The sequence below is a fragment of the Camellia sinensis genome, chromosome 6, assembly GCF_055761805.1.
Source record: "Camellia sinensis isolate YWXY chromosome 6, ASM5576180v1, whole genome shotgun sequence".
NCBI classification, from domain to species: domain Eukaryota; kingdom Viridiplantae; phylum Streptophyta; class Magnoliopsida; order Ericales; family Theaceae; genus Camellia; species Camellia sinensis.
In genome coordinates, this window is record NC_138966.1 from 187,543,862 (window position 1) to 187,600,986 (window position 57,125).

General features: G+C 35.9%; 1 protein-coding gene and 1 pseudogene across 2 annotated transcripts; both read left to right on the forward strand.

Annotated features, from left to right (window-relative positions):
• Positions 1–10,953: 10,953 nt before the first annotated feature.
• LOC114316217 (uncharacterized) lies at positions 10,954–13,785 on the forward strand. The gene is made up of 3 exons (XM_028262884.2): positions 10,954–12,337; positions 13,367–13,445; positions 13,552–13,785. Exons 1-3 carry the CDS (start codon positions 11,434–11,436, stop codon positions 13,643–13,645), a joined length of 1,077 nt encoding a protein of 358 aa, XP_028118685.1. The 5' UTR covers positions 10,954–11,433; the 3' UTR covers positions 13,646–13,785.
• A 1,587-nt stretch (positions 13,786–15,372) lies between these two features.
• LOC114316174 (amine oxidase [copper-containing] alpha 2, peroxisomal-like) lies at positions 15,373–21,071 on the forward strand (annotated as a pseudogene). The gene is made up of 6 exons (XR_014333943.1): positions 15,373–15,441; positions 15,799–16,552; positions 17,292–17,666; positions 18,089–18,202; positions 18,774–19,312; positions 20,672–21,071. The product of XR_014333943.1 is annotated as an amine oxidase [copper-containing] alpha 2, peroxisomal-like (transcript).
• Positions 21,072–57,125: the final 36,054 nt, after the last annotated feature.

The window sequence follows — 57,125 nt, forward strand, 5'->3', positions numbered from 1 at the left end:
GAGTGTACTAGTTGTTTCTGGTTTCAGAGTCCTTTCTCTTCTCTCTGGGGGTCGGGTTTTTTACTGTAGGATATTGTCGGGCGGCTAAGGAATCTTCGGCGTTCATGTATTTTTGGGCTTTGGAAAGTAGGGTTGCCATGGAGGTCGGGGGATTTTTAGAGAAGGAGAAAAGGAAGTCAGATGATCGTAGACCGGCCATGAAAGCCGTGAAGATGACCTTGTCATCGTTTTTCGCCACCTGCAGGGCTTCGGTGTTGAAGCGGGTGACGAAGCTGCGCAGCGACTCCTCCTCGATATGACGGATATTGAGGAGTTGGGTTGCCGGACACCGCTGGCGCTGGGCACCAATGAAATGGCTGAGAAATGAGTCATTTAGGTGCTGGAAAGTGGAGACAGAGTCTGCTGACAGTTGACTAAACCAGAGTTGCGCCGACCCCTTAAGAGTTACAGGGAAAGCGCGACACATGATCTCGTCAAGGAATGCATGGAGGATCATGAGGGTCTTGTAAGTTTCCAAATGGTCGACCGGGTCAGTTGTGCCGTTGAAAGAGTCAAGTGAGGGCGTTTTGAATTTAGAAGGTAAGCGTTTGTCCCTGATGGAGGCAATGAACGGTGAGTTAGCTGTGGTATATGGTTTGTTCTGCATGTTCTGCATGACTCCTTGGAGCTGGAGCTTCATGACTCGGAGTTCTGCATCCTAGAGAAGAATGTTGTCACCACCGGAATACAGCGGAGGCTGGACACTACTGGCCTTTCCCTCGAGGGTGGGTGCCTGGACCGACGGATATGGGACCCGGGGAGGTGGGTTCATATCTGGGGGAAGGGGTTGCAAGCCTTCCAAGTTGGGTGGGTAGGGCTGTTGGATGGGATGGCTCGGGGCTCGTTCTTGGTTGGGTGGGATATCTGGAGGTGGTGGAGGGGGCATATGAAGGTTTCTTTGGAGTAGAGCATTATTTAGGGCTTGGTTTTGCTCGGCAAGACAGTTAATGTTGTTGGTGAGCTCGGTGAAAGACTGCGGTGGGTTGTTTGGATTAGGAGGGTCGGCTTGGTGGTCGGCAACATTGTGGTGAGAAGTCATGGATCTACTCGTGACCATCCACCTTGGTGGGTGCCAGGAAGGGGTTGTTGGGAAAGGGTCTTCGACGACAATGAGCACAACTAGTGCGTGAAGCAAAAAGAATTCCCACAGACGGCGCCAACTAATGATACAACGTGTTCTAGATGGAACGGGTTGGACCGATCCACGCTACCCAGACCGGTGCCCGATATACCAAGCCCGCAAAGAGATCTACACAAGAGTCCAATGGGGAACGGGGAGTCTCCCAGCGGACCCTCCGACGAGCAAGTTAGAAAGAGTGATGAAATATAGAGATAGATTAGAGATAGAAAAGCTTAACCTTCTTCTTGTCTTCGACGTCTACTTATATCCTCTGGTAATCATTTTCATTGTCCCTTCCGACCTGTCGCCATGGTTGAAAGTCTATACTCTAACTTGCCTTGTTCATGGTGAGGCCGTTCTGTCTTGACCGGGGGGGGTTATCGCAATAAATGCTGTAAAGGCCTTCATTAATGGTTGATGTACAGTGCAATAACTTTACAGGATCTTTGTCTGCTTATGTGGCTTGTCCTTCTCTTGCCACGTGTTTAGATGTTATTGGTTCTTAATGCCATGTTGAGTTTCAGCAACATTGGACTTTAGTATTTGAATTATATATTGGGCCCTAAATGGTGGGCTATATCCTTTATGGACTTACCCGTGTCAAATTTTTTCTTTAAATTTTATTTGGATTATGAGGTAGATAAAGTCTTCAAAAGAAAAAAAAAATTAAAAATGTGAACAATATATATTTATTCTTTTCATTACCCTTGCCTTTTTCTTTCTCATTTCAATTGTTTTATGTAAATTTATAATCTAAGCACAATCTTAATTTACAAAATTGATTAAATTAAATTCCAATTGGTCACTTTATGTTTGTCGAACGAAAAGGGAAAGATGGGTGAAAGGAAATTAGAGCCATTGGATCAAGAAAACATTCAAGGTCTCTTTGATTAATTTTTTTTTTTTTTTTTTTTTTTTTACGATAGTGAAGATCTCTTTGATTATTGTGTCTCAATTATTGATTTATTTACAAATTAATCAATATCTGTGATTAAGATTAAGACTCCAATTCGCGACCACATAAATGCGAATAATTTAAGTTTTAAAAGTTTCTTGGCATTTCTCGTGGTCTTAGCTGGTGGCTAGCCTGACTAGTACATATCGATCTGAAGGGAACAAAAAACGAAACTGGAAGTGGGAGTACAGACCCAAAGTAGGAGATTAGACAAGCCCAAAATAAAAATTTGGGCCCTTAATAAAAAGTAAGAACCATGTGTGACCCCAATATGCAAAAGACATTTATTTATTGGGGACACAGACCCTGATTGGTGGGTTTGCCAATTTGGGCACAACCAGGTCCACAACCATCTGTTTGGGTTGCCAAAACATACTACCCATTTTCAATTTGAATGTGTCCTATTAGCTTCTCACCCTTCCCATTTCAATTCCAAATTCTCTCTCTCTCTCTCTTTCTCTCTCTCTCTCTCTCTCTCTCTCTCTCACACACACACACAATTCTTATTCTCTAATGAATAATACTATATGCACTAATTAGTATACTAATTAATATATCAATTGATGATGTGGCATAATTTAAGAGGTTTTTGAGATTTGTAATGTGATTAATGAGTGGGGTCAATAATAATGTCATAACTAGTATTAGTACACTAATTGCTGCATATAGTACCACCGATTCTCTAATAATTTCAACTTAAATTAGAGGTAAATGTGTCTTGTGACAAAAAGTAATGAGTAGGCTAATAACTTATTTTTTACCATCGTGGATTGTCTGATGAATCATTTTATATAAATATAAATAGATATATTTTCGTGCACAAAATGCACACAAAACACACTCTTTTGTCGGATCTTTTTGTGAATAGATTTTCTATACACGTAGAATTTTTTTAATTGCCTAAATAATATACTGAAATCTAAACCCTCGTTAATTGAGAATTACTCTTTAATTAGAACGACACTAATCTAAAGAATCTATAACTTTGAAAATATGAGAACCTTTGAGGACAATATGGGTTAAACTTTGAGGATAAGCTTCAATCATTCAGTCACTTTTAAAAATAAATTAATTGATATCACACTACTATGCCCCCAATTTTTATAATTCATCATTTTGATAATAATGATTTTTCTTCTAGGAATGGGCATTGTTAGTAAATAAATTGAAGACTGAGACATGGATGAAGGCATGGTTTGTGGTAATTGTTACTAAGTAGTGTGGGCTGTGGGCCAAATTAACTTATAACCCACATGCCATGTTGGTTCAATATGAGGATGGGTTGTGGTTCAGGTTAATTGTTATGTCATGTTGTTATAATATTTGGAATTTTTAGTACTTTCGCTATTATTATCATAAGATTAATATTAATCCGACAATTTGGTGAATTCATGATCTCATTGGGATTCTTAACACAATCTTTTTGTGGGCAATCAAACATAATTTTTACGAGATTCACATATTACCAATCTAATCCCAATCCTCTACATTGACAAACAAACACCCTTATAAAAATATTTTGTCTCTAAACTATTTGTTCTAATGCTCTGTCATCTGTAGAATCATGTGAAAATTTTCAATATTGTGCCCATATGGTGGTTTCTTTGTTAATGGTGAAAAAGAGACTATTATCATATGTGATAATTTCATACTTGCAACGGTGAATTAATAAGAGCCCAAAATACAATCAAATTAGTGTAAGGTTAAACTACCCGATAATTGTGTTTTGGATAAATTATAAACACATCCCTTGAGATTTACTTAAATTACAAATTACCTCCCGTAATTTTAGAAATTACATTATGCCCCCTAAGGTTTTTAATTTCATAACAAATAGGTTCTTTTATTAATAAATCAACAGTTTTTAATAATTTTAAAATTTTATTTCATTTAATAATTCAGATAATTTTATTATTGTATAGGTGAACAGTTAGAAATTTCACTTTTTTAATTAATTCTGTTAAACAAAAAATTCTAACAATGAGGTATTTGTAATTTTTCAAACCACAGGGAGCAATTCGTATTTTAAACAAATCTCAAGAGGTGTGTTTATAATTTAACCTTGTGTTTTTTAATTCTTAAACCATCTTATTGTAGAGGATCTTACGATGTGAAAAAACAGGAACAATTCAAGTTTGGAGTTCATCATTTTTATTTGTAGTTTAGCTTTTATAGAAAGAGAGTAGGGAAAATCGTGCTTTAGTAAAAATAATTCTAAATAATTAAACTTTTATAAAGGTTTAAGTAGGTTTAAGTAGGTGCAAGTGAAAATTGTATTCAATACTTACAATTTTTACTTGTATCAGGCATAAACTTATGTTTTTTCCTCTTATAAGATAGCAGTTAATATGTTAATAATTAAATTATAATACAAACTAACATCTTTTCATATACTCCAATTTAAAAACTCACTAACCTTCACAAACTTTACTTCCAATTTTATAAAAAATTATAATTGTTTTAAAATATTTCAACCAAAATTTAATTTTCCCAAGAAAGTATTGAGTAGCTAGCGGAATGCTTTCACATTTATGACTAGCACTAGCTGGTGGTGGAATGAGAAGGAAACATAATAATAGATCACACACTGATGAAATACCCTGTTGCACAAAGAGGACAAGGGCACAAAGGCAAAAGGTTGTAAAAAAGCTATATGCTCTCATTGCATAACAGCTTTCGTTCAAAACTTTTTTTTTTGTTTTTGGTATGTCACATAATATGAAAACAAAAAAAAGAAAAGAAAAGAAAAAAATAGTTGAGGAAAGGACTCTGAGTGTTTTCAAAGTAATCTGATGGACAATTACATTCCCTTACATTATTTGTCTCACACACAAACTACCTTTTGACCTTGGAATATCATGTTGAATGTTGGCTTAAATACAAGCTTAACAATGTCATCATCACAAACCCTGCAAAAGTATATGGTATTATGGTCGGTATGTTGGACCTACTGACATTAATATTATTATGTAAGACATTTATTTATTGAGCATCAACCAATTACAATCATAATATTGAAAATTAAATATAAAACATATAATATAAATAAATATATAAAAGTCTAAAGTAAGAGAAAGAAACCCTAACAAATTCATAGAGAATAAAACTCACATGCAGATAAGTGAATAAATTGCTATTGGAAGTAGAAAGTTCTAGCCAAAAAGACTGGTCTCGTTTGGAAATACATGATTTTAATAACTCTTTGATTTTTTAACTAAAATATGAGGTAAAAAAATTAGCATATTTGAAATGACTTCTTAATTTTTTACAAAAAGATGTACAAAAATAGAGATAAAATGAAATCTTTGACTTTTTAATAGGTTATAAGCTTTTTGATTTTTTTAATAACTTTTTGACTTTTAAGCTAAAAGTGTTGCATGCCAAACAAGGCCTAGACGTGTTGGTTTGAGTGTCATGAATTTTGGCCATTTGGTGTTTTGACAACATATTTTTAAATTTTTATTTATTTATATTTTCTTAAATTGTGTTTATATCCTGAATTTAAAAAAAAAAAAAATTTATAACAAAATTTAAGATCCGACCATAATCTTTGATAATGCATGATTTTAAAATTTATAACAATTTAATTTAATAGTCTCTTGTTATATGTATCTATTTATACTAATATATATGTGTAGGTTTCTCATGATATTTTGGATTTTTTTTTAAATACTTATATAGTTGGTGTTTACAAAAATCAAGATCATAAGTTTGATAGAAAAAGTACTTTTTATTTTAACAACAAATACTGTGCGTGTGCATTTCGCTTTATTATTATTCTCATATTATTACTTTTTTATTCAAATTACACATAATAACTAATATATATATATATATATATAGAACAAAGTGAAATTGAGGTTGAACATGATTTGCGTCATTCCAATTACTGGCATCTTACTCAAAGCTTTCTGAACTATATATATATATTGAAATCTTTAAGAGATCTTCTACTTTTTCAAAAGTTTGCATGACCAATATATATTTTATGTTATGATATACAGTATATTTTATTCTTCTGTTGTTGCAGCTGGCACAGAGTGCCTTTGTGTTGCATATTAGATACAGATACAGTAGTCTCATCACATAGTTTATTGAAGTTTGTTGAAAAATCTTTTACTTTTTAAAATATGCTTTTTAGCTTTGTCTTTTTCAAGCTATCCTTTCCTAAGAAAATTCTTGTCTCACCCGTCTACGAATCAAGTTTCTGTAGAATCAACAGCTCAAGAGAAATATATGAATATGGGGGCAAAATCTTTAAGCTTCTTTTTTATTTTTTTTTTTACTTGTATATTGCTAGAAAAACAATCACCATATTTGTTTTCAGTTTTTTAAAAATATTTTTCAGATTTCTTTATATCTTTATTGATTTTTTAATATTTTAAGCAATTTTTTTAATTTTTAGACATACCTAATATAAATACACTTAAAAAGTATAATTTTCATAAAATCTTTAAAAAATTTACTAAATATCAAAAATACAAAAAAAAAAAAAAATTCAGTATATTTTCATATTTTTGTATATTTATTAATTTTTTACAAATATTTTACTTTTTAGATACATCTAAGTAAGGTACATCTAAAAAAATAAAAAAAAATATGTTTAAAATTTTAAAAATATTCACTAAAAATAAAAAAATACAAAAATTAAAAATTAAATTTTCAAGAAATTAAATTTAAAAAAATAAAACCAAACACATTGAATATACTTGCCTAATAAAGTCAAATTAGGCTCACCCACCAACTTCATTTTTTTTTTGGTACATCATTGATGCTATAATTTGAGGGAGTGTGATCAGATTTGTATATCAATACCAACAATTTGGTGGATTAGAAATCACGTGATGCGATTAATACCTTTATAAAATCAACTAAACACGCTCAAAACAATATTCCTTTCAATTTTGTCTTAGGATTAATCTATCTTTTCAAATGAAAATCTATACCGACTAATGACCCTTTTTTTTTTTTTTTTTTTTTTAGATAGGTAAGTCATAAATTAAAAATAAAGAATTTACACATTTACAAGGAATATTCCTCAAGTAATATACCAAATCTAACACCGCTCCCTAAAGAGGGGGGAGACTATCACACATAACTATAACAATCCTGTAATTGCGGGGAACCAACAAGAAACCAAAAATAAAATCTCAATTTGTCCATATATCCTTTTTGTCCCTAAGTTATCTCTACCATCAGAGATAATAGATGAAAACTTAAGGAAGATATATGGGCAATTATACAACACGAAATCACATAAAATACAAAATATAACTTGATATATGAACAAACGCATAAATAAACCAGTTAAAACAACCACTGAGACTAATCAACTCTACTAACCTCCCCACAAGCTCCTAGTCTCTATCACGAATAAAACTTGTAGTCGGATAAGCATCTCGCACTTCACAGCCATGGCATTCATAGACACTCTCAAAAGCCATAACGGAGGAAAATATATACCTCATAAGTGATCCCGATAAGGTCACATGAAACTCGTGCGATCAGATATCATAATTAACAGTCTTAGGGAATATAGCAAAAACAAAAACCACAACAACAACAGTCATAATCAAAGCCGATCACACCATGAGATCAAACACCACATCCTCCAGCCCCTTCCATAACTTATCGCAAAGCCTCAATCCTTATGGTAGTGTCTCATTCACTCCATGTCAGGAGTGGCTTAAAGATCAAAACTGGGTGAGTCACATGAAGACAAGAGTCGACCAGAATAAACCAGTAAACTTCCCATCTCCCAGTCTCTAACTCAGCTGGTCATAAAACCACGATTCCTCATAGCAATGACCTTAAAATTACTCTTGACTAGAGGTGAGCGTGGTCCGGATTAGTCCGGATTAGGGTAAAATTAGAACTAATCCGTTATCTACGGTTCTTGAAAAATTATAACCAATCCAATTCGTTTAAATCCTAGAACCAATCCGTTTAAACACGGATTGGATTTGTTTATGATCACAGATTCACATAATTAAATAAAAAAAAAATATACAACATTTTAATGTCATAAAAACAGAAACATAACATCAAACAAAAGCAATAAACAAAAGCAACAAACAAAAACAATAAAATTGGATACACATTATACAAAGTAGAGTTTTCCTCTGTATTAAAACTAAACATAGCATCAAATAAAAGCAATGAAAAAAAAAACTAGTTTTAGACAAATAAAAGTAACAAAACTCCATGAACAGAAGTAACAAACAAACAAAAGCATAGAAGCAGCAGCACAGCAGCAACAACAAACAAAAGCGCAGATTTTTAAATATAGACTATTTTTGTATACGGTTCAGATCGGTTTCAATCTGGAACCGTGAGATTTAATCCGGAACCAATCCGTAGCCTACGGATTTTTAAATTTCTAATTCGAAACCGAATCACGAATTTAAAAAATCAATCCAAACCTACTAAATTAAACTAGACTAGATCAGATTACAAATTATACGAATTTCTTACTCAATCCCACTCTTGGCGGAGATGGCTCAAACACAACCTGATATTGGCTACGGGTAATGATACATCCCACTAAAAGTGGTACTCTAAAGCACCACTAATGAGTTGGCAAATACTTTAAATAAAAAAAAAAAAAAACAAGACACAAGCAGTGGGCTCCATCTACTGCCACATCACTAGTGGTGCTTTTAAAACACCACTTTTAGTGATCTCAAGCATTATTGTATTGGCTAATGACTTTTGATTAGACAGCTCATATTGGTTAACTTTTCATATGATGTTTCATAAAATATAAATAAATAAATAAATAATTGACAAATATTAATAACAATGTTTTGCTCATTACCCCGACTTCCTCTCCTCCAATCTCATATATTTAAATGGAGCCCTACTCCTGCTTAAAATGGTCTCTTATCTCTTTCTTGTAATTATAAAAATAGTATAATATCTTTTGGGTAAGTTTGATAATTCAATTCCGTACTTTTTTCCTAAAACAATCGCAATCAAAAAGTAAAGATAAACAAACAAATAAAAAGAAGATTAATTACACTAATTAATTAATATTATTTTTTTCTTATCTTTAAATTATTATTTTTTTAAAAAAATTGGTCTAATATCTATTTCTAACTTTTAATAATGAGAAAAGTTCATAATAATTTTTGTTTATAGTCTAAGGTCTTCACCCACACCCATATATAGCACTCACTCTCTCATTCTCTCTCCTCTCTTTTCTCGCACTAAACAACCCCTTGGTTAAGCTATTCATGTTCTCCTCTAAAACAAATAAACCCTATTACCCTTGTTTTGTTGTTGTTGTTTAAGCAGTAAAGTAAAGTAGAGCGAAAAAGGATAGCAAGAAGATGAAACCACAACTCTCCCCAGCGAAGAAACTACGGCTCTTGTTCTTTCCTTCTTATCCACCATTGAAGACGTCGCCAAAACCAATGTCTTGTCCAAAAGATGGCAAAACCTTTGAACTACCATTCCATCACTCATTTTTCACTCTTGAATTTATCACATTTGTTTATAAAACCCTACTTCTCTGCAACTCTTCTAAACTTAAAAAATTCGAGCTTGATTTCAAATACGATTCGTGTTTTGCTTCTAATGTCAACTTGTGGATTTGCTTTGCAACAAGGAACGCCACTGAGGAGCTTCAACTCAAATTCGCCACTACAGAATGTGCAATCATTTCGTGTTGCCACAACTCTTGTTTATCAATTCATCCTTTATAGAAATTATATTTTTCTTTGTGCATTGTCCTGTCTAAACGAGTTGTTGACTGGAAATCACTAAAGAAATTGTCAATTGGATATGTTAGGTTAAGTGATGATGTAATTCAGAAGATATTAGCAGGCAGTCTTGTATTGGAGATTTTAGAATTGTATTGCTTTTATGGCATCACTCGTTTGTATGTTGCTAAATCAAGCCTAAAAAAATTGATCCTGCTAGAATTTTTCTGGAGAAAATTTCTCTTGAGGGACTTTAGATATTATGAAAATATTAGATATCCTTTATATTATACAATCTTAAGACTAGGGACCCCATTTTTTAGGGAGAATTTCAAGTCCGTCCATATTTGAAAAAATTATTGCAAATAAATGCTAAGCATTATAAATATTAATAATTATAATTATAATTTTTTTTTATGAATCTTTAATAAGTTTTAGATATCACCGTTGAATAGTAATTTTTATTTTATTTTTTATCCATTCAAATATAAATAAAGGTTAATATCTGTTTTTGAACGGAGAATTACTAGACAGTGGGACATAAAAAAAAATTACAACAATATTAGAGGTGCAAGTGATTGTGTGATGAGGTGCAAGTAAAAAATTATAAGGGTGTAAGTTTGAGTAATTTTTTATTTTTTGTCAATCTAATTGGTAAGTTATTCTTTTTTTTTTAAAGGATTAAAATGATATAATAAAATAAATCAAAAAAATACCAACGGACGTTGGTTGAGTGGGTAAGGATTGAAATCTTTGCCCTCAAGGTTTAGATTCGATTCGCGCGGTAAATAATTTTTTTTTGTGGACAATCTATAAAGTTAGACCTTGTTTGTCATAATTTAAAAAAATTAAAAAATTACTATTCTATTTAAGTCACATTATCTTATTTAAATTAAATCACTTTTTTATTACATCACTTCAAACTCAACTCATACACAATCCATATTTCATAAAAAAACCACATTTCTACTATATCACTTCAAACCCAACTCATATCCAATCTATATTTTATAAAAAGTCAAAAAATATACTTATTTATATCATCTCAAATCAATCATTAATATAAGACATTGCTAATGCCTGTGCCCCCAACAAAAAAAAAAAAGAATAAATAAAATATTAATAATTAATAACTGGGAATATTTTTTGTGATTAAAGAAAACAAAAGACGCCTGGAAAGGAATTGTAAGAGGTGTGAGTGTTACTCCGTTTGTGTGTCCTCTCTCCCTCTCTCTGTCTCTCTCTCGCTCTTCCGCAAAGGTGCCCCTAATTTTGCTGTGTCACTTGTCCTGTCCTTTTTTAAACAGTCCATTCCATTCCTCAGAGATTAAAACCATGGCCAAATCAACCAAAACCATCACACCCCATCACAATACCAGGCTTCCAGCAGCCCCAAGCAGATTTCAAACCAAGTTTTGTAAATGGGCTCTTGATTTCATCTCCAACTGATCCAATTCTGGTATGACGAACTTGTACTCTCTCTTTCCTTGCTCATTTCTTACCCATTGCATCAATCTTCACAAAAAGAGACCCAAAGCCCCAATTTTTGTCTAATAAGTAAGGAAAGATTGAGCAAATTTTGGGTTCACTTTTCCCCCCTCTTTTTCTCTTGCAAAATGAAGGACTTCCCTTCTTGTTTTGGTGAAAATGGGGTTCAAGTAGCCGATGTTTCGTGTTCTAGTGTGAACAAAGCTTCTCAAAATGTAGTTACATGCGTGTACAAGTGTAAATTGCTTGGCCAGTCTTGCTTGGTCACCATAATATGGAGCAAGAACTTGATGGGTCAATGTCTGAGTGTTGAAATTGATGATTTGTTGAACCAATGTCTCTGTAAAGTTGATGTAAAACCTTCTTTGTTCTCAAAGAGAAAAGGGTCTAAGTGTTTGGAAGTAAATTCTTGCAAAATTGACATGTATTGGGACCTTTCTTCTGCCCATTTCGGATCCGGGCCGGAGCCCTTGGAGGGGTATTACTTTGCTGTAGTTTGTAAGGGAGAGTTGGTTCTTCTAATTGGGGATCTGAGGAAAGAAGCATTCAAAAAGACTAATGCAAACCCTTCCCTCTCCAATGCAATGTTCATTTCAAAGAGGGAACACATTTTTGGTAAAAGGGTTTATGGCACTAAGGCTCAATTCTGTGATAATGGTCATGTTCATGGCCTCACAATTGAGTGTGATACTGTCGGTGTTAGTGATCCATGTCTTGTGATTCGAGTGGACAGTAAGATGGTGATGCAGGTGAAGCACCTCCGGTGGAAGTTTCGTGGAAATCAGACCATTTGGGTTGATGGTCTCCCGGTTGAACTGTTCTGGGATGTCCATGACTGGTTGTTTGGTACGGCTTTTGGGAATGCGGTTTTCATGTTCCAAACTTGTTTGTCTGCTGAGAAATTGTGGGCAAGCCAAGCATTTTCTGATCCCTGTATACCACCACCACCTTGGCCTTGCTCGCGGAGTCTTAGGGAGTCTAAATTATCAGGTCTTGGTTTCTCATTGATTTTGTATGCTTGGAAGAATGAATAGATGTGTATTCTTCCTCAAATGATTGCTGACAGACATTTCTAGTGCTATTATGATTTTACTGAGGACATGAATGAATTATGTCTAGTATGTTGCATAAATGTGTATTGCTGTTTTAACTCCTTTCCTTGATTGATTTACTAACAAAATGAATTGACAAGGAAGAAAATGTTTAATTTATTATTCTAATATGATTCAACTGGCATGTTTTTTTTGTTTTGTTTTGTTTTGTTTTTTTGGTTTTGTTTTTGCTGGTAAAACTGGAACGTGCGTTAATTGAAGATAAGAGTTTACAAGTCTCGGGTACTTACTTCCCATAGCATCATCAAGTAATTGAAAAGAAATACAAGCTGGAATAGAGGAAAACAATGTGAGGCCTTTGTTCTGCTCGAGGGCCACGTTGGTTCCCCAAATATAATGTCAATGATGATTTTGGCATCTGTTTAGAATTCTAGTTTGTCGATGTGCAGGTTTGAAGCTAGTGTAAGACTGTCTCTAGGCGCCCAAAAGTTCTGCCGCCAAGCTAGTGGCGGTTCCAATAGTGGTTGGACAATTAAGCAGGCCTCTACCTATTGACAAGTCATGTTATTGATACAGATAGCTGTAATGTCTTCCACGACTGTGGTATGCTATTGGTATTATTTAGCAGGAGTGGATTAGGAAATTCATACTTATTGTTGAATTATATAAAGGTTAATTATTATTGCATTTACTGAATACACAGACAGCGTAGTAGAAGCTTACTTTTGCTGCAGGAGAGGAGATGGACTTCAACATCGGACACTCCTGTTACAGTCCATTATTGTTGTGAGTTGTGGGAACGTACTTCCCAATTTATGTGTGCACCATATAATATCATCTATATCATTTCTTGCCTTAGCTTTTTGAGAGTATATGTTTATTGTATGCCTTGGAGAGACCTTTGAAACATTTAAAACCACATACAGCTTGATATGTGTAATTTCACTTTCCAGGTTTAATTTTTCTATCCTGTTTTTCTATACGATGAGCTCTATTTGACTTGATTCAGCTTTAACCCTCACAGTTGCAATTGGTAGTATTGTTTTCAACATCAATACATCTATTCTGCATTTGCCTATAGCTGAATGGTGTACATATTGATATCAATTGTGAATTTACAAGCATGGTGTACGTTTTGTAGTTCTATAAAAGCAAAACTTTGAATTCCTTTTAAATTTGATTTGAATTCTAATGCCTGACTACTGAAACCTCCACTGCGTTATCCTCATTTTCAGCATCTTCAGCATCCTCAGTTTTATCAGCTACCATAGACGAGCCACAATGTTGATATTTAATGGTATTTCAAAATAAAAAATTTGGTTTTATAACTTTTAGTGGACTGGAGTCACAAAATCTGTATTCAAAGAGCATGTTTTACACTATTTTATTATGCCATAGCATGTTTATATACGAGGCTGAGAGACAACCTTATCACCCCCGCTCAAAGCCCACTCAGAAGATGCTTGAGCAGCCCCTAGTTGGACAACTAGAAAGCTATGTTCGAAGCCTTCTTGAAAAGCGCGCTCAAGCAGGCCCTCTGACTGAAACCTGCTTGAGCGAGATCCTGGAATTATTCAGATTACTTCATTTCTGACTGTTTTTGTCTTTAGTGGTTATTGATTCCTAAGATTGTGAAGTACATGTTAGAAGGTTTTGAAGGATTGCTTTTGAACTTCCAACAGTTATATACTCTTAGTAGGCTTTGAATGAAAAGTAACGATTTGATTGAAATAAATATAATTATCAGTTTCTTTTTGGAAAAAGAGATAAGGCTCTCTCTCTCTCTCTATTTATTTTTTTATTATTTTTATTTTTTTTGTGGAGAAGTTAAAAAAGGGGGTTGCTTTTTTTGGAAATCAATTTCTATTGGTCTCGTATGTTGCTAACCTTCTGCTCTAGTCACGTACTTAGAGTGGCGCATTTTATTCTAAGGACAGTGAACACATTCCTTTCCTGGTTAGTGTTTCTTACTTATCTAGTTATTTTTTCTTGTTTTTTTAATACTCACAATGCTGCCAACTGTGCCCACAGCTATCACCAGCATTCAATCACTTCTATTTCCAGCATGCAGTTACCTTCCTTTTGCAACAGCAATTCAACCTATTCCCCCTTTAGTTTGTTTCAATTCCTTTGAATTTTGAGCACCCATTTTCTGAAAATTTTCTTCTTTAGTACAGGAAAGCCAGCACACATGTCCTAGAAAGAGACCTCTCACTCAAACCTCATCTATCAAACCACTTGAGCACAAGTTTGTTGGTGTTGCAACTTCAAAGTTTGAACAGCGCACTGTGGCTTCATGAATGCAAGTGAATATCTTGTGTCATTTTCAATAATATACATTGAAGAATCAGTTTTTTTATTTGCACCCATTTAAAAATATCATCTCTTAAACCTTTTATCACAAAGAACTTATTTGTTCATTGCTCGTATGGACATAACAGATTACTGCAGAAAATGAAATCTCTTTGAAGTGGTCACCACAATGCCCTAGAGTCTTGCAACAAAGATCTATTTAACATACATGTGATTTGATGCAAATTGAAGATGGAGACTAACAAGAGCAGGTACAAAGTGTTTGCTATTATGACTTGAATTGTTTTATGCATAATCAAATTTTCTCACACAAAGCTTGGTTTTAAAATTTCTGCATTACATACATCACATCTATCATTTGCCTTGAAAAGAGAGAATATGATGTGGATATAGATAATGTATTAAAAGGAGAAAAATGCCAAGAATATGATCAATCCATATGAAGCTCACAGATCTTTATCAATGATAACTCTTACATGCTGTTGGGTGCAGATACATTACAATATACATTAATGGAAACATGGAAGCAGTTGGGTGTCAGATTTTATTTGTCCATTTATGACCAAAACGTTCTGTGGTCAGAAAAAAAAAATTCAGAAACAATATATATTGCAGATTTAAACTTGAAGAATGAATCTGTTCCACATTTAAAAATTTTGGATATTTTTTCTGGGTATTTTTTTTCGTTATATAGCATTGTTAATGTACAAACTAGTTGTGTTGTATCTCACCCAATTAAAAATACTGTCGGATTTGGCACATCTCATTTATGTTTGTTAGAATAGGAAAGTAAATATTTGTTTCAAAGATTCACTAACATAATTTTTATACATAAAGCTCATTCTAAATGACATGGTAGTGATATTTTGTAACTATGAGCCATAATAGCGGGTGTTTTGGCTTGAACTGACAGGACCACAAAAATCACATTATTCTATGTAAGATTTTGTACAAATTTTTATTTCTATAGTATTACCCTTTCAAGATTCATCGTCTCATTGTCTATGCTTCCTATATAAACCCAAACAAGATCACTTGTAATGAGCTCCCATTCTATTTTTCTTCAAGGCAAATAGACATATGCTAGCTTCTTGTTTGCCACTCACACACAATGGCTTCAAGCTTTAGCATTCTCATTTTCCTCTTCCTTTTTTCCCACTCATTGTCTCTTACTCAACCCAACACTACCACCCACTAGATCCTCTCACTCCATCAGAACTCAACCAAGTCCGAACCATAGTAAAAGGTTCCAACGGCAACCCTGTCCACAACTTCACCTTCCACTACATAGGCCTAGAAGAACCAGACAAACCAACCATCCTACAATGGCTCTCTCACCATCCCACCAAAAACCCACCTCGCAAAGCCCTTGTCATCGCCCGAGTCGATAAAAAATTCATGAAATCATCGTGGACTTATTGACAGATTCAATTGTATCCGATCGAGTGTACCATGGACATGGTTACCCCATGCTCACATTTGAAGAACAGGAGGCTGCAAACAAGTTGCCACTAACATATGCACCATTTATAGCCTCCATTGACAAGAGGGGACTCAAGTTGGAAGAAGTGGTGTGTGGGAGTTTCACTGTAGGGTGGTTTGGAGAGGAGAGGACTAATAGGGTGGTTAGGGTTATGTGTTATTACTTAGGTGGGACTGTTAATTTGTACATGAGGCCCATAGAGGGAATGACAGTGACTGTTGATCTTGAGATGATGAAGATCAAGGGTTACTATGACAGGTTGATGGTACCTGTGCCAAAAGGGGAGGGGACTGACTACAGAGGATCAAAGCAGAAGCCACCATTTGGTCCAAGTGTGGAGAGGATAGCAGTCTTGCAATCAGATGGACCAAGTTTCACCATTGATGGACATACAGTTAGGTAAGGTAGTTTCGTTATCTCCTGTGATCAGATCATGTCATGCCTTAAAAGTTAATACAAATAAATAAATAAGTTGTGTGCTGAAGAATGTAATGTCCTCTGGGGGGCCACTGTTCCTGGTTTTTTGCCTGCCTGATCATGCTTATTTTGATAGTCTATTTCTTAAAAGTGAGTTGTTTTTTAATTTTTTTTTTCCAGAAACAGTTTGCTAAATAAGTTTTCTGTAGTTTCTAAAAAATAAAAACACTACCAAACATTCTGTTTATTAAGGGTAAGATTTGAAACTTGTTGATTCCATGCTCACTTGTCCTTTTATTCGTCCATTATACAGATGGATCAGGTTTAGTGGATTGGATGCAGTCCAGCCTGTCGGCCCATCCCAAATCCACTCCGTTGATTTGAGCCGATATTTTGTAAGTCCCTTAATGTAGATTATTTATGAAAAAATCAAATAGATTTGATAGTTGTAATTACTGGATCTATTATTTATTAGAAACCTAATCTGCATGGTTGACCCCATTGGCTAACATGCACGATCCAATTCATGAAGGTGGATTGGAGATAATCCTGATCCTACAGAGTTAACCCATTGAAAATCATGCTAATTGATTTCCTGTTATGACCTAATATTAGTTCAAAGGGTGAAATGCCTTCTGATTCATATATTGATTCATGTGATTAATGTGTCACAATTTCTTCTCTTTTGTTTTTTCTTTTTTGATTGATCTCAAAAAATCAGGTGGGCTAAGTGGGAGTTTCATCTAGGTTTCGACATGAGAGCAGGGCCGATAATATCCTTAGCATCAATCTATGATCTTGACAAGGATGAATATCGCAGGGTGTTGTACAGAGCCTTTGTGTCCGAGCTCTTCGTGCCATACATGGATCTAACTGAAGAATGGTACTACCGTACCTTCTTGGAATACGGGTTCGGCCTAAGTGCAGTGCCACTCGAGCCCTTCAAGGACTGCCCAGAAATGCGGTGTTCATGGATGGTTACCTCACAGGCCAAGATGGGACTCCTGGAAATATATCAAATGTTTTCTGCATATTTGAGCGCTATACTGGAGATGTCATGTGGTGCCACACTGAAAATTCAATCCCTGGGGCAGTGGTAAGTGGATTTTAAACCAACAAGTTTACAGACACTACATAAATTACTGACTCTTTAACGAGAGAGGTGGGATCGCACACACATCACATGCAAGAGGGTAATTTATGCTGTGATTTATAAATTATAATGCTTCTATAGCAGGGGTAATATTAGTTCTTTTTATTTTTATAGTTTATTATGTAACTAAATAATTTTAAAGTTTAAAATAATATTTTATAAATGGGTGCGCGTGCAGGGCCGGTTAGAATTCCTCATCCCCAACCTAGCCTGAAAAAATGAACAGATACAAAATCTTATCCCAAACCCTAACAATATCAGGCTCGGCAGACCACCAAGCCCAGCATTGTTGATTTTGAATTGGTTTTTGTTGTTTTGGTATAAATTTTAGTGAACTCTTGAAGGGATGTTGGAATGTTTTGCAGGTAACAGAGGTTAGACCAGAAGTGACTCTGGCGGTGAGGATGGTATCAACTCTTGCTAACTATGACTACATAGTTGATTGGGAATTCAAGCAAAGTGGCTCCATCAAAGCCGTGGTATACATGTAATTGAAAAAGGATTAAGTGCAGTTGAGTTGGAGTTCCTGCTACCTTATGTTGGTGACTGCATATTAAGTGGTCACGTGTTAAAATACTATTCAAAATCATTTTGATACAATTTTAGTATAAAAAAAATACAAATTTCTTAAAAGAATTAACATGACTTTTTTGGTGAACTAACGGTTACATGGGACAACAGAAAGTTTGAGAAATATCAGTTGTCTGTCCAAAATTAAAATGCTTAGATCGTGTCAATTTCAAAAACTATCCATCCACTATATATAGGTATTCACTCTCTCCCTTTCTTTTTTATTCAGGTCTTCTATGCTTTGACAGATTGAGACTTCTCTAACTTCACTGCTGAAGTTGAAATTACACATTTCAGCAAATCTGAATTCGTGCATAAAAGTCTTGTTCCTTATTATTTTATTTTATTTTTGCCAACTAGTTCTTAGTACTAATCTGTGTTTTATAGTATAGCCAATGATGCTTTTGCCCAATGTCAATTGACAAAATGTTGGAAATGCCCATATATCCTATGCTTACAAGCCCAATTTCCACATCACAGGTTGGGCTATCTGGGATGCTAGAAGTGAGGGGATTAAATGGCACCCACACAGACCAGATCCAAGAGGAAGTCTATGGTACACTGTTAGCAGAGAACACATTGGGTGCATACCATGATCACTTCCTCATCTACCACCTTGATCTTGACGTGGATGGTGAAGCTAACTCCTTTGTCAACTCCACCTTGCAAACCACAAGGGTGAGGGACAATGGATCACCGAGGAAGAGCTATTGGACGGTTGCGAGTAAGACAGCTAAGACGGAGTCTGATTCAAGGATTCAGCTTGGTTTGAAGCCAAGTGAGTTGTTAGTGGTGAATCCCAATAAGAAGACCAAAGTGGGGAGCCCCGTTGGCTACCATCTGATCCCAGGGTTGGTGGTGGGCTCCAGTTTATCAGACGATGATTATGCACAATTTCGAGGAGCTTTCACTAAGTACAATGTATGGGTCACACCATATAACAAGTCTGAAAAATGGGCTGGAGGATTGTATGTTGATCAAAGCTGAGGAGGTGACAACCTAGCAGTTTGGAACCTCAGGTAACCATCTCATTAACATAAAAGATGGAATTTAACCTCATTAATAATGTTAATAACATTATTATTATTAAAAAAGTGATTTTAATTATTGAGCGATCGTGTAGGGTGCAAGTCAGACGGGTTGTGATGAATTGTGAATTGTCTCTATTCCAGCCCAAATTGAAATGAATTTGGGTTGAAATATATTTTTTTTTTTCGAAGCCCGAGTTTGAAAAATGTCCAGGCTTTAAAAGTTCTTGGGTTGTGGTCGATTTGTTTGGATTCAACCCACCCAAGTTTTACTTGCTTCTAAAACAACTTGAATTGTGCACTTGAAATTGATTATTATTTATTATTATTTCTTTAAGATAAGAGTTTAGTTGATCTCCCTTCCGAGTTTGAGCTAGACCACGCAGAGGTCAGCATTTTGTTCCAAGCAAAAGCTGACACTTACCACCTGGCATGTGACTGTATCTAGTTCAAACCCGAACCTGAGACAACTCATTCTATTTTTATAATAACAACCCAAAAATTAAAAAAATCAAATCAAATCAAATGGATTTGAAGTGTTGAGGTTGTGTTTGTGCCACATTTTATTTTATTTTTTTTGTCAATTGTGACCTATTAATTATAGCTAAGTTTAATTATGGTTTGTCGATTGAAATCATAAACTATTTTCAAAGAATAATTTTGACCACATTTGTTTTTATTATTATTTCTGTCAATAGGTATGTTAATATGGCATGCCAGATGTGTTAAGGACGTGGCACGGTGACATGTTAAATAGAGGGTCAGAAAGTTAGTAATTGCAGCAATTTGAAAGTTAGTTGTTGAGATCAAGGAACCAAGATTAAATCAAGCACCAACTCTGTAAAATGCTTCCTATCAAATATGGAATATGGATGATGTTAAGAAAATCATGAGCTTGTTAAGGAAATCGTGGGCATAGGTTATCTTTTTCTCTCATGTGGCTGAGCTTATAAATAGGTCAAGAGATATATAAAAATGGATCAATCATCTCAACAACCACCAATCACACTCGTAAAGAGTTATCTAGGAGTAGTTCTAAATTAACCATTTTAGGAGTAAATTAAATTAGTAGTTTTTTTTCCAATCCTCACTTTTTTTTTGCTTGTCGATTGCTGTTTTTTTTCATTTCTGTGTTCTTATTTGAGTTCTTGTAATTAATAACAAATGACAATTTAATTGAATAAATACATATTCTTTTCTGTTCGAATCATTCTTTACTTTAATACCTCCAGAGAAGTCTTTAATAGAATTTAATCACAGAATCTGATTTAATCACTGTTGATTGGGCCTAAATTGAATTTTTGCTAACAGGTTGGTAATAATGTTGATATGGATTGATTGCAAATGCAGGAATAGAGAAATAGAGAACAAGGGTTACAAAGACATAGTGCTATGGTACATCTTGGGCTTTCACCATGTTCCTGTCCAAGAAGATTTTCCCCAACAGTCACCGGTGGGTTTGAGCTTCGGCCGACCAATTTTTTTGGGCGCAATCCAGTCCTCCAAATTAAACCTCTTCAAGATGTCAAGAGCCTTACTGCTCCTCATCAATGATGGCTTGATTCAGTGATATTGTTATTTTGTTCCTTCCGGGATGAGGCTTATTTTAATCTGACCATTTCTAAATCACAATGGTTTAATCTTTTTCTTTTTAAATTATCCTCTTCAATTATTATAATATTGTCATTTTATTATCAATCTGAACAATTACATGTTTATACTATTTATATTAGTTCATTTTTATCTAAAATTATAACTCGTTTTTTTTTTTATTTTTTTTATTTTAATGGAATATCATACATGGTGGCACACGATTGATTGAGGGTGTTGATTCACTTTACTCATGAAGAAACAAATATCCAAATACTATTCAACAAACACAGCCTTTAAAATAACCCAGGGAATAAGGGGGGGACATAAAAAGTCAGATCAACCAATAGGAATACAAATACAAATATAAGGAAATTAGAATCCTCAATGATTCCGTGGTTAATTGCCGCCTGAAAGATTCCATATTTTTGCCTTAATTTTGATTATTTTATTACATCAAAATACATCAATCTATCAATTCAAGATTTTAATAATGCCTTAAAAAGAATCTTGAAGTAGCCGCCCAATAACAATGCATTCTCTAAAAGCCCAAGGTATCTGACCATAGAGCACAAGGTTAAAAAGAAGTGACATAGTTTTAGCTACTTCAATTTTGTTTAAATTAATTCAATTAATAGGAATGTTTGATAATATAATTTAGTACTTAAAATTAAATGTATTAAATAATTATTAATTAAATTTATTTGATAATTATAATTGATATCATTTAAAAATTTAAGTGCCTCTTAAAATGTAAGTTAAAATTTATAAAAATTGTAAGTTATATGAAATTTACTTAATTATGACTGAATTTATAAATACTAAGGGGTTGTTTGGGGTGTCCTAAATAAGTGCATTAAAAAGTTGGGTTAACTTTTTATTTTTTTACGAAAAAATATATAATAAAAAATTGTATAAATAAATGAATAGAAGAAGTAAGGGTAATCGGACACCTTTTTCTGGACAAAATGTAAAAGATAAGGAAATGATTGCCTCCTTTACGGGTAACCATTTAAACTGTGCTGTTTAGCTCGTGGGGCCCACCACGAGTCCCATTTTGATAATCTGAACCGTTCAATATGTAGAACTCGTCGAGTACTATATGTTTGTAAAAAATCACATTGATTGGATATCGAAATCACATTGATTGAATTAGTTTTTGTTCACTAGTTAACTATAACACCATCATTTTTTTATACAAAACTGATTTGATCATATAGTTAGCGATATCCGATCAACGTGATTTTTTACAAGCATATAGTACTCAACGAGTTCTACATATTGAACGGTTCAAATTATCAAAATGTGACCTATGATAGCCCTCACGAGCCGAACAACATTGTCTAAATGGTTGTCCATGAAGGAGGCAATCATTTCTAAACCAGTACAGCAGACCAATCACGCGAACAACCCATCACTTCAACAAAAAGTTGAGTTATATTTTTTTATGTGTAAATTTTTTTTTTTTTTTTGTATTTTTTTTTTGTGAATAGTGATAACTTTTAAATTTTTTAAGTAACTTTTTGATTTTTTGTCTTTTTCAAGACATGCCAAACCAGACCTAAATATAATCATCGATATACACTATTATAAATTCGGCCACCACTATCACTACGACCATCACAATCATTACCATCACGACCACCACCATGCCACCGCCACCACTCCCACCACCACTGCTACTACCACTTTCATCACTAATGTTATTATTGTCATAAATACCACCATCGTTTTACTATCACAACCATCACTACTACTATCGCTACCACCATTGTACCACGCCTACTATCAACGATACCACTACCGCCACCACATTACAATATAAAAATTGAAATATATAATTTAAAAATAATAAATTTTAAATTTAATCTTATACATATGAAACAAATTATTTTTAGTTCAGCACTTAAATTTGTATCAAACAACTTTTTAACTTAAAAATTTAGTATTCAATTTTTAATACTTAATTTTCAGTTTTTAATTTTATCAAATACCACCTAAACAATTGTTAAGTTAAGGATGAAATTTATATTGAGAGAGAGATGGGTGGTGATGTGGGAAAAATGAATGGAAGAAAGTTGTTTTTAATTTTATTTATTTTGTTAACAACTCCGCCGAGGTTGTTAACAATTTCGCCGATCCCAAGCCTGGGTTAAGAAGGAGGGTTGTGTGTTAGGTACTCGACAGCCAACACGTAAAAAAACCGCTCGGATCCTTTATGACAATGAATCATATTTTGAATCGTTTAAATGTTAGGTCGTTCCCCTCAAGTGACGTGTTACGCCTGCCTCCGGGTGTTTCAAAAAGTGAGCAAGGGACGCTGTATCGACGCCTGGGTGCGGTGAAAAATGAGCAAAGGTTCCTGTGTTTTTCTGGACGAGCGCAGGTAAAGAAGCTAGTCCAAGACTATAGGTTTAGGGCAACCACTTGGAATATAGGAACCTTAATTGGTAAGACGATAAAGTTGGTAGATGTTATGATGAGGATGAGAGTTAGGGCTAGTTTGGCATGTACTAAATAAGTCAAAAAGTCAAAAAGTCACTATCTTATTTAAGTCACATCATCTTATTTAAATCACATCACCTCTCTAACACATCACATCAAATTCAACCCAAACCCAACCCAAACCCACCAATAAGTCAAAAAGTGCACTTTTTTAGGACATCCCAAACTAGCCCTTAGTATAGCTTGCGTATAAGAAACTAAGTGGACGGGTGAGAAAGTTAAGAAAATTGAGGATACCGATTTTAAACTGTATTATGGTGGTAAGGATAGACGCAAGAATAAGGTAAGAATTTTAATTGCCAATGGTCTTGTGGAGAATGTAGTGGCAGCCATTAGGAAAGGAGATAGGATTATGTTAGTTAAACTAGTTATTGAAGGGAATATAGTGAACGCTATTAGTGCATACACCCCTCAAGTAGGATTAGATGATTAGACTAAGAGGGGTTTTGGGGAGTAAATGGATGAGATCTTACAGGAGATACCCGTAGGAGAGAACTTAGTTATAGGTGGAGATTTTAATAGCCATGTAGGTATAAATAAATTAGGTTATGAAAGGTGCATGGTGGATACGATTTTGGTGACAGAAATGAGAGTGGAGAGAGTGTCTTAGATTTTGCGTTGGCTTCTAACTTGGTGGTGGCCAATACTATGTATAAGAAGAGGGAGGAGCATTTGATAACCTTTAAGAGTGGATCAGTTAAGAGCCAAATAGATTACTTCTTAGTGAGAAAAGTGAACTGCCTAAAATACAATGATTGTAAGGTGATTTATGGAGAGAACCTGACCTCTTAACATAGGATTTTGGTACTAGATTTATGTTTTAAAGGGCAATACCAAGCTAGGAAGGATAGTGGGCATCGTAGGACGAGATAGTGGGACTTAAAAGGAGATAAATAAGAAATATTTAAGAATAGAATAGATAAGGAAGATACTTGGGACTTGGAAGATGATGCTAACACTATGTGGAACTCGATGGCCAATTGTATGAGGAGAATCTCAAGGGAAGTACTTGGAGAGTTGAAAGGAATGGCACCCAGCTCTAGGGAAACTTAGTGGTGGAGGGAAGAGGTTAAATCGGTAGTTAAGACAAAAAAAGAGTGTTTTAAAAAGTGACAAAATGATAGAACTATAGAAAACCTTAAGAGCTATAGATTGCCTAATAAATAAGTCAAGAAAGTAGTGAGAAAGGCTAGGTTGAAAGCTTATGATGATCTATACACTAGACTAGATAGTAAAGAAGGAGATAATAAGGTATACAAACTTGCTAAGATACAAGAGAGGAAAATAAGAGATTTTAATTAAGTTAAGTGCATCAAGAGTGAGGATTCCAAGGTATTGGTGAGGATGAAGAGATTAAGGAAAGATAGAAGAACTATATTGAGAAACTATTAAATGAGGAACATGAAGGTATGGTAATAGGGAAAAAAATAACCAGTAATACGATAAACCAATACTACAGGTTCTATCGCAGGATTAGGAACTTTAAAGTGAAGATTGCACTTAAGAAGATGAAATCAAATAAGGCATTAGGACTAGATGATATCCCTATTGAAGCTTGGAAGTGTTTAGGTAAAAAGAAGGTTGCTTGGTTGACTAGGTTGTCTAGCAAAATTTTATTGACTAGGAATATGCTAGATGAGTGGAGGAAGAGTATTTTAGTGCCAATTTATAAGAATAAAGGCAATGTCTAGAATTGCAATAACTATAGAGGAATCAAGCTAATGTGTCATATAATGAAAGTGTGGGAAAGAGTGATAAAACGCCGATTGCGAGATATAACAGAGGTATTAGAGAATCAATTTGGGTTTATGCCTAGCAGGTCAACAACGGAAGTGATTTATTTTTTAGGAGAAAAACAGAAAAGTATAGAGAAAAGAATAGAGACATTCATATGGTATTTATCGACCTTGAGAAAGCATACGATAGAGTGTCCTGAGATATAATATGGTGGGTGTTAGAGAAGAAATGGGTAACAAAAAGTTATATTGATGTGATTAGGGACATGTATGAAGGGGGTGGTGACCATTATTAGATCGCTTGCTGCAGAGACAAATGAATTTTCTATCACTGTAGGGTTACATCAAGGATCTACCTTAAGTCCTTATCTTTTTGCTTTAGTTATGGATAAGTTGACGAGAAATATCCAGGATGACGTGCCATGGTGTATGCTTTTTGCAGACGATATAGTGCTTGTGGATGAGACTAGAGAATGAGTTAATACAAAGTTGGAGATTTGGAGAAAAGTTCTTGAATCTAAAGGATTCCGGATAAGTAGAACTAAGATAGAATATATGGAGTATAAATTTAACAACAATAATAATGAAAGCAGATGAGAAGTAAAGATTGAGAACGAAGAACTGCCTAAGAGTGAACATTTTCGTTATTTAGGGTCAATTATCACAACAACGGGAGAGATTGATGCGGATGTGGCCCATAGAATTAAGGTGAGATGGTGTAAGTGGAGAAATGCGTCTGAGATACTGCGCGATAAACGAATACCCACTAGACTTAAAGGTAAGTTCTATAGAACGGCTATTAGGCCAGCGATATTGTATGGGACGGAGTGTTGGGCAACCAAGAAACAACATGTAGATAAGATGCGATGTTGTATGGGACAGAGTGTTGGGCAACCAAGAAACAACATGTAGATAAGATGCGATGTTGTATGAGACAGAGTGTTGGGCAACCAAGAAATAACATGTAGATAAGATGAGTGTGGCTAAGATGAGAATGCTAAGGTGGATGTGTGGCAAGACTAAACGAGACATAATTAAGAATGAGTGTATTTGGGAATGGGTAGGAGTAGCACCGATAGAAGATAAGTTGAGAGAGAATCGTTTGAGATAGTTTGGTCATATTCAATAGAGACCAACAGAAGTAGTAGTAAAGTGATGCGATGCTGTAATGGTAAATGGAAATGTTAGGAGACGGGGTAGGCCTAGATTAATGTTGGTTAATGTTGTAAATAGAAATATGGATCTACTTAATTTGACTAACAAAACGGCCTTTGATAGGGCCGCGTAGAGAAGAATGATTCATGTAGCTGACCCCATTTGATGGGATTTAAGACTTGATTTGGTTTGGTTTGTATATTATCAATTTGATCAAAATGACAAAATGTGAAAAATGAAGGAGAAATTGATGCAATTAAAATTATAAAAACCAAATTAACCCAAGAAACAAACAAAATGGACTATTAGGTGTAACTTTTCTATTATTTTGAGGAACAAGAAGCCCTTAGGAAGGGCTTTTTAGTATTATCTTACAAAATAAATCTCAAATATTTATTACCACTCACAAATTTCATATATCGGTCAAACCAAGACACCATCAAGAATTAAACCCATAACATCCGAACTTACGACTTAATCCCCAAAATTCGACTGTTTACCGTTGAGTTACTAGTGCAAATTACTTGCGAAATGAAACTTTTTGTGTCTGATAGACAAACTTATATCAATGATTTTGTTTATTTTTTATAATGAAATATATATTTTTTTATAATATTGCATATGCCGAAAGAATCAATAGTTGTTCTCCCCAAACACGTCTTTCAAATTTAAAAATTCCTCTCCAAATGCTTATGTCACCCCTCTCTCTCTCTCTCTCTCTCTCTCTCTCTCTCTCTCTCTCTCTCTCTCTCTCTCTCTCTCTCTCTCTCTCTCTCTCTCTCTCTCTCTCTCTCTCTCTCTCTCTCTCTCTCTCTCTTCTATATTTTGTTTTGTTTAATGATATGAGAGAGAAGAAATGAAGCAATTAGTAATTCAAAGTGTTAGACCATCTCCAACGGTGAACTAAACCTGGCATCAAATTTAAAATTTGGTGAAAAAGCCACTTTTTTAAGCTCCAACGTTTTCACCAAATCGATATCAAATCCAGAATTCAGCAAAAATGGTACCAAACTGAGTGCAGGCGAAGCATTTCACCAAAACACTGTTCCTAACCGTTGGGATGAGACGAACGGGTCGACCATCCGGTTGACCAACCGGTCGCCCCAGAGAAAGTTCAGACAGTTCACAACAAGGTTGAAACCAGTCAAAAAAAAAAAAAAAAAAAAAATTTTTTGCCTAGGTGGTCGACCACCCGGTCGACCGGCCGGTTGACCACCCGGTCGACCACCAAAAGTTGAAAAAGTTCAAAAAAAAAGTTCAAACCGGTAAAAAAAAAAAAAATTTTGCCGTTACCGGTTGACCGGCCGGTCGACCGGCCGGTCAACCAACCGGTCGCCCAGCACAAATTTGATGAAACGGATTTGATGTTGAACCGTTGGAGCGCGAAATATCAAATTAAAGAAATGATCCATTTTTTACTCAGATTTAGTGAAACATTTGGTACACCGTTGGAGATGCTCTTAGGCATCTGTTGTTGTCTTTTAACCAAATTTGACAAACGCTTGCTTTAGACGGTGGCTATAGATTCATTACATATATGATAATAATTAGCTGAGCAATTGAAATTAAGCTTCAATTTTTAATCACATAAATATGTCTAACGATGATCACAAAAACAGTTGAATTTTGATGTTTAGTAATGAGTACAATGATTGATTTCTAGCTGTATCAACTTTTCTCAGTTGTTTTTTTGGGTATACGTTAGATGACCTGTGGCTAGTTCTAGAGAATTACTTCTTTCAGCTTTCTTCTGTTTCTTTGCAATATTTTATTATCATTAAAGAAATATTTGTTTTCTTATATGCATAAGCAGCCAAATTACTTTAAATTGAGTCACTGATTATCTTTTTGATGTCTTTTAGTCCTAAACTATAGGGATTGTTAGTGTATGTAAAAAAGAGTCATTGATTATTAAATTGAAAAATCAAATTGATCAGATCGATAATCACTTGTTAGATCAAATTTTGCACAAATTGCAATCTACAAGAATGGATGCATTGTATTTGTATATACTACTAGAAATCGAATAAGTTGAATTATTTATTTTTCTAGCAACTTTCACATATCTCGTGTTGTGCAAAATTTAATCTAACAAGTGATTATCGATATGATCAATTTAATTTTTTGTATGAATGATTTGTTTAATAATTTTATAATATGAACAATTTAAATCACTAAAATGGATTCAGGGTGAGCTCATAATTATCACTGTTGAGTCTAGAAAGGATGTACATAATTATTTTATATTTCTAATTTTATCCTAAAACATTAGTGTCTTGAGAATCCATCTGCCTCACACCAGATAAGGCAATATTGCTGTAGTGTATGAATAGATGTGTTTAACTTTCAAACATGGTCCCCTTTCGCATACAATAATAGAACCATGTATACAACAACAGGCCAATTGAATTTGTGAAGATATCTATTAAAACTTACCAATCCTTAATGTAGTTCTCAATTTTTGGAAGAGGACCCCATGGTCAATGGGAAAAGAAAGAAGATGTGGTTCTCACTTTCCTACACCAATATTGGGACTTTGGATAAGTCTTAAATCTTGGCAGTAGTGGTTGTGCTAAGTCTGAATTCAGGAACTAACCACTTGTGGTTGCATTTTGTTTCTTGTTCTATGATATGTTCATGTTTTCTCAATAAAAATTAAAAATTAAAAATTAAAAAAAGAAAAGTTTGAATCTAGGAATTATTTAAGTTTATTTTGGAAAGTGGGTTAAAATTCACATCTCAGCTTTTAATCCACTTCTCTCTCACAAAAAAATGAAAAAACAACTTTTAACCATCTTCTCAAAACATTCCTTAATATTTTAGAAATATCATAGTATTTTTATCAAGTAATTGAAAAGCAAAAATAAATCATCTAATATGTTCTATAATTTCTCATTTATCATAAAATAAAGATTACATAATAATATTTTTTAGTTTGAATGGGGGTGGAATCAATCTCAGTCTTCATCATCAAACCAACTTTTCTTTGTTTGGATTCTTGAATCTTTTAAGCTAATGCTGTGGACCCCTCCAGTGACCAACCACCATTCCACTTCATCATACATCTCTCTCAGTATTAGGGCTTAAATTAAAGCTCTTGGCAAATTTGTTCATTTGGACCAATTTGCCCTTTATCCAATATTCATTGAACTCAAACGATGGTGGAGTGGTGGGTAAACTATCACTTTCCAATGTGATTATAACAAGAAAGAATTAATCACTTTGTATGGTTTCCATTTTTAGAATTTAATTTTTTTTAAATTTAATTTTTAATTATTTTTAATATTTTAAGTAATTTTTTTTTAATTTTTAAACACACCTAATATAAATAATCTTAAAAAGTATAATATTTGTGAAAAAAATCTTCAAAAAATTCACTAAATACCAAAAATATAAAAAAAATACTAAAATTCAGTTCATTTATCGCATTTTTGTGTATTTATTAATTTTTTAAAATATTTTTTCACAAATATTTTACTATTTAGATACATTTAAGTAAGGTGCATCTAAAAAAATTTTAAAAAAAAATTTGCTTAAAATTTTAAAAATATTCACTAAAAACAAAAAAAAATGAAAAACAAAAAACTTAATTCTAAAAAAATTGAATTCAGAAAATTTAAACTAAACACAGTGTTTTTTCAAAAAAAAATTAATAATTTACACTCATTATTAAAAGAAGTTGTACAATAATAAAAACCAAAAGGAGCTTAAAGAAAAAGAAAAAAAGAAACTCAAATTTACTAAAACAAGGCGATAGTGGTAAATATTAGTCCCCGTTTGGAGACTTACTGTTTTAGTCAATTAGTCAAAAAGTTATTAAATTAGCCAAAAAGCTAACAACTCATACCAAAAAGTCAAAGATTCTCTTTTCTCTCTACTTTTTGCACATCTTTTTGTAATTAACTAAAAAGTCATCCTAAACATACAAATTTTTTTTTATCTATCTTTTTAGCCAAATAGCTAAAAAGTTACTAAATTAGCCTGTTCCCAAACGAGGCCTTAGTTTGTTTTTTTCGAATTTCTTGAGTTGTTATGCAATTTTAGTTATCTTTTTCTCTCCTATAGTATGGTATAAGTTTTTTTTTATTTAAATTGTTTGTCTCTCAAATTTGTGATTGATTTTATTTTTCACTTGTACATAATAAATGCAGAGCCCAAATAAAACCTTATAAACAAATTTTAAATAGGTACAATCACTTAAAAATTACCCATATCATTTAAGTTTGAATATTTGTAAAATTTTAAAAATTTCAATGCAAAAGTAGGGGCAAATTTTCACAAGACTGCCAAAACCGTGGGCCAATAGGTGGCGATACAATGGGTATGGGCGTCGCCTTCACCAACTTGCGTATTGATTCCCATCCACTTTGAGTGAGTCATTACCTCATGTCTTTGTCACCTAATGAAATGTGTCAATATACCCTCTTTTTCTTTTTTTTGTGATCAATATTCCCTCTAATCTACTTTTTTTTTTTTTTTTTTTTTTTTTTTAATCTACTTATTATTCATTTATTTGTTTTGGCTAGACTTGGTTTCTATGTTTTTTTTTTCTCTCTCTTTTCTTGAGTGCTGCTATTAGTACTTGTCAAAATTCTTTGGACCCCCTATTTTATAAATTTTTTTTCATTACAATTATACCCTAAAGTAAATTTACATTAAAAGATATTATTAAATGGAACACCTACCTATCAATAAGAACTAATACTCTATAATATTGGACCCCCACCCCCACCCCCACCCCCACCCCCACCCTCAACCCCAACCCCAACTCCAACTCCAACTCCAACTCCAACTCCAACTATACGTATTCTATGTTTGTAAACCCTAAACCTATTACTTTTCATAACCAACTAATACAAACCCTAAATCTATTATTTTTCATAATCATCTTAAATCCTGAATGTGCCATCTTCATCATCATCATCATCATCAACACTATTGAACTTGAAAGTTTTGCTTCAAGTATAACGTATACTTCATTACTTATTTTACTGTGTAGAGCAATGGAGGACGAGGACAACAATTCTAGTGAGACCGGCGTTCCATTAATAAGTTTATCTGTCTTGTATTAACATTCTCGGTCATTTTCGGTCGTTCTTGTTTCGTTCGAGCTGTTCAGTACTGGTTTGCTGACTGTTAGAATTATGTTCGGTAATACAGTACTGAACATAATCATTTCGTTCAATACATTGGTTCTGAACATTAATGCAGATAGTCAGTTATGTAATTTTATTTGTTAAACTAACTTAGAATGGAAAAGAGTGAATTGGAATAGATTTAAGTTATGTATTTTGAATGGATTTAATTCATGTTATTTTAAGTTGTGAATTGGAATAGATTCAAGTTACACAGTGATGAACAAATTTTGTTCGGACATACAGTGCTGGCAGGACCATTATTGTTTGACAAAATAGTTCTGAACAAAATACATTTTATTGTCTACAAAGTAGTGAACAAATTCAAAATCATCACTCGAATCTGCTGATCTCCTATCGAGATTCTTGAATTCAGGGCATTTAGATGAAAGCTTTAATCTGGTTCTTCTGGCTTGTCTCCAAAAACCCAGATGTAGAAACTGAGATTCTCAAAGAAATCAATGAGAAATCCGAAGCTCCGATCTACGAAGAAGTGAAAGACATGGTTTACACACACGCGTCGCTGAGCGAGACCATTAGACTCTACCCACCCATCCCCATTGACGGAAAACAAGCTTTAAAGAACGACGTGTTGCCAAATGGGACAGTAGTGAAGAAGGGTATGAGAGTGAATTACCATCCTTACACAATGGGGAGGTCGGAGGAACTGTACTGGACCAAAGCTCCAAACTCTGAAGATTGAGTGAGTTAGGAAAGGAGAGGGATGAAAAATTAGGTGGGTGTGCATTTCATTGTGAAAATATTATGAATATGGGTAAATTTGGTAATAAGTGGGGTGTCCAAAAAAAAATTTATTAAAATTTAGGGATTACGGTTGGGGTCTAAAGAATTTTGGTAGGTGCCAATAGCAGCACTCCTTTTCTTTTTTAATCTACTTATTATTTATTGGGTAAATTACAAATACACTTGCTGAGATTTACTTAAAATACGAATTGCCCCATGTGGTTTGAAAAATTACAAATACCTCCCTATTAGAATTTTTTATTTAACAGAATTAATTAAAAAAGTAAAATTTCTAATTGTTCACCTATACAATAATAAAATTGTTTGAATTATTAATTGAAATAAGATTTTAACATTATTAAAAATTGTTAATTAACTTGATGATTTATTAATAAAAGGACTTATTTTTTATAAAATTAGAAACTTTAGAGGCATAATGTAATTTCTAAAACTATAGGAGATAATTTGTAATTTAAATAAATCTTAGGGGGTGTGTTTGCAATTTATCCTTATTTATTTGTTTGTTTTGGCTAGACTTGGTCTCTCTATGTTTTTTTTTTTTTTTTTTTTTTTTTCCAGAAATTACTCTATGTTAACCAGCAAGTCCTAGACAAATCGTGATTGATAAAAATGTTAGAATCTAGCACTATGTGTTAAAATTGACATTTGGTAATTAATATTGTTAAAATCGATATTTTACGTGGAATCGTTAGGAGGGATTTATGGATCAAATTGTAAAATTAGGTTAAAATTGTAAAATTTCACTTTTAATGCAAAATGAAATGAAAAATTATCAATAACGATAATGTATGTTAAATTATTTTAAAATCATTAAAAAAATAAATTTGATATAATGTATCTTCTATAATAAACATACATTAGAGCAGATGTTTGAAGGCGTTTATAGTCAAAAATTAGTAAGATTGATATCAGGATCATAGTGTCATTTTACAAAATTTTATATGAAAAATGTTCCAGACCCCCTTTTCTCCCATCCCCTTTGATCCCCTCTCAACATGATTGGCCAGTTTTTTTTTTTTCCTTCTCCTCCCATCACCACCCGCCACGTGTGTGTGGAGTGGTGGGGGTGGTGATTGGAGGGGGTTTCTATCAAAGCCCATTTTATATTTTGACAATCAAGTTAAAAATTAATTTTTTAATTTTTTTGACTTTTTTGAATCACATCACTTTTTATTTTTTTTTTACACATTTTTACTAAAAAAAATCAAAAATTTAACTTTTAACGTGATTAAGATCTGAATTAAAATACTAATAAAAATATTGATAATTAATTTGTGACATAACAGACGTGATGCCCCATGTGCCTCATGGCATGTACATATTCTCTTCCACATTGGTGGCTCCACACAGTCTTCCTCTTCTTCTCCATTTCTAGCATCATCATTATGATGGTTCAATAATTAAGTTGTTTTAAAACTGGTCAGGAGGTGTTTCTCAACTTTCTAATTCTTTTATAAAAAAAAATGGGAAATAACAAATCAGGTTGAAATTTTTTTCTTCAAAATAATTGCAAAATTTATAGATTTTAATTATTAAAATCATAAATGAAAAATCTAAATAAACCGAGATATTGATTCGTAATTATATTTCAATTTTAAATTGTGAATACCAATCTCAATCAAATAATCAATAACAAATCGACACAACGATTTAACATGGAAAAAAAATCACAATTGGAGCAACTCCAATTGTGATAAAAAAAAATATGGACCAAAGTCACAAAACAATCTACTAAGAAGACAAAAATGAATTACGTATGTGTATCCTTAATTACCAAGTGAATCCATACCCGAATTGAACCGATCCCGATGTGCCTCTTCCACCATTGTCTTCACATCGGAATTGTCTTTTCCAACGTTGAATCCACAATGTTGATGTCGAATCCACGATGATGAGTCACTCTAGAATCCACCAAAACTTCAGGTCCTAGTCCATCGGAATTCATCGAAAAATACCTCTATCTTTTGTAAACGTAACTGTTGGCTATATATTTTGTAAAAGCCAGTTACAGTTCGACACGTGGCAGAGTAAGGGTAATAAAGGAAGGTTATTCGAGCCTTTAATCCTGATCGTACACGTGGCAATAAATATTGGTCCTCACATGATCTGAGTAACACTAGATCAATAACGGGATGCAAGATGACGTGTCTTCAACGGTTACTCATATTCGAATTCAAGTACAAGAGAGAAGCTCAACTGCCAGTAATGGTGTAATGGAGCTACTTGTAAGGAAGCATGATCAGCGATCATGGAGGAGCAGTTCGACGGTTCGAAGTGCAGTTCGAAGGTCATCACTGACGAGTATAAATAGCAGGGCAACCCCCCAGAAAAAGTGGACGGACTCAGATCATACAAACCAGTCATTTACTTCATATATTTTCTTTTCCAGTCTTTACATTTCCAGTCTTTAAATACCTGCACTTTAAATACCCGCACTGCACTTCGATTCATAGGAGTAGCTTCAAGTAGATTCAAGTAGATTGCTGTTGTAAACCTCTCTGAGGCTGAATTCGGATAATTGTAAGTGTTCATTTTTATGAAATACTTCAATTGTTCTTCATATTATTGTTATTTCTATTAACTTCTCCTAAGTCAAGCCACTAGTAAAAGTCCTCTTCATTGAGGCTGAAAAGAACTAAAACACAATCGTCTGATAATTGGTTGGCAATCACAATTTCTGTAAGGACTGATTGATCCTTGCTGGCACGCTCACATTCACAAAAATACCCTTCGAAAAGCCAAAAAGCCAACATATATTTTTGGCACGCCCAGTGGGACTTAATTAAAAATGGCTAGAAGAAGACGACAAGGAGAAAATGAACGCTTGGAAGAAGGCGTGGAAGGAGAGGTAGAAATACCAAATCCAGAGGATAATGTGGTAACACATCCTGTGGAAACTCCTATATTCTCAGAACCTATGGTCGAACAGACCAGTACTTCTGGACAAGAACCATATGTTCATATTATTGGACAAAGCCAAGGAATTGGACCGTCCACTGTGCCATTTATTCAACCAACAAATCCATGGGATGGTTTAGTAAATGCCATGGGACAACAATTAATGAACACAATGGAAAGGTGGGCAATATCCTTTTTGGATCGAATGAATAACCACCAACCAACAAACACAAGACACATGGAGGAAGTCGTAAATGTTCCCCAACAAAGATTGGCTAGGGAAAAACAGCCTATACAAGTTAATGGACAGTATAATGGTCAAACTAGTACCCAAAACTTTGAAAGACCATCACCTCAGTCTTGGTACGAACCCATTTCAAGGCCTATAGCAGGCCAAAATGCCTCAGTACTTAATAATGAAGCCACACAAGTTGGTGGATCTGGTCAAATACAAGAAACTGGCATAAGAATGGTTACAAATCCCATGTTCGAAGCCATACCTGGCACAAGAGGGTACACTAATCCCTTTTTCGAATTTACACCCGGGGGGTTGGAGGGTTTTCCTACAAATGACAGAGACACAACACCTGTTCCAGCACCTTTTGCAGGTCCTTTCGCAGGTCATGCTCAAAGAGGTTACCCATACCCTCAACGGCAACCTGCACCGCAAGGACAACCAGCCCCAAATTTACCACCTTATGGACCAAGAGGACCACAAGCACAGGTTTGTCCACCAAATCCTGTGTTTGCCCCTCCAGTAGTGGTTCAGCAGGCACAAAATATGGTCCCTAGAGATCAGATTGCTGAAATTGTTAGGGAGCTATGTGGACCAATGGCTCGGGGGGTCCAGACTCCTATATACAGAAAACCATACCCAGAATGGGTGGATAGGGTACATGAATACCCAAGGGGATTCAGGATACCAGATTTTACCCTTTTTTATGGGACTGGAAATCAATCAACGATAGAACATATTGCTAGGTTCGCTACTCAATGCGGTGAATTTATTAACCATGACTATATGAAACTGAGATTATTTCCAAATTCCCTAACAGAGGGAGCATTTGTATGGTACATCAACCTTACACCTGGCTCCATTCAAAATTGGCAACAAATGGAAGAGGCGTTTCATGCCCAATTCTTCCAATCAGAGCCAGAAGTATCTATGGCAGACTTGGCTAGATTGAGTCAAAGGCCTGAAGAAAAGGCTACCCAATTTATTGCCAGATTTAAAAGGGCTCGAAATAAATGCAGAGTCATCCTGCCAGAGCCAGAATTCGTCAGATTGGCTCAAAATGGTTTAGAATTCAGGCTTCGAAAGAAGTTTGATTCAACTGAATTCAGAGATTTGGTCGAACTAACCTATAAGGTGTCTCGATATGAAGCATTATTAGAAGAGGAACAAGATCGAAATAATGCATCATATAAGACATATTATAGAGATCCTAATTATGAAATAGATGTAGCAGAGATTGTAGGCAAAGAACCTGTAATCTGTGAAGCATTAATTCATAAGGATACAACTATAGACCAGCAGTTTAAAAAGAAAGACTTTCACAGAAAATACTCTTTCGATTTAACAAAAGCAGATGACATCTTTGATCATTTGCTCACGGCTAATTTCCTTAAGTTACCTAAAGGAGTAAAACTACCATCTCCAGATGAACTGAAAGGAAAAGTATACTGTAAATGGCATAATTCTTGGACTCACTCGACTAAAAACTGCATTGTTTTTCGAGACAGGATCCAAGAACAGATTCGAAAAGGAAGTTTGAAGTTCTCAGTTAAAACAGAAAAAGCCATGGGAATTGACAGTGATCCCTTTCCAGAAGTTGGAGAGGCAGCAGCCAATGTCATTACATCAGACTTTCAGAACTTGTCCTTGACAGAATTGGAGGAAGTTAATGTGCAGATGCATGTTGCTAATCAAACCAACATCAAGAAGAATGCTAGAAGCCTACCTGTTATTGAACAAGGTTTCTCGCACCAGAAGGAACATTCTGATGAAGAATCACTGGATGATGATTCTTTAGAAGCAGCGGTGATGCAGAGAATGTGCCCCAGGTGCAGACTCAGTTACAAGTGGTTGAAGGGGCTCCCAACTGATGGGAAGCAATACTACAGGGATGTTCAGAGACGTCCTAAGTCAACCAATGCTTACAACAAAAGGCCGTATCCGGCTAGTGATAGGCAGAGACCACCAGTGGTTGAGCCTGTGGTGAACAGAATGCATGACAAAGGCAAGAAGCTCTTGCATGAATCCAGGCCACATAACTATTATAGAATGGAGAGTAGCCATTCTGAAAGAAAACTGGAGAGAGGTTCAGTTCATGGAATCAAAGCCAGAGATTGGCCCCCTAGACCAGCTTCACGCAGGACAGAAAATGGTCACCCTTATCGAAGGTCTGAATCAGATTCAAAACATGAGGTCAAAACCAAGCACTTACCTTTACGGCCAGTTTCGAAGATGGCTTCGAAGGTGGAAAAGGGCAGTTCAGCATCTGAATCAGTAAGTTCATGGGTACCTGGAGTCCCAGACTGGTTTGTAATGCAAAACAAACCTAGAGAATTGCCTGTTCGAGGAGATGTTGTAAACCAAGGCAGGATGATCAGGCCTCCTATGGTGGCTCCAAATAATTGGGTGCTGCTTAAACACCCAAAGACAAGGGAACCAGATATGGTCCCAGTCATCTCAAGATCACAGAGAAGAAAAATTCAGCGCAGGTACACCCAGTATCAGAAAGATCTGAAGGAAAGTGGAGAAAATTCTTCACCAGTCAAAACGGAAGGAAGGAAGAACCCAAAGTCAGACCATGCTCCAAAGCCAGTTCCACAGAGCAAAGTGGTCTGCAGCCGAGAACAGTTGGCCAAGGTTCATTCTGAACTGAAAACCAGAGAGAAGGCTAGTTTGGTAGGGTTGGAGAAAGCTTTGATGGAGACAGATAGCGAGACCGAAGAAGAGATTAGCATAAGCCAGAAGAAAGAGGTCGTGGAGGAAGAGATGTTCGAAGCCTTCATGGCTGAGCAAACGTTTCTGACTGAAGAGCCGGTTGAGAAAGATCCTTCGAAGGGATCAGTTAGCAATGAAATACCAGAATGCATCATGCAGGATGTTTCTGAGGGAGTCAACCATAGTAACCAAGAGGGGGAACAAGTACAACCAGCCATCCAGTTTGGCTCGTTTCCCCCAGTATCAGTGAACATGGTACACATACTACCACAGGAATTCCAAGCTGGAGATGAAAATCAAGAGGGGCAGGAAGCTGATCTAGTTCAGATCTCTAGTGAAGACTCGCAAGCAAGCATGGTGCAAGATAACTTCGAAATGGTTACCCCGATAGAAGATGAATATGAAAGTGAGGAAGTGGTAAGCATCAATCTATCGTATCCATTCGAGTACCCCTCAGATTCGATGACGCAACACGTCAGGCCATTGTACATCAAGGCTTTCTTTGATGGGATACAGCTGAACCGAGTCCTGATAGACAATGGGGCAGCAGTAAACCTACTCCCGAAATCTTCTTTGAAGAAACTAGGGAAAAAGAATCCCAGGTTGATACCAACCAGCACAACCATTGCTGGTTTTGCTGGAGATAAACAAATGGCTCAGGGGATTCTACCCATTAATTTAAGTGTGGGAACCAGGGATTGTATGACAGCATTCTTCGTAATCGACAGTAATGCTAAATACAATGCTTTGCTTGGAAGGGATTGGATCCACACTAACAAATGTGTGCCTTCTTCTTTACATCAGAAAATCATGATGGCTTTAGGCAATGGAGAGACAGAGGAAATTGATGCAGATCCTCAACCCTTCATAGCCTGTGCAGACTTTGCAGAGGCTAAATTGTATATTGAGGGAGTGACACCTCTCAGTATACTGATGAAAGATGACAGCTCAGCCGAAGTGACGGCTGATGAGGAGGTGACGCACCTGAAGCACTTAGTCCAAAAAAGTGCTGATGAAGAGGTTGTCCTTAGAGATGACAATGATGCCTGGTTATAGGCAAAGAGAGGAACCACAAGAAGCCAAGTCCTTGGCTTTGATTAAATTTTCAGCATTGGACATAAAAGCAATAGTCCAGAAAGTTCAGGAGCAAGAGAGAGAGGCCATGATAATTGGCTGCAAACAGCAGCAGCAACAGGCTAGAGTCTTGACTCTTGGTAAGTACTGTGCCTTGGACATTGAAACAAAAGTCCAGGAGATACAGGAAGAGGAAGCCTTGTGGACAGATTTTGTTTATGAGGAGGAGGACAGAGATATTGAATTGAAGAATCTGGGGGCAGAACCAAGCTTGAAGATCACTTCAAAGGTAGAAGAAACCAGAGGGAGTTCTCATGCACAAGATCCTTTAGAAGAAGTAAATCTAGGGGAAGGTTCTGTACAACAGCCCACCTATATAAGTGCTTGTTTGAATGCTCTGGACAGAAACCAGCTATTGGTTGTTCTGAAGAAATACAAAGATTGCTTTGCATGGTCTTATAATGAACTACCAGGATTGGATAGGTCATTAGTGGAACATAGGCTCCCCATGAAGCCTAATTTTAAGCCTTACAAGCAGAAATCAAGGAGGATGAGTCCAGAAGTAATTCAGAAGGTCAAGGAAGAGATCCTTAGACTCCTCAAGGCAGGTTTTATTAGAACAGCCAGGTATGTCGAGTGGCTATCTAATATTGTGCCTGTAGTCAAGAAGAATGGCAAAATGAGGGTATGTATTGATTTCAGAAATTTAAATCTGGCAACTCCCAAAGATGAGTACCCTATGCCCATAGTGGACTTGCTGGTGGACAGTTCAGCAGGTCACCATGTCTTGTCAATGATGGATGGGCATTCCAGCTATAACCAAATCTGCATTGCAGAGGAAGATATCCACAAGACAGCATTCAGATGTCCTGGGAATATTGGCACCTTTGAATGGGTTAAGATGCCATTTGGTCTAAAGAATGCTGGAGCTACATATCAAAGAGCCATGAACACTATCTTTCATGATCTTATTGGAGGATATTTGGAATGTTATATTGATGACATTGTGGTTAAGTCCCAATCCATGGAGGAGCACCTGTTTCACTTAGAAGCAGCTTTTGAAAGGATGAGGAAGTTCAAGTTAAAGCTCAATCCTCTTAAATGTGCTTTTGGTGTATCATCTGGAAATTTCTTGGGCTATGTTGTTCACAAGAAAGGAATACAGATTGATCAGAATAAAGCCAAAGCAATCATTGAAGCCAAACCCCCATCAAGTAAGAAAGAATTACAAAGGTTCCTTGTTAAGGCTGAAAGATGAAGAGGAATTTATGTGGACAGCAGAGCATCAAATTGCTTTCGAAGGTATCAAGGCCTACTTGGCCAACCCTCCAGTGCTGATGCCACCAAAGGGTAACAACCCCTTGAAGTTGTACATAGCTGCAGCAGAAGATTCATTGGGAGCTTTCTTGGCCCAAGACAATGAAGAAGGCAAGGAGCAAGCTGTTTATTACCTTAGTAGGTTTTTAAATTCTTGTGAATGTAAATACTCAGCTGTTGAAAAGCTGTGCCTTGCTTTGTATTTTGCTGTAATAAAATTGAGATACTATCTTTTACCTACAACTGTCTTGGTAATTGCAACCACGGATTTGGTTAAATATATGTTATCTAGACCGATGTTGAGGGGAAGAATTGGCAAATGGATGCTTGCCTTATCAGAATTTCATCTAGAATATGTCCCTCAAAGGGCAGTAAAAGGGCAGGTTTTAGCCAATTTTTTGGCAGATCATCCATCTCAAACAGAGAGCCAGGAGATAATGGAACTTGGTATGGCCAGTGTTGAGCCATGGCAAATGTGATTCGATGGGTCGAAAGCAAATGGGTTAATTGGAATTGGTATCGTAATCAAGTCTCCACAGGGGACAGAAACTACCCATGGTTTTAGAGTGGATGAAGCTACCTGTTCCAATAACCAGGCTGAATATGAAGCCTTAATTGTGGGACTAGAGATTCTTATTGGATTACAAGTACATGCAGTTGACATATTTGGAGATTCTCAATTGGTGGTTAACCAAGTGAAAGGAATTTTCAAGCGTCAAAGCATAAGTATCCTGCCATATTATGTTGTTGCATTACATTTGCTTTCTCAGTTTCAAATAGCAAATGTAACCCATGTTCCAAGATTCTTGAACAATAGAGCCAATGATGTGGCTCAAAAGGCTTCGAACTTCAAGAGAAGGGATAATACCCAAAGGGACATAAGCCAAACAACATATCAGAGATTAATACAACCTTTGAATAAAAGGAATGTGATCTTGGAAGTCAATCATAATGACTTACAAGAACAAGATTGGAGGCATCCAATAATGCAGTACTTGGCTGGTCCATCTTCGAAGGCCAGTAGAAAAGTTAAGCTGCAGTCTATGCAATATATGATATATGGTAATGCTCTCTACAAAAGGGGGGGAGATGGCTTATTGTTAGAATGTCTAGGCCCGAAAGAAGCATTAACAGCCATTGCTGAGGTTCATGAAGGCATCTGTGGTGCTCATCAACCTGGTGTAAAAATGAGATGGTTGCTTCGAAGGCATTCCTATTATTGGCCAACCATCCTTAAAGACTGCATAGAATATGCAAAGGGATGTCAGGCATGTCAAAAGCATGGCACAATAAGGCACGTGCCCATAACTGACCTACATGCAGTAGTGAAGCCTTGGCCATTTAGAGGGTGGGCCATGGATATGATGGGAAAAATACACCCACCTTCTTCGAAGCATCATTGTTTCATTCTAGTGGCCACTGACTACTTCACTAAATGGGTCGAAGCTAAGCCATACAAGGCTGTAGACCAAACAGAAGTTATTGGTTTTATTAAAGATTTGATCCATAGATTTGGCATCCCGCAAACCATAGTAGTTGATAATGGAACTGTGTTTGATGGGAAGATGGTGAAGGCTTTTGTGGCAGAATTTGGAATTAGCCTTGTTAATTCCACACCCTATTATGCACAAGCTAATGGTCAAGCTGAGTCATCCAATAAGTCCTTGAAAAAAGGAATACAAAAGGTTGTGGATGACAATCCCAGGGATTGGCATAACCTATTATTGGATGTTCTGTGGGCATATAGAACCTCACCGAGGTCAAGCACAGGAGTCACTCCCTATGCCTTGGTGTATGGACATGATGCAGTCTTACCAGTTGAGATTAATGTTAAATCTTTGAGAGTAAGATGTCAAGATCAATTGAATCCTGAGCAATACCATCAAAGTATGTGCTTAGAATTAGAAGGCATAGATGAAGCCAGAATTTTGGCATTAAATAACATTCTTTTCCAAAAGAAGAAAGCAGCCAAGAATTATAATAAGAAAGTCAAACACATTGGCTTTGATGAAGGTGATTTGGTATGGAAGACAATACTCCCAATTGGGATTAAAAGCCATAAGTTTGGCAAATGGTCACCTAATTGGGAAGGACCATACCAAATTCATAGGGTTCTGCCTTTTGGAGCATACCATTTAAGAAATTTGAATGGTTATGTACATCCCAAAAGGATTAATGGCAGATATTTAAAACCTTATTTTCCAACCATTTGGGAAACACAAGGGATAGAGTAAACATCATATGCAAGCATCATATGCAAAAACTCAAGCTTGCTCAAATGATATACAAAATATTGTGCTTTCATAAAGAATCAAGTACATTGTGCCACAAATTGGCCCAAAAATCATTACAATGCTTTAATTGTTTTTGTATAATAGCTTTTCTATTGCTAAGGGAAGGAAATAATTGGATAGCCACAGCCATGTCTTCTTTTCGATTAGCCAGCCCTTGATTAGTGATGTGCAGTTTCTTATCAGTTCGAACCAAGGCTTGGTTTACTGCGGCTAACTCCTCTTCGAGCTGAGCTTTTTTCTCCAGAAGTTGGACTCGAAAGAGGGAGGCAGAAGAGTGTTGTTCTTTCAGAGTTGATACTTCAGTATGCACTTGAGAAACAAAACTCTGGTCCTTATCCAGCTTATCATCCGCAGCCTTAGCAGCATGGCAAATGTTGAGATAAAAATCAATAGTAGCTGCAGCCTGAGATAGATGACTTGAAACACTCATTGCAGACTGTTCAGCAATGTTACAGCATTGAAGGAACCCATTCCTGATGATAGGCCTTTGTAGAGCCTCGAAGGGGATCCTTGAAAAGGAAGTCAACAGTTGCAAGCATGTGTCCAAATCTATTGAAAGTACAAAAGGCTTGTTGCTGGAGGAAGGAGAACTCTCGAAGATTTCCAATAGGGAGTCAGCCAAGGCTAATGGCTCAGCTTCAGCAATAGAGGTGGGAGAAGTAGAAGGTATGTCAAAGAGACTAGCTAGTCTTCCCTAAAAAATGTCTACCTCATCCCTTGACATGAAGGGCATAGAGAGTGTTGTGGTGGAAGACGCAAGGGGCTACATAAGGATGGGAGAAACGGATGGAGCATCTTTGGCAGCCTCTATGGTCTTGGCCACCAGCAAATCAAGAGAAGAGGGGCTGGAAGTGGGCATTGGTGATGAACCCTGAATTGAAGGGCTACCAGTATCTTTTGTGGAAGAATCAACTGCCATTGGGAATGGAGTAGCAGTTGGAGCAAGGCTCGAAGGAAAAGTAGACTGAGGTAGGTCACGAGCCAAAAAAGGGAGGTATGGTTTTAATCCAAGAAAAGGAGATGCAGGAATACTGGAGTTTAAAGAAGGTACGACAAATATAGGCTTTTGAAGTGGAAGCACGACTCGAACAACCCTGACATTCTGCATTTGGTCAACCTCAACCGAAATTGAGGAAGGTCTCATTGGAAAGGCGAGTGCAGTAGTTGTCGCTGCAAAAGGAAGAAATGCAGAACACTGTTAAACTTCAATACCACAAGCTGACAAAGTAAAAACAGCAGAGGTATGAAAGAAATTACTTGTTCCAGAGGCGCTAGTACTGATGGGAGAACTGTGGAGAGAGTAATGTCCAGCAGTCTGCTGCCTTCTTACCATTTCCCCTTGTGTTGCATCAGCAGTAGCAGCTTCCTCTCTTTGCTCTTGCCGTCTTTTCTTGGCCCTCTCAAATACAACGATTGCCTTGGAATGTTCTTGTTCGACTGCCTTGGCGGCTGCTTTATGAGTAGAGTCCTCAACATGGTCAGTGACAGGAACAGTCATTCTTCTTCTCTTCTCCCTTGGCAGAGATACAACCAATTCTTTTCCAACCTCCCCTTCGTCAGATCGGGGTTCAGATTCTCCAGAGATAAGTTCTTTCTCCGCTATTATGGTGGTTGCCTCGCTAATAGGACTTTCAATAGCATAAGATGAAGATACAGCTATCTTTTGTCTCTTTGTTCTTTGTAAGGGCACTTCCTCCTCTGGCTCAACCTCTCTTTCTTCTTCAAGAGATTCAGGTACTTCAGGAGGAAGAACTAGTCTCCTTTTTGTTTTTTGTTGCTGTTTCTTCTTGAGAATAGCTAAAGTCTCGGCTCTCTTGGGAGACTCTTCTTGTGGAGACCCTACACCAAAAGCATGAGTATAAGGAAACCAACAAAAGATTCAGAAATAAAATGGGAGGAGAAGAACTTGAAGATGCTCACCCTTCTTCGAAGGAGCTCTAGTAACCCTGGCTGGAAGGGGTAAAGTGGCAGGAGTGGTGGTGACAACTTCAAGAGGGGGAGAAGTGTTCTGGGCTGTTGTTGACTTATCCTTCGAAGGCAATCCCAACCCCACCAACAAGTCATGAGGGTGTGCAGAGAGGCGCACTTCCATATTGGCTGTCCACCAGTTCTTAAACCTTTTTAAAACTGAGCCAAAGGGGTGAAAGGGGATAAATTGGAATTTACTCAATTCCTTCAGCAGTCTGAGTACTGCTGCCTCTGGCTTGGATTTGGGTATTCTCAAATCCCTGGCAGTGAGATGGACATTTGAAAGACTGCAAAGAGGAACAGGTATCCCTTGAGAGAGCCCAAATTGCCTTGCAAATTGAGAAGGGCAGTATACCTCAGATATGCATTTATAGGCTCGAGGGTTCAGAGTGCCAATGAACAGCTCCCGTGGTAATAATATAGAGGCCCACATATCTTTGTGGGGAGAAGTGGAACATTCCTTATCAGCCAGAAAGGATTGTAGCCAGGTTGGCCCTCTATTGGCTTCGAAAGGACAAAAGAAGGAAGCAGATGGAGAGATAGGAAGTTGATAAAAGAAGGTAAAGTAATAAGCAAAGGAAGCAGGGTAAAGGGCAATCCTAGCGTATTTTTCCCCGTAAGTACTAGGATCCTGAACAAGGAATCCTAAACACTTGGGATGTAGGTCAGTGAAATAAGCAAAAAGCCAGAGTTGGAGCACCCAGAGGGGACCTCCTTGGTTAGCATCGAGGGGTTTTTTGCAAAATTGGGAGCAAGCTCTGTATACGTGACCTAGAAGATAAGGAGCAAGAGCGATATGTTTCTTCAAAATGAGTGCCTTCACAAGTGGAGCAAACTCAGGCATAATCCTCTGAGATGAGGTGCAAAAGAGGAATTTGCATAACCAGTATAATATGAAGGAGAAGAATTCTCTGTCCCGCACAGGACCTTCTCTCTTATTTTCAGCCTTTACGAAGTCACTATAAGAAGAGTTTAGGGCTGGGAGAGAAAATTTGACAGGAAGGTCTGGATAGTTGGGAGTAAAAGGAGAACCATGGGGTGAAAGCCCTAGGAGATGGCAAATATCAAGAACGGTGGGGGCCATCATACCGCACCGAAACTGGAAGAAATTGAAAGCTATATTCCAAAAACATAAGGCAGCAGGAATCAAAAAGGGGTCTTCAGGAATAATGAACCTGGAAAGTCGAAGGGCATCGAGGATATAAGGCTCTTGCAGGTCATCTTCTCTCGCAGGCACCACTCTGTCATACCATTCCTCCCATTCAGTCCTCAATGTCGGCCAGCAACGATGAGGACGGTTTACCCTCCACGTTCCCCAATCAAGCCTTCCTTCGTAGAGAAGGAAATGGTCCTCCAAACGAGGGTACAGAGCTGGGAGTTGAGCAGGAACCTCCCGGAAGATAGGACCTAGAACGTACTCCTGTTTGTTGCTGTGGCGAGGAACGAAAAGACGGTCATCGATGTTACTTGACTCACCAGATGTCAGCTTGCTGATTTCTTCATCGATACAATATTTCAAAGCCATGGTAGGACTGATATGGTCGCCAGCAAGTACTTTTAAAGAGGAGGGATCCATTGGTAGTAAGCAAAAAAAGAGCAAAGAAGATCAGAAGAACCAGTAGAGAGAAGGGTTTGTAAAAGGCAAGAGATTTCGGAACACGAAACGAGAGGGTTTTAAAACCTTTGTGTCCGAAATTATACCCCGTAAGTCGTTAAGTACTAAAAGTACGAATGAGAGGAATTTCTTCCAATATTGATAGTTTTGGAGGGAAAAGCTTATTCCGGGGATTGGGGCCAGCTTCGAAATGAAATATTTGGCTTCGAAAACAAGATCTTGGGGTCAAAAAATCAAATAACAACGGCTTCGAAATACATTAGTTGGCTTCGAAGCCTAGTATATGTTTAAAGGCGCTAAATTGCTTGATTATGGGTCTGTTTAGGGGTTATAAATCAAAGTAACGACCTTCGGAGCACAACCTAGTATTCTCTGAGTATGAGAGACGCTGTTCGGAGCATACTACATGCTTAAAAATGCTTGAATGCTCAAAGTATTGGTCTACTTCAAAAAATCTAAAGACCTGTTTGAAGGTTATCAGTCAAAATGACAACATTCGAAGCAAACCCTAGGACTCTTTAAGAAAGAGGGGTACTGTTCGAAACATCCAAGACCAATCATTGGTTTCTATATGAGCAAGAAGGAATTGCCATAGGTTGCCCTTCGAAGCCAAAAGAGATCACTCTAAAATTGATTAGCTTTATCAACCATGACCATATATTGGTTACAGTTAGTGTTGAAGAGTAAAGTCATTAAAGTCAAAGTACTAAAATAATATCTGCCAGAATTGTCAATTTTACTCCATGAATTGGAAAAAGACATGATTGGTTCTTTTTAGTACTTCATTAAACAATTGATTCTAAGGGTGAGGTTGTTCAAATTCGAAGTTACGAGTTAGCTGTTAAAGATAAAAGGAAACAAAGTCAAACAGTGTTAAATGCAGAAAGACTTTGTTTATATTAAAACCAAGATGATTACATTAAGTAACCCTATCTGGGTACAAATTCAAGCTCATAAAAATAAGGAATAGAATAAATAACAAGGTCATGAAATTTTGTCCAGCAATGGTCAATAAATTTCTGTTCTTTCTTTATTATTTCTTCTATCTCTTCTAAAGTTGGTTGCATAAGCTGATGAGCTCTCACTTCATAATAAAGTTCTTCAGCCTTCGCTTCGAAAGCCTCTTCCCTCGATTTTTGTTCCAATTCATCTATAACCAAATCATCCCAGTACGCAGAATCTTTATTCCTGAAGTCATCGAATTCTTCGATAAAATTCTCTGCTTCATACTGGGCATGAATTCGGAGAGATGAAAGTTGGTCCAGATTTTGGATGGTGATCTTAGAATTCTGATGCCAGTAGAGGAGCACTGGGAGTTGGTCCAAAAACAAATAAAGCTCTGCCTGGGCAAGAGGGTTGAGGACATGACCCCTAGTTAGGACATCACAAGCCCATTGAAAGTTCTTAAGAGGAATGTCATCCTCAAGAACATTGAAGGGCAGGTGGGAGAAAGCCGCGAGCAAAAGTTGAGCTTGCTTTCGCTCGGCTGGAGAAGGGGGTGACGGAGGTTGGTAAGGTGGAAAAACTTTGTCCATTGGAAGGGCAAGTCTTAGTTTCTCTGTCCAGGAAAGAATGGGAGAAGGAGAAGGAGAAGATGATCCTGCTTCGGAAGATGGGAAGAGAGTAGATGGCTCTGCTTCAGAAGACAAAGGGGAGGGAGTAAATGTTTCTATCTCAGAAGATGCAGAAGAGGGTGTGGATGCCTCTATTATGGGAGATGGCACGGGAGCAGAAGGAACAAAGGCATTAATGTAATCAAGCCAATCAGAAGAACAAATCTTCGCCTTCTTGGCTAAGAATGAAGGGGTATACCCTTGTGCTTCTTCTGGACGCCGGGCAGGGTGCATTATCTTTGTAGGCATGGAAGAAGTATACCAAGCCACAAGCAGAGTCTCTTCCAAGCTACGTCGAAGGTCAATGGGCACGTAAGGGTAGACCACTGAGCTTCGAGCGTAGGAGGGAAACTCCAAGGGGTCAGTGAACTCAACAAAATGGTGATTGATTCGCTCCCTTAAATCATAAGTCTCAGGAGTTGACCAGCTTGTCCAGCCAGAAGCCCCAGAGGATGAAGAGGTTACAGTTTCACTCCATGCAGAGGTCTGTGAAGAAGAGCTTCCTAAGTCCATATTTTCAACTTGTCGAAGCAAAGGCTTGAGAGTAGTTCGGTCAAAATACAAAGGGAGTTTAGGGGAAGAACTCTTTGTGTCTGTAAGTTTGTAAACCAAGGGATTAAAGGCAATGTGTTCGTAGTCCAAAGGTTTATAATCTGCAAAAGCCTCCATTACCTGAATAGAGAAGGGCGGGTAAAGGTGGCTAATGAATGCGTGGAGATTCTTTCGAGGAGGAATAACATCACTCAAAGGCTCTTCATATGCTTGATCAGTGGTAAAGGAAGTTGATGCAGCCATAGCCTGTTCGAATACTAAGGTATTGGGATGTTCAACGAGATAAATGATCATCAAATGGATGACGGTTGTATTTCCAGAATTTAGACTCCATACACGATCTGAAGGCGCGGGAAAACTGTAATCCACTAATATCACCAAGTATTGGGTATATTAGTGTGGGGGGTAATGTTGGCTACATATTTTGTAAAAGCCAGTTACAGTTCGACACGTGGCAGAGTAAGGGTAATAAAGGGAGGTTATTCAAGCCTTTAATCCTGATCGTACACGTGGCAATAAATATTGGTCCTCACATGATCTGAGTAACACTAGATCAATAACGGGATGCAAGATGACATATATTCAACGGTTACTCATATTCAAATTCAAGTACAAGAGGGAAACTCAACTGCCAGTAATGGCGTAGTGGAGCTACTTGTAAGGAAGCATGATCAGCGATCATGGAGGAGCAGTTCGACGGTTCGAAGTGCAGTTCGAAGGTCATCACTGACGAGTACAAATAGCGGGGCAGCCCCCAGAAAAAAGGACGGACTCAGATCATACAAACCAGTCATTTACTTCATATATTTTCTTTTCCAGTCTTTACATTTCCAGTCTTTAAATACCTGCACTTTAAATACCCGCACTGCACTTCGATTCATAGGAGTAGCTTCAAGTAGATTCAAGTAGATTGCTGTTGTAAACCTCTCTGAGGCTGAATTCGGATCATTGTAAGTGTTCATTTTTATGAAATACTTCAATTGTTCTTCATATTATTGTTATTTCTATTAACTTCTCCTAAGTCAAGCCACCAGTATAATTGTGATTGCCAACCAATTATCAGACGATTGTGTTTTAGTTCTTTTCAGTCTCAATAAAATTCTAAAAATTCTAACGAACACATAAGTCAAGTCGATTTTTGAATTGGATGCCGATAAGGCCTTCAATTCGCAAACCGAAGCGGAAACATGAACAGATCTTCCTACGAGAGACAGAGATAAAAATACAAATAATGCATCACACATGCATTTAATTTAGGATTTGATCTCTATAACTTATTAGGCATATTAAATCATGGATTAACGTTAATCATGGGTTGGGATTATTACAATAGCACAGTGAAATCTAGTAGGCGTTGGCTAGGACATCCACATGAATGACCCCAATGGCTGAGGTGCGACCCGCCAGAGTGCTGAAAATGGCACGTTCTGTGACGCTCCAAATTTTTGGAACATCAAGGGAAATTAAATAAACAAAATGACTTAATAAATCAAAAAGTTGACATCTTAATTGGACATTCTAACTCTCGTACATAATCAAAGGTTCAAACAATAATAAATAAAAACTTAAAATTATCCAAATACAACATCAAATGAAATTATAAAGTCCTTAAAAGCTATTATATAAAATAATAAAATTTATTCGACTCTAATTAGGGTTTCAAGTTAGCCAATACTCTACGTTAACGTCAACTCCATTCAGCTTCAATTATTTCCTTGCTAATACCTGGCATAAAATGCCAGGGCAACAAAAATATATATACCATGAGTTTTGCAAAGTAAGAAAACATAACCAATCTACCATTCTTTTTAAAAGAAAAATAATGAGATTATAAACATGAGATAACAATATAATTGTAAACATAAATTACAACCATTAAAATGATTTCAATAATTCTAATAAATTAGGTGACACTCGAAATCTCACGAAAGATATTTAACTTACCAACCACTAAGCATGGCAACGGTTAATTTGAAACCCCACCTTGGTCAAATATTCAAGTGTTACGAACCGTAACTACCAGGGATGCCCACGTTCGGAGTTATATACCCAAGTAGTGGCATCCGTGGTCTATCCCAAGGAAACCGTCTTCCAGGAGTATGTAACCTCCCTGTGTGCCATCTGCACATCCACCTTTATTCTAAAACCAAATACCGAAAAGGGTTCAAATAAGTCTTATGCCATCTTAGGGTTTCGCGACACAATTTACGTGAGAATTCTCAAAACCAGAGCTCACCCTGAACAACCGGTATTAACCGTCAACCCTTAATTTCGTACACTCTTTAAAACCAAGACTCACCCTGAACAACTGGTATTGACCGTCAATTGTTAACTTTGTATATGCCATTAATCGTTTCAGTTAGTTTTTATATTAATCACAAATAATTCAAATTTTTATTCACCAATAATGTTGTACTAGCTCATTAAAATTCCCGAGATAAAATATTACACATATCACACAAAAATAAATCAATGTACAAAATTTAAATAAATAATTAATTTAAACCATAGTATGAAATAATAATGTAGATACCAAAAAGAAATAAATCATAATCACACACATACATGGATTTTTAATCTACAAGATTAGACTAGCACAATATTAAATTTTAGTTCAAATAAACATGTGAAGAGAAATTTTTTGATTCCTCATGAATCTGCCAAAATTTTCAGAATGTATATCTCGCAAATAAAATTATAAATAAATTATTTATATAACTCTAAAATTCATATAAATCTATAAAATACTCAATAAAAATTTTATGGTCATTTTTCAGAGAGAATTTTCCAAAAATAAATTATAAATAATTCTTAAAAATTCCAAGAAAGTTTATGACACAGATTTATCACATTTTCTTAAATTAATTCCATACTTAAATTTATAAATCAATTCCATAATACAAAAATTTATTATGAAACTAGACTTCTCAAATTTCATTTTTTATTTAGAAATTACCAGATTTGGTTTAATATAAAATTTTTAATGATTTTTCAAACACATAGTAAAATCTGCCTATAGCTCCAGATTTTGTTAAAAATCTGTATAAATTTGTACAAAACTCAATAATTGTTGAAAAAATTCATGGATGAAGTAGACATCATTGTAAACAACTTTGTAGGAGAAATAATCTCAAAATTTTGAGTATAAAATTATCTAAAAATTTGTGCAAATTTCTGGCAGATTCAAGGATCAAATAAAACCTTCAATCCTCTCTTTAATAGTATAAACTATACATGCAAGCCTATTTCCACAATAATACCATGATTTTAAGACTATCAATATTTTCAAATATTTGATGTACATCACAAAATTTACATACATATATATAAAAATTTCTATCTATAAGTTACTCATTTATCATATGAATATAATTTGAAAATTTCAACAATTAAAAAAAGTGAGAGAGTTGAGAGGGTTTTCTTACTTAATTCTAGGATTGAAATGGAACGATGAAATGGTAGAACATATATATCCTTCTTAATCTCTTCCTCCTCCTCTTATCCTCCTACTCAACTTGGCAATTTTTTTTTTCCCGCAGATGTCCTTTTCTTCCCTCCTTCACCAAATGCAAACATGCATGTGTAGGACAATCTTCACTGTATTTAATAAGATTTAATTCTGTTGTGTACAAAACAACAACAAGAATAAAAGAAATAGAGAAAAGGAGAGAATATGTTTGATTACAAAAATCAAACTCGAAATAAAAATAAATAAATAAAAATAGATTTTATTTTGTTACAAAAACAAAATTAAAATCTGATTTAAATAAATAAAAACAATACTGAAAATAAATTAAATAACTTACTTGATTTAATTTCTTTGAATTATTTTCTAATCAAGTCCAGTGTTTGACACTGTGTCCTTAAGACAGATTCGTCCTCTCCACGGTGCTTTCAGAATTTGGACGTCTATCTCCCAGGATGAAATGATCTTACCACAAACAATAGCAGCACTACAAATTGTTTGCCTTACGAACACACTAAGTGTTTACACTCTTTCTTTCGGAAATAAAATGCAGCAAGATGAAGAATATAATTTGCAGAGGATGGAGTACGAAAAATCTGAGTAAAATCCAAATGGGAGGCTAGTCTATTTATAGATGTTAAGGTGGCTTTTCGTTTTGAATTGAACAGGTATGAAACCTGTTAGATTCAAATTTAAACAGATTTGAATCTGTTTATTCAAACAGATAGAAACGGGAAGGGCCCTGTTTGGATGAACAATAAATCCAAAACTGTTTAATTCTGTTTGAAAACGGGAAGGGCTCTGTTTGGATGAGCACTAAATCCAAAACAGTTTAATTCTGTTTGAAAACCGGGAAGGGCCCTGTTTGGATAAACAAATGTTTTTGGCCCAAAAAGATTAGAAGCCCAACCCAACCACACACCACGCACCCGCGCCCAGGCCCAGCCCGCCCGACCGGACGGACGGCGGCGGCGGCGCGCGCGTGGTGATTTTTGGGTCCAATGGGTCTAGCCCATTTTGCCCATAACCTCTCCCTCTAAAACACTTGGGTACCCCTTGGGGCACACCCCAAGTATCTCACCCTAAGCCTTATAAACCCTTTCAAAACTTCCCACCAAATCAATGTGGGATAAGCCAATTTACAACCTTAAGGAATTTCCACCAAAACTCCATTTCCATGGAGCACACTTTGGCTTCAATTTCTCATTCACTCGGTAATGGTTTTGAGCAACCAAATATACCACGTGAATCACAACGCGGCATAGAACGCGTTACCACTTTGACCCGAGTAAATCGACACTCGGGGCCCACCTAAAAAATAGACCGAACTTAGGAAAATTTTATAACCATTTCCAACAGCATGTATATATATATACAATGCATTGCTGAGCACCCCCCTCTCTCTCACTCACTCACTCTTTTTCTTTCTTTCTTTCTCCTTCTTTTCATTCTATCTAATCAAATCTTCAATTTTCAAAGGCTATATTCTATACCACCATGCATGCAACCAAGTGGCAATGTTGCCACTTGAAATCTGCCGAATTGTGTGTATGTGTGTGTATGTGTATTTGTGTATTTGTGTGGGTTTCTTAAATTTGATACACTAAAATTTTTAATTAAGCTATTTAGTAAGAATAATTATCATGTTGGATCCTTATTAAAATAATTTATAAATAATAAATATTGAACACCCACAAAATTATTATTTTTAATAATGTCTTTGTTAGTGATTGATTTGGGTTAATTTAAAACTAACTTTTACACTAATATATATTTCAAATAAACTATGGATAAAATTAATTAATTAATTAATTTATTTATTTATTATTATTATTTTTTGAATAATTAAATGCGGGTTTTCACACACTCATTGGTCCTCAAAACCACCTATTCAGATCATACCAAATTGCGGCACCACCACTATTTGCCATTCCCAGATCCACCACCATCTGCGGCACCACCACTATCTGCCACTTCCGGATCCTTTCGGTGAACATAGACTGCCCATAGTGGTCCATATGGGCTTCACCCCTTGTAGCGTATATTATACAGTCGGTGAGGGTTCGGGTTTTGGGTGGCTGGGAGAAAATGAGGAGGTAGGGGTGGACGCGGGTTGGTTGCGGCCACGGAACCTTCAATCTGCCATCCGTCTGCCAGATTGGCAGATTGGAGAAAATTAATCCGCATTCGTCCGCCAATCCGGCGGATGTAGATTTAGCAGATTGGCGGTTTGGCGGATGGATGTGAATCGGTTTGGTGGTTTAAAATTTTATAAATTTTCAAGATAATTCAACTTGTGCACTTTCTCAAAAAAAGAAAAAGAAAAAAAAGAAAGTATTACAGTCAATGACTTAAAAAAGTATTACAATCACTGTATGCCTCATCCAAAAAAAGAAAGTTTGAAACTTTAGAATATTACAGTCATTGCATGCCTCATCCACATATTACAATCATAGCATGATTCATCTACATAAAGTATTACAATATGTGGTTCTTAAAATATAATAACAATTCAAACGACCAAAACCATGAACAGAGTAGTAGTAGAGATTGTATATCTCTGTATTGTTACAATTATATATGTTATTGAAAACAAAAACCAACCAACATACATCATATTTTCTATTTATTATTTTTAGAGTTAAATTAAAAATAAAAAAATATAGATAAATAATACGTTTATTTTTTTCAATTCAAGAAATATATTTAAGTTGAAAACTTTTTTTCAACAAAATATTTAAACTTTTTTTCAATTGAAAATACAAACAAAATATTTAAACAAATTGAAAACATAAAATCTTATAAATTATTAGGGGTGCTCGCGGTTTGGCGGTTCGGTTGCGGCCAAAGGAATCTCAAATCCACCATCCATCTGCCAAATTGGCAGATTGGAGAAAATCAATCCGCAACCGCTCGCTTGTCATCACGCATCCGTCCAAAATGCGGCGGATTGGTTCGGTTCGGTCGGTTTTGGCGAATCGGTATATCCGTTGCTCACCCCTAGGAGGAGGACACGAATAGAGAGTTTGGGTTTGGGTTTGGGTTTGGGTCTCCGACGAGGGAGATGAAAGATGGGAGGTGGTCGTTGGTGTCGCGGTGGCGATGGTCATTGCAAGAGAAGAGAGAGTAGCAGAGAGAAAAGTTTTGAAGAGAGATAAAGAGAGTATTCAAGAAGAAGAACAGAGAGGGAAAGAGAGATAGAGAGGGAAGTCGTAGGTAGGTGGGAAGGGAAAGAGAGGTGTTTAGGGACAGAAGTCTTTGGGCGGGAGATCTATTCATATGAACCGTTGATTTAAACTTAAGATTAATCTCAGCCATCAAATCAAAATGTATTTTTGATACATTTTTATATATTTTCAAAAACAGTCTTGGCTTATTATATAGATTGTATATTTTTTACTTATCCACTTTCATGAAATATGTACTAGTTAACTAACTTTATTATCCTACAACACTTACAATTTATTATACTAAAAATGAAAAATAAATAAATAAAAAGAAAAGAAACTGACCTCAACTTTGGAATCAATCCAATAGATTTCCATCAAAATTAAAGTAAAAGAATAAAAGGCCTAATAATCATATGAAAAATCTTAACTTTTTCTTTGGAAAAAAAAAAGAAAAAACAAAACAAAACAAAAACTACAATGCCAAACCCTAAAATTCTAAAAACCCTAACCTCAAAATTCATAAATAACAAAATTATGATTCTACATTTACCATTGTTTCTCTCTCATAAGGACTATGTATCACATCTTATGAAACCGATCTACACTACTCCTTCCATTTCAAAATAATAGTCCTTTTTGTGGAATCTAACTTTTTTTATAATACAATTATTGCACTTTAAAAAATTAATTTTCTAAAATTACCCTTTGATAGTATATTTTTTAAGAAATATCAATTGTTATAATTGTACTTTTTGTGTTGTTAATGAATTTAAAAGAAAGATAAAACAGGAAATTTATATTATTTTAATCCTTAATTTTTTTTTAAAAACTAATATTTTGAGATAATAAAAAATGAAATAAGTAACTAATGTTTTGGACAGAGAGAGCATATGAGATCCCCACCATCTTGTAAGAGAACAATAATAAATGTGGTGATAAATGTGATGTTTCTAATCCCTTTGACAAGTTTTGCAAACGAAAATTTTCTTTCATTAAAAGCTTTAATATTATTAAAAATACATGTTATTATCCCATAGAAAATATTAGAAGAGCAAATTAAATTCTCTTAATTTGATAAGAAAATTTCTGTGAGTTACCAACGTTCATTAATAAATAACAAATTATAGAAATATGTCTATCGATAGACTTATAAAATTATATATAAATAAATAAAAATGTATAGTATAGAAATATAGTTTGTGATTATATATATATATATATATATAAGGTGCATTGAGATTGTAACTACTAAGGGAAATCCTATGCTCTTTAGGACCAAAAATGTTTGGTTATTCCTGCCAACCTAGAGTAAAGTGTTTGGTTATTCCGACCAAACGTCCTGTAGCCTGGATCCTTATCCTGGGCTTAGGAGGGGTGTTGGTTTATTCCAGCCAACTTCTTCTGTTGCCCCCCAGTCGAGCAAAGACTTTTCAGAAAGAGTTGATCAAACCTGCAAACCCACTTTGCCCCTAGTTGGGCAAAGATTTTTGCTCGGTCGGTCCTACTTGTCAACTGTGTTATTTTTTGCCAAAGGTGTTTTGTCCGTCATCGTTGTTGTGCCAGACTCTGCCTTGGTGCGCGCCCCATCTTCCTCTACCCTAATGTATTGGTGCACTCTTTCCATCAGGGCTTCCATAGTAAGGGGCAGCGTCATTGTTATTGAATCCCTCAACTCAGTTCACGATATTCTGCTTCAGTCAATTTTACACCATCAAATAGATACTGCTCATCTTCTATATAATCTCTGAGCTCCTTCAGTTTCTTTAAATACTCTTGCCTTGAAACTTTCCTTATAGCTCCAATGCCATCTTCCTCCAAAGCATTAGATCTCTGAACAGCTTCTTCTTCCTCCCTCTGTGTTAATTTTGGCTCAACTAGCTTCCTTTTTGCTGCTGCATCTCTCTCTTTGGTCACGCAATTGTTCTTCCTCCGACTCAGAACCATCATCATCATCCTGAGAAGTCCGTCTTTTAACTCGTCTTTCTTCTTCACTGCTTTTCT

Coding starts and splice junctions, on each gene's coding strand:
- LOC114316217 (XM_028262884.2), top strand. CDS start 11,434: ATGAAGGACTTCCCTTCTTGTTTTGGTGAAAATGGGGTTCAAGTAGCC. Junction 12,338..13,366: donor GTATGCTTGGAAGAATGAAT/AGATGTGTATTC, acceptor GACTTGATTCAG/CTTTAACCCTCACAGTTGCA. Junction 13,446..13,551: donor CATTTGCCTATAGCTGAATG/GTGTACATATTG, acceptor TGAATTCTAATG/CCTGACTACTGAAACCTCCA.